Source organism: Triticum urartu, chromosome 3, assembly GCF_003073215.2.
Source record: "Triticum urartu cultivar G1812 chromosome 3, Tu2.1, whole genome shotgun sequence".
NCBI lineage: Eukaryota > Viridiplantae > Streptophyta > Magnoliopsida > Poales > Poaceae > Triticum > Triticum urartu.
Window position 1 is genome coordinate 599130595 of NC_053024.1, and position 72089 is coordinate 599202683.

Genomic DNA, 72089 nt, shown 5'->3' on the forward strand with positions numbered 1-72089 from the left:
AACCACCATATTCTATTCCACCCATAGTGCTATATCCATGGCTCACGCTCATGTATTGTGTGAAAGTTGAAAAAGTTTGAGAAAACCAAAAGTATGAAACAATTTCTTGGCTTGTCATCGGGGTTGTGCATGATGAAATACTTTGTGTGATGAAGATGGAGCATAGCCAGACTATATGATTTTGTAGGGATAACTTTTTTTGGCCATGTTATTTTGAGAAGACATGATTGCTTTACTAGTATGCTCGAAGTATTATTGTTTTATGTCAATATTAAACTTTTGTTTTGAAACCTATGGATCTGAACATTCATGCCACAATAAAGAAGATTACATTGATAAATATGTTAGGTAGCATTCCACATCAAAAATTCTGTTTTTATCATTTACCTTCTCGAGGACGACCAGGAATTAAGCTTGGGGATGCTTGATACGTCTCCAATGTATCTATAATTTTTTATTGTTCCATGCTATTATATTATCTATTTTGGATGTTTTATATGCATTAATATGATTTTTATATTATTTTTGGGACTAACCTATTAACCTAGAGCCCAGTACCACTTTCACTTTTTCTTCGTTTTTGAGGTTTACATAAAAGGGATATCAAACGGAGTCCAAACGGAATAAAACTTGTGTGATGATTTTTCTTGGACCATAAGACACCCAGAGGACTTGGCGACGAGGCTAGAAGGTTCCTGAGGAGGCCACAAGCCTTCCAGGCACGCCCCTGGGGGGGAGGCTCCCTGAGGGCTTGTGGGCCCCTCATAGGTCTTCCAACCCTAATCTTTGCACTATAAATTCCCAAATATTCCCAAACCATCAGAGGCATCCACCAAAATACTTTTCCGCCGCCCCAAGCCTTTGTTCCCGTGAGATCCCATCTTGGGGCCTGCTACCTCTTTTAGCACTGCATTGGTTTTCCCCGAAGAGGAAGGGATGATGCAGCAAAGTAGCGGAAGTATTTCCCTCAATTTTTGAGAACCAAGGTATCAATCCAGTAGGAGGCTACGCGCAAGTCCCTCGTACCTGCACAAAACAAATAAATCCTCACAACCAACGCAAATAGGGGTTGTCAATCCCTATGAGGCCACTTACGAGAGTGAGATCTGATAGGTATGATAAAGATAATATTTTTTGGTATTTTTATGATAAAGATGAAAAGTAAAATAAAGGCGAAGTAAATAACAAAGTAGTAGGAGATTGATATGATAAAGATAGACCCAGGGGCCATAGGTTTCACTAGTGGCTTCTCTCGAGAGCATAAGTATTCTATGATGGGTGAACAAATTACTGTTGAGCAATTGACAGAATTGAGCATAGTTATGAGAATATCTAGGTATGATCATGTATATAGGCATCACGTCCGAGACAAGTAGACCGACACCTGCCTGCATCTACTACTATTACTCCACTCATCGACCGCTATCCAGCATGCATCTAGAGTATTAAGTTAAAAACAGAGTAACGCCTTAAGCGAGATGACATGATGTAGAGGGATAGACTCATGCAATATGAAGAAAACCCCATCTTGTTATCCTCGATGGCAACAATACAATACGTGCCTTGCTGCCTTTACTGTCACCAGGAAAGGACACCGCAAGATTGAACCCAAAGCTAAGCACTTCTCCCATTGCAAGAAAGATCAATCTAGTAGGCCAAACCAAACTGATAATTCGAAGAGACTTGCAAAGATAACCAATCATACATAAAAGAATTCAGAGAAGATTCAAATATTATTCATAAATAGACTTGATCATAAACCCACAATTCATCGCTCTCAACAAACACACCGCAAAAAGAAGATTACATCGAATAGATCTCCACAAGAGAGGGGGAGAACATTGTACTGAGATCCAAAAAGAGAGAAGAAGCCATCTAGCTACTAACTATGGACCCGTAGATCTGAGGTAAACTACTCACACTTCATCGAAGAGGCTATGGTGTTGATGTAGAAGCCCTCCGTGATCGATGCCCCCTCCGGCGGAGCTCCGGAACAGGCCCCAAGATGGGATCTCGTGGATACAGAAAGTTGCAGCGGTGGAATTAGGGTTTTGGCTCCGTATCTGATCGTTTGGGGGTACGTGGGTATATATAGGAGGAAGAAGTACGTCGGTGGAGCAACAGGGGGCCCATGAGGGTGGAGGGCGCGCCTCGGGGGGTAGGCACGCCCCCCTACCTCGTGGCCTCCTGTTACGTGTCTTGACATAGGGTCCAAGTCTCCTGAGTTGTATTTGATGAGAAAATCATGTTCCCGAAGGTTTCATTCTGTTTGGACTCCGTTTGATATTCCTTTTCTTCGAAACCCTAAAACAGGCAAAAAACAACAATTCTGGGCTGGGCCTCCGGTTAATAGGTTAGTCCCAAAAATAAGATAAAAGTGGATAATAAAGCCCAATAATGTCCAAAAGAGTAGATAATATAGCATGGAGCAATAAGAAATTATAGATACGCTGGAGACGTATCAAGCATCCCCAAGCTTAATTCCTGCTCGTCCTCGAGTAGGTAAATGATAAAAACAGAATTTTGATGAGGAGTGCTACTTGGCATAATTTTAATATAATTCTTCTTAATTGTGGTATGAATATTCAGATCCGAAAGATTCAAGACAAAAGTTCATATTGACATAAAAATAATAATACTTCAAGCATACTAACTAAGCAATTATGTCTTCTCAAAATAACATGGCTAAAGAAAGTTATCACTACAAAGTCATATAGTCTGGCTATGCTCCATCTTCACCACACAAAATATTTAAACCATGCACAACCCCGATGACAATCCAATCAATTGTTTCATACTTTTGACATTCTCAAAACTTTTTCATTTTTCACGCAATACATGAGCGTGAGCCATGGATATAGCACTATAGGTGGAATAGAAAGGTGGTTGTGGAGAAGACAAAAAGGGAGAAGATAGTCTCACATCAACTAGGTGTATCAACGGGCTATGAAGATGCCCATCAATAGATATTAGTGTGAGTGGGTAGGGATTGCCATGCAACGGATGCACTAGAGCTATAAGTATATGAAAGCTCAAAAAGAAACTAAGTGGGTGTGCATCCAACTTGCTTGCTCGTGAAGACCTAGGGAATTTTGAGGAAGCCCATCATTGGAATATACAAGCCAAGTTCAATAATGAAAAATTCCCACTAGTATATGAAAGTGATAACATGAGAGACTCTCTACTATGAAGATCAAGGTGCTACTTTGAAGCACAAGTGTGGTAAAAGGATAGTAACATTGTCCCTTCTCTCTTTTTCTCTCTTTTTTTCTTATTTTTTATTTTTTTTATTGGGATAATTAGATTTATGCCCCTAGTTGTGTCCCACTCGTCTGTTTTACCCCTAATTCCCAAAAGTCACCAGTTCTGTCCAAGTCACTTTGATCCTCTTATGCTTTTGCCCTCTGACCGTTTGACTGTCAGTTTGAAAACTTCATAACTGATTCATACAAAATCAAAAAAATGCAAATAAGATACCAAAATGTTCAGAAAAACATCACGTATATGTCAGTGTCATTTGCATTCATGAAAAAAGTGTTGGAAAGTGCACATCCGAGTTTTAGATCTTTTGATACCACCATAAATAGTAAACTCTAAAAAATTCAAAAAAAATCAAAAAATATGGTGGCAAAGAACGACAAGTGTTCTAAGTGCTTGCCAAGTTTCATTAGGGAATGACATTCCTGGAAGTCGTGGCAAAAAATAATCTATTTTGGAGTGCTGATTGTTTTTTTGCCGCGGCACCCACGAATGTTATTCCCTGATGAAACTTGGCAGACACTTAAACCATTTGTCATTCTTTGCCACCAAATTATTTTTGAATTTTTTTGAACTTTTTTAGATTTTACTATTCATGGTGGTAGCAGAAGAGCTAAAACTCGGATGGGCACTTTCCAACACTTTTTTCATGGATGCAAATGACACTGACATATAGGTGATGTTTTTCTGAACATTTTGGTATCTTATTTGCATTTTTCTGATTTAGCATGAATTAGTTATGAAGTTTTCAAACTGACGGTCAAACGGTCAAAGGGCAAAAGCATAAGAGGAGCAAAGTGATTTGGACAGAACCGGTGACTTTTGGGAATTATGGGTAAAACAGACGAGTGGGACACAACTAGGGGCATAAATCTAATTATCCCTTTTTTATTTGGGCCTTTTCTCTCTTTTTTATGGCCTCTTTTCTTTTTTTTTATTTTTCATCCGGAGTCTCATCCCGACTTGTGGGGGAATCATAGTCTCCATCATCCTTTCCTCACTGGGACAATGCTCTAATTATGATGATCATCACACTTTTATTTTTCTTACAACTCAAGAATTACAACTCGATACTTAGAACAAAATATGACTCTATATGAATGCCTCCGGCGGTGTACCAGGATATGCAATGACTCATGAGTGACATGTATGAAAGAATTATGAATGGTGGCTTTGCCACAAATACGATGTCGACTACATGGTCATGCTAAGCAATATGACAATGATGGAGTGTGTCATAATAAACGGAACGGTGGAAAGTTGCATGGCAATATATCTCGGAATGGCAATGGAAATGCCATAATAGGTAGGTATGGTGGCTGTTTTGAGGAAGGTATATGGTGGGTGTATGATACCGGCGAAAGGTGCGTGGTATTAGAGAGGCTAGCAAAGGTGGAAGGGTGAGAGTGCGTATAATCCATGGACTCAGAATTAGTCATAAAGAATTCATATACTTATTGCAAAAATCTACAAGTTATCAAAGCAAAGTATTACGCGCATGCTCCTAGGGGGATAGATTGGTAGGAAAAGACCATCGCTCGTCCCCGACTAAGGATGGTAATTTTATCCATGGACATGGATATCCATGGATATCCGACCCGAATGGATAGGGTTTGGATATGCTTTTGTGTCCATGGGCGGCGCCCAAACCCGACCCGATTGTTCGTGGATAGGGCATGGATATAATCTTGTACCCATGGATATACCCAAACCCGACCCGATAGTATGACTTAATGGGGGGAGATCTGCTATCCTTGCCCAAAGTCATATGTCCCATAACAATTTTACACTTTTTTATCTAAAACATGCATAAGAAATTACACAATCCCCATCGTAAATTTTTTTAGTTGACATTCAGTCCCCTCTGTAACATAATCCAACACCCCTTCCCTTATTTTTACCTCCTCCTTAAATGACTCGTCATTCTCATCTGTTAGAAAAATACTAAATGATCTTAGGTTGTTAGTGGATGTTGATTTACCATAAGTGAAGCCTAGCCTACCACGAGGTGAAGAATTCAAGAGTTTATGTTAATATTGTGTCATGTCTTATTTATATGTCTCGAGAGGACCCAATGGATATCCAATGGGTATGGATATCCATCGGATTTGGACATGGACACAATTTTTCACCCATGGATTTTTTCATGGGCGGGCAAAGACTGTCTTCATGGACATGGATATGGATTTGAGATTGTTCAACCCGACCCAAACCCGACCCATTGCCATCCTTATCCCTGACCGCCACTCATAAGGAAGACAATCAATAAATAAATCATGCTCCGACTTCATCACATAACGGTTCACCATAAGTGCATGCTACGGGAATCACAAACTTCAACACAAGTATTTCTCAAATTCACAACTACTCAACTAGCACAACTTTAATATCACCATCTCCATATCTCAAAACAATTATCAAGTATCAAACTTCTCATAGTATTCAACACACTCATAAGAAAGTTTTATTATTAATCTTGTATACCAAGCATATTAGGATTTTAAGCAAATTACCATGCTATTAAGACTCTCAAAATAATCTAAGTGAAATATGAGAGATCAATAGTTTCTATAAAACAAATCCACCACCGTGCTCTAAAAGATATAAGTGAAGTACTAGAGCAAAATTATATAACTCAAAAGATATAAGCGAAGCACATAGAGTATTCTAACAATTTCCAAATCATGTATGGCTCTATCAAAAGGTGTGTACAGCAAGGATGATTGTGGTAAACTAACAAGCAAAGACTCAAATAATACAAGACTCTCCAAGCAAAACACATATCATGTGGTAAATAAAAATATAGCTCCAAGTAAAGTTACCGATAGAAGTAGACGAAAGAGGGGATGCCTTCCGGGGCATCCCCAAGCTTTGGCTTTTAGGTGTCCTTAGATTATCTTGGGAGTGCCATGGGCATCCCCAATATTAGTCTCTTGCCACTCCTTGTTCCATAATCCATCAAATCTTTACCCAAAACTTGAAAACTTCACAACACAAAACTTAAAGTAGAAAATCTCGTGAGCTCCGTTAGCGAAAGAAAACAAAAGATCACTTCAAGGTACTGTAATGAACTCATTCTTTATATATATTGGTGTTATACCTACTGTATTACAACTTCTCTATGGTTTATAAACTATTTTACTAGCCATAGATTCATCAAAATAAGCAAACAACACACGAAAAACAGAATCTGTCAAAAACAGAACAGTCTGTAGTAATCTGTAGCTAGCGCAAGATCTGGAACCCCAAAAGTTCTAAAATAAATTGATGGACGTGAGTAATTTATCTATTAATCATCTGAAAAAGGAATTAACTAAATATAACTTTCCAAATAAAAATGTCAGCAGTTCTCGTGAGTGCTAAAGTTTCTGTTTTTTACAGCAAGTGTAACAAGACTTTCCCCAAGTCTTCCCAACGGTTCTACTTGGCACAAACACTAATTAAACACAAAAAACACAACCAAAACATAGGCTAGGTAAATTATTTATTGAATAACATCAAGGATAAATATTGGGTTGTCTCCCAACAAGCGCTTTTCTTTAAATCCTTAAAGCTAGGCATTGATAATTTTAATGATGCTCACATGAAAGACAAGAATTGAAGCATAAAGAGAGCATCATAAAACATGTGACAAACACATCTAAGTCTAACATACTTCCTATGCATAGGAATCTTATAGGCAAACAAATTATCAAGGCAAGCAAAAACTAGCATATGCAAGGAAGCGGAAAGAAACAATAGCAATCTCAACATAACGAGAGGTAATTTAGTAACATGAAAATTTCTACCACCCTATTTTCCTCTCTCATAATAATTGCATGTGGGATCATAAGCAAATTCATCAAAATAGCTATCACACAAAATATTTTCAACACAATCCATATGCATGCAAAGTTGACACTCTTCCAAAATAGTGGGATCTAAAGTTGACACTCTTCCAAACCCACTTTCAATAATATTGGAAACACTATTATCAATCTCATATTCATCATGGGGCTTAAATAAATTTTCAAGATCATAAGAAGAATCACCCCAGTCATGATCATTGCAACAAGTAGAGGACATAGAAAAACTAGCATCCCCAAGCTTAGGGTTTTGCATATTATTAGCACAATTGACATCAAGAGAGTTTATAGTAAAATCATTGCAATCATGCTTTTTATTCAAAGATCTATCATGAATCACTCCATAAGGTACTTCATCACAATTTTCAGATTCACAAATTTCAAGCAAAACTTCATAAAGATAATCTAGTGCACAAAACTCAGTAGCAATTGGTTCATCATAATTGGATCTCTTAAAAAGATTAGAAAGTGGATGAGGATCCATAGATCTTAGGTTCTCTGTTTAGTAATAAATAAACAACTATTCCAACCATACGAGCAAACAAGAGACGGGAAAAAAGAGGCAAATAGAGAAAGAGAGGGAGGATAGAGAGGGAGAGGGAGAATAAAACGGCAAGGGTGAAGTGGGGGAGAGGAAAATGAGAGGCAAATGGCAAATAATGTAATGCGGGAGATAGGGATTGTGATGGGTACTTGGTATATTGACTTTTGCGTAGACTCCCCGGCAACGGCGCCAGAAATCCTTCTTTCTACCTCTTTTAGCACTGCGTTGGTTTTCCCTGAAGAAGAAGGGATGATGCAGCAAAGTAGCGTAAGTATTTCCCTCAGTTTTTGAGAACCAAGGTAGCATTCCAGTAGGAGGCTACGCGCGAGTCCCTCGTACCTGCACAAAACAAATAAATCCTCGCAACCAACGCAAATAGGGGTTGTCAATCCCTATGAGGCCACTTACGAGAGTGAGATCTGGTAGATATGATAAAGATAATATTTTTGGTATTTTTATGATAAAGATGCAAAGTAAAATAAAGGCAAAGTAAATAACAAAGTAGTAGGAGATTGATATGATAAAGATAGACCTGGGGGCCATAGGTTTCATTAGTGGCTTCTCTCGAGAGCATAAGTATTCTACGGTGGGTGAACAAATTACTGTTGAGCAATTGACAGAATTGAGCATAGTTATGAGAATATCTAGGTATGATCATGTATATAGGCATCACGTCCGAGACAAGTAGACCGAATCCTGCCTGCATCTACTACTATTACTCCACTCATCGACCGCTATCCAGCATGCATCTAGAGTATTAAGTTAAAAACAGAGTAACGCCTTAAGCAAGATGACATGATGTAGAGGGATAGACTCATGAAATATGAACAAAACCCCATCTTGTTATCCTCGATGGCAACAATACAATACGTGCCTTGATGCCCTTACTGTCACCGGGAAAGGACACCGCAAGATCGAACCCAAAGCTAAGCACTTCTCCCATTGCAAGAAAGATCAATCTAGTAGGCCAAACCAAACTGATAATTCGAAGAGACTTGCAAAGATAACCAATCATACATAAAAGAATTCAGAGAAGATTCAAATATTATTCATAGATACACTTGATCATAAACCCACAATTCATCGATCTCAAAAAACACACCGCAAAAAGAAGATTACATTGAATAGATTTCCACAAGAGAGGGGGAGAACATTGTATTGAGATCCAAAAAGAGAGAAGAAGCCATCTAGCTACTAACTATAGACCCGTAGGTTTGAGGTAAACTACTCACACTTCATCGGAGAGGCTATGGTGTTGATGTAGAAGCCCTCCGTGATCGATGCCACCTCCGGCGGAGCTCCGGAACAGGCCTCAAGATGGGATCTCATGGATACAGAAAGTTGCGGCAGTGGAATTAGGGTTTTGGTTCCGTATCTGATCGTTTGGGGGTACGTGGGTATATATAGGAGGAAGAAGTACGTCGGTGGAGCAACAGGGGGCCCATGAGGGTGGAGGGCGCGCCTGGGGGGGTAGGCACGCCCCCCTACCTCGTGGCCTCCTGTTACGTGTCTTGATGTAGGGTCCAAGTCTCCTGAGTTGTATTTGATGAGAAAATCATGTTCCCGAAGGTTTCATTCTGTTTGGACTCCGTTTGATATTCCTTTTCTTCGAAACCCTAAAACAGGCAAAAAACAGCAATTCTGGGTTGGGCCTCCGGTTAATAGGTTAGTCCCAAAAATGATATAAAAGTGGATAATAAAGCCCAATAATGTCCAAAATAGTAGATAATATAGCATGGAGCAATCAAAAATTATAGATACGTTGGAGACATATCAGGGCCTTTTCCGGCGATCTGCTGGAGGGGGATTCGATCACGGAGGGCCTCTACATCAACCTTGCTGCCCTTCTGATGAAGCGTGAGTGATTTACCACACACCTACGGGTCCATAGCTAGTAGCTAGATGTCTTCTTCTCTCTCTTTGATCTTCAATACAATGTTCTCCTCGATGTTCTTGGAGTTCTATCCGATGTAATATTCTTTTGCGGTGCATTTGTCGAGATCCGATGAATTGTGGATTTATGATCAGATTATCTATGAATATTATTTGAGTCTTCTCTGAACTCTTTATGCATGATTAATATATCTTTGTATTTCTCTTCGAACTATCGGTTTGGTTTGGCCAACTAGATTGGTTTTTCTTGCAATGGGAGAGGTGCTTAGTTTTGGGTTCAATCATGTGGTGTCCTCACCCAGTGACAGAAGAGGTAGGGAGGCACGTATTGTATTGTTTCCATCAAGGATAAAATGATGGTGTTTATATCATATTGATTGAGTTTATCCCTCTACATCATGTCATCTTACTTAAGGCGTTACTCCGTTCTTATGAACTTCATACTCTAGATGCATGCTGGATAGCGGTCGATGTGTGGAGTAATAGTAGTAGATGCAGAATCATTTCGATCTACTTGACATGGATGGGATGCCTATATTCATGATCATTGCCTTAGATATCGTCGTAACTTTGCGCGTTTCTATCAATTGCTCGACAGTAATTTGTTTACCCACCGTATGCTATCTTCAAGAGAGAAGCCTCTAGTGAAACCTACGGCCCCCGGGTCTATTTTCCATCATATATTGATCTATAAACAAAATCCCAAAAATACCATGTTGCAATTTATTTATATTTACTTTAGTTTGCCTTTATATTTATCTTTGATACCTATCTCTATGATGTCTCAAGGAATTTCAGAGTGAGGTTGAGAATCAACGTGACAGAAAAATCAAGTTCTTGCGATCAGATCGTGGGGGAGAATACTTGAGTCACGAATTTGGCACACACTTAAGAAAATGTGGAATAGTTTCACAACTCACGCCGCCTGGAACACCTCAGCGTAATGGTGTGTCCGAACATCGTAATCGCACTCTATTAGATATGGTGCGATCTATGATGTCTCTTACCGATTTACCGCTGTCATTTTGGGGCTATGCTTTAGAGACTGCCGCATTCACTTTAAATAGGGCTCCGTCAAAATCCGTTGAGACGACACCGTATGAATTATGGTTTGGCAAGAAACCTAAGCTGTCATTTCTAAAAGTTTAGGGATGCGATGCTTATGTCAAGAAACTTCAACCTGAAAAGCTCGAACCCAAATTGGAAAAATGCGTCTTCATAGGATACCCTAAAGAAACTGTTGGGTATACCTTCTACCTCAGATCTGAAGGCAAGATCTTTGTTGCCAAGAATGGGTCCTTTCTAGAGAAAGAGTTTCTCTCGAAATAAATAAGTGGGAGGAAGGTAGAACTTGATGAAGTATTACCTCTTGAACCGGTAAGTGGCGCAGCTCAAGAAAATGTTCCTGAGGTGCCTGCACCGACTAGAGAGGAAGTTAATGATGATGATCATGAATCTTCAGATCAAGTTACTACTAAACTTCGTAGGTCCACGAGGACACGTTCCGCACCAGAGTGGTACGGCAACTCTGTCTTGGAAATCATGTTGTTAGACAACGGTGAACCTTCGAACTATGAAGAAGCGATGGCGGGCCCGGATTCCGACAAATAGCTGGAAGCCATGAAATCCGAGATAGGATCCATGTATGAAAATGAAGTATGGACTTTGACTGACTTGCCCGTTGATCGGTGAGCCATAGAAAATAAATGGATCTTTAAGAAGAAGACAGATGCGGATGGTAATGTGACCATCTATAAAGCTCGGCTTGTCGCTAAGGGTTATCGACAAGTTCAAGGGGTTGACTACGATGAGAAATTTCTCACTCGTAGCGAAGCTGAAGTCCGTCCGAATCATGTTAGCAATTGCCGCATTCTATGATTATGAGATATGGCAAATGGACGTCAAAACGACATTCCTTAATGGTTTCCTTAAGGAAGAATTGTATATGATGCAGCCGGAAGGTTTTGTCGATCCTAAGAATGCTGACAAGGTGTGCAAGCTCCAACGCTCGATTTATGGGCTGGTGCAAGCATCTCGGAGTTGGAACATTCGTTTTGATGAGATGATCAAAGCGTTTGGGTTTATGAAGACTTATGGAGAAGCCTGCATTTACAAGAAAGTGAGTGGGCGCTCTGTAGCATTTCTCATATTGTATGTGGATGACATACTGTTGATGGGAAATGATATAGAATTCTTGGAAAGCATAAAGGCCTACTTGAACAAGTGTTTTTCAATGAAGGACCTTGGAGAAGCTGCTTATATATTAGGCATCAAGATCTATAGAGATAGATCGAGACGCCTCATTGGTCTTTCACAGAGTACGTACCTTGACAAGATATTGAAGAAGTTCAAAATGGATCAGTCAAAGAAGGGGTTCTTGCCTGTATTGCAAGGTATGAGATTGAGCACGGCTCGATGCCCGACCACGGCAGAAGATAGAGAAAAGATGAGTGTCGTCCCCTATGCCTCGGCCATAGGGTCTATCATGTATGCTATGTTGTGTACCAGACCTGATGTAAACCTTGCCGTAAGTTTGGTAGGAAGGTACCAAAGTAATCCCAGCATGGAACACTGGACAGCGGTCAAGAATATCCTGAAGTACCTGAAAAGGACTAAGGAAATGTTTCTCGTTTATGGAGGTGACGAAGAGCTCGTCGTAAAGGGTTACGTCGATGCTAGCTTCGACACAGATCTGGATGACTCTAAGTCACAAACCGGATACGTGTATATTTTGAATGGTGGGGCAGTAAGCTGGTGCAGTTGCAAGCAAAGCGTTGTGGCGGGATCTACATGTGAAGCGGAGTACATGGCAGCCTCGGAGGCAGCACAAGACGCAGTCTGGGTGAAGGAGTTCATTACTGACCTAGGAGTCATACCCAATGCGTCGGGCCCGATGACTCTCTTCTGTGACAACACTGGAGCTATTGCCCTTGCCAAGGAGCCCAGGTTTCACAGGAAGACCAGGCATATCAAGCGTCGCTTCAACTCCATTCGTGAAAGTGTTCAAAATGGAGACATAGAGATTTGTAAAGTACATACGGACCTGAATGTAGCAGATCCGTTGACTAAACCTCTCCCTAGAGCAAAACATGATCAACACCAGAACTACATGGGTGTTCGATTCATCACAATGTTACTAGAATATTGACTCTAGTGCCAGTGGGAGACTGTTGGAAATATGCCCTAGAGGCAATAATAAAATGGTTATTATTATATTTCTTTGTTCATGATAATTGTCTATTGTTCATGCTATAATTGTGTTATCCGGAAATCGTAATACATGTGTGAATACATAGACCACAACACGTCCCTAGTGAGCCTCTAGTTGACTAGCTTATTGATCAAAAGATAGTCATGGTTTCCTGACTATGGACATTGGATGTCATTGATAACGGGATCACATCATTAGGAGAATGATGTGATGGACAACACCCAATCCTACGCTTACCTCGAAGATCGTGTAGTTCGTTTTGCTATAGCTTTTCTAAATGTCAAGTATCATTTCCTTAGACCATGAGATTGTGCAACTCCCGGATACCGTAGGAGTGCCTTGGGTGTGCCAAACGTCACAACGTAACTGGGTGACTATAAAGGTACATTACAGGTATCTCCGAAAGTGTCTGTTGGGTTGGCACGAATCGAGACTGGGATTTGTCACTCCGTATGACGGAGAGGTATCTCTAGGCCCACTCGGTAATGCATCATCATAATGAGCTCAATGTGATCGATTGGTTGATCACGGTATCATGCATTACGGTACGAGTAAAGTGACTTGCCGGTAACAAGACTGAACAAGGTATTGGGATACCGATGATTGAGTCTCGGGCAAGTAACGTACCGATTGACAAAGGGAATTGTATACGGATTGATTGAATCCTCGACATCGTGGTTCATCTGATGAGATCATCATGGAGCATGTGGGAGCCAACATGGGTATCCAGATCCCACTGTTGGTTATTGACCGGAGAGTCGTCTCGGTCATGTCAGCATGTCTCCCGAACCCGTAGGGTCTACACACTTAAGGTTCGGTGACGCTAGGGTTGTTAGGAAGACTTGTATGTGATTACCGAATTTTGTTCGGAGTCCTGGATGAGATCCTGGACGTCATGAGGAGTTCCAGAATGGTCCGGAGGTAAAGATTTATATATGGGAAGTTGTCATACGGTCGCCGGAAGGGTTCGGGGGCATATCGGTATTGTACCGGGGCCACCGGAGGGGTTCCGGGGGTCCACCGGGAGGGGCCACCTCTTCCGTAGGGCCTTATGGGCTGTATGGAGAAGGGAACCAGCCCAAGTTGGCTGGGGCGCCACACCCCCCTAGGGCCCATGCGCCTAGGGTTGGGGGGAAACCCTAAAGGGGGAGCCCCCTTGCTTGGGGGGCAAGCCCCCTCCCCTTGGCCGCCGCCCCCCCTCTAGATATCATCTAGAGGGGCCCAGCCCCCTTCCCCCTTCCCCTATAAATAGAGGGGTGAGGGGAGGGCTGCATACAACATCCAAGGCGCAGCCCCTCCCCTCCCCAACCCTTTCCTCCTCCGTAAGAGCTTGGCGAAGCCCTGCCGGAGTACTGCAGCTTCACCACCACCACGCCGTCGTGCTGCTGTTGGAGCCCTCTTCCTCAACCTCTCCCTCCTCCTTGCTGGATCAAGGCGCGGGAGACTTCCTCGCTCCGTACGTGTGTTGAACGCGGAGGTGCCGTCCGTTCGGCACTAGGATCTTCGGTGATTTGGATCACGACGAGTACGACTCCATCAACCCCGTTCTCTTGAACGCTTCCGCTCGTGATCTACAAGGGTATGTAGATGCACTCCTCTTTCCCTCGTTGCTAGATGACTCCATAGATTGATCTTGGTGATGCGTAGAAAATTTTAAAATTCTGCTACGTTCTCCAACAGTGGCATCATGAGCTAGGTCTATGCGTAGTTACTATGCACGAGTAGAACACAAAGCAGTTATGGGCGTAGATATTGTCAATTTGCTTGCCGTTACTAGTCTTATCTTGATTCGGCGGCATCGTGGGATGAAGCGGCCCGGACCAACCTTACACGTACGCTTACGTGAGACCGATTCCACCGACTGACATGCACTAGTTGCATAAGGTGGCTGGCGGGTGTCTGTCTCTCCCACTTTAGTCGGATCGGATTCGATGAACAGGGTCCTTATGAAGGGTAAATAGAAATTGGAAATTCACGTTGTGGTTTTGGCGTAGGTAAGAAACGTTCTTGCTAGAAACCTATAGCAGCCACGTAAAAACTTGCAACAACAATTAGAGGACGTCTAACTTGTTTTTGCAGCAAGTGTTTTGTGATGTGATATGGCCAAAGGATGTGATGAATGATATATGTGATGTATGAGATGATCATGTTCTTGTAATAGGAATCACGACTTGCATGTCAATGAGTATGACAACCGGCAGGAGCCATAGGAAGTTGTCTTTATTTATTTATGACCTGCGTGTCAACATAAACGTCATGTAATTACTTTACTTTATTGCTAAAGCGTTAGCCATAGTAGTAGAAGTAATAGATGACGAGACAACTTCAAGAAGACACGATGATGGAGAACATGATGATGGAAATCATGGTGTCATGCCGGTGACAACGATGATCATGGAGCCCCGAAGATGGAGATCAAAAGGAGCAAATGATATTGGCCATATCATGTCACTATTTGATTGCATGTGATGTTTATCATGTTTTACATCTTATTTGTTTAGAATGACGGTAGCTTAAATAAGATGATCCCTCGAAATAATTTCAAGAAAGTGTTCCCCCTAACTGTGCACCGTTGCGAAGGTTCGTTGTTTCGAAGCACCACGTGATGATCGGGTGTGATAGATTCTAACGTTCGAATACAGCGGGTGTAAGACAGATTTACACACGCAATACACTTAGGTTGACTTGACGAGCCTAGCATGTCCAGACATGGCCTCGGAACACAGAAGACTGAAAGGTCGAGCATGAGTCGTATAGAAGATACGATCAACATGAAGATGTTCACCGATGTTGACTAGTCCGTCTAACGTGATGATCGGACACGGCCTAGTTAACTCAGATCATGTTATACTTAGATGACTGGAGGGATGTCTATCTGAGTGGGAGTTCATTGAATAATTTGATTAGATGAACTTAATTATAATGAACTTAGTCTAAAATCTTTACAATATGTCTTGTAGATCAAATGGCCAACGTTGTCCTCAACTTCAACGCGTTCCTAGAGAAAACTAAGCTGAAAGACGATGGCAGCAACTATACGGACTGGGTCCGGAACCTGAGGATCATCCTCATAGCTGCCAAGAAAGATTATGTCCTAGAAGCACCGCTAGGTGACGCACCCGTCCCACAGCACCAAGACGTTATGAACGCTTGGCAGTCACGTGCTGATGATTACTCCCTCGTTCAGTGCGGCATGCTTTACATCTTAGAACCGGGGCTCCAAAAGCATTTTGAGAGACACGGAGCATATGAGATGTTCGAAGAGCTGAAAATGGTTTTTCAAGCTCATGCCCGGGTCGAGAGATATGAAGTCTCCGACAAGTTCTTCAGCTGTAAGATGGAGGAATATAGTTCTGTCAGTGAGCACATACTCAAAATGTCTGGGTTGCATAACCGCTTGACTCAGCTGGGAGTTAATCTCCCGGATGACGCGGTCATTGACAGAATCCTTCAGTCGCTTCCACCGAGCTACAAGAGCTTTGTGATGAACTTCAATATGCAGGGGATGGAAAAGACCATTCCTGAGGTATATTCAATGCTGAAATCAGCAGAGGTAGAAGTCAAAAAGGAACATCAAGTGTTGATCGTGAATAAAACCACTAAGTTCAAGAAAGGCAAGGGTAAGAAGAACTTCAAGAAGGACGGCAAGGGAGTTGCCGCGCCCGGTAAGCAAGCTGCCGGGAAGAAGCCAAAGAATGAACCCAAGCCCGAGACTGAGTGTTTTTATTGCAAGGGAAGTGGTCACTGGAAGCGGAACTGCCCCAAATACTTAGCGGACAAGAAGGCCGGCAACACGAAAGGTATATGTGATATACATGTAATTGATGTGTACCTTACCAGTACTCGTAGTAGCTCCTGGGTATTTGATACCGGTGCGGTTGCTCACATTTGTAACTCAAAGCAGGAGCTGCGGAATAACTGGAGACTGGCGAAGGACGAGGTGACGATGCGCGTCGGGAATGGTTCCAAGGTCGATGTGATCGCCGTCGGCACGCTACCTCTACATTTACCTACGGGATTAGTTTTAAACCTCAATAATTGTTCTTTAGTGCCAGCTTTGAGCATGAACATTGTATCAGGATCTCGTTTAATTCGAGATGGCTACTCATTTAAATCCGAGAATAATGGTTGTTTTATTTATATGAGAGATATGTTTTATGGTCATGCTCCGATGGTGAATGGTTTATTCTTAATGAATCTTGAGCGTAATGCTACACATATTCATAGTGTGAATACCAAAAGATGTAAGGTTGATAATGATAGTCCCACATACTTGTGGCACTGCCGCCTTGGTCACATAGGTGTCAAACGCATGAAGAAGCTCCATGCAGATGGACTTTTAGAGTCTCTTGATTACGAATCATTTGACACATGCGAACCATGCCTCATGGGTAAAATGACCAAGACTCCGTTCTCAGGAACAATGGAGCGAGCAACCAACTTATTGGAAATCATACATACTGATATGTGCGGTCCAATGAGTGTTGAGGCTCGCGGTGGCTATCGTTATGTTCTCACCCTCACTGATGACTTGAGTAGATATGGGTATGTCTAATTAATGAACCACAAGTCTGAGATCTTTGAAAAGTTCAAGGAATTTCAGAGTGAGGTTGAGAATCAACGTGACAGAAAAATCAAGTTCTTGCGATCAGATCGTGGGGGAGAATACTTGAGTCACGAATTTGGCACACACTTAAGAAAATGTGGAATAGTTTCACAACTCACGCCGCCTGGAACACCTCAGCGTAATGGTGTGTCCGAACGTCGTAATCGCACTCTATTAGATATGGTGCGATCTATGATGTCTCTTACCGATTTACCGCTGTCATTTTGGGGCTATGCTTTAGAGACTGCCGCATTCACTTTAAATAGGGCTCCGTCAAAATCCGTTGAGATCACACCGTATGAATTATGGTTTGGGAAGAAACCTAAGCTGTCGTTTCTAAAAGTTTGGGGATGCGATGCTTATGTCAAGAAACTTCAACCTGAAAAGCTCGAACCCAAATCGAAAAAATGCGTCTTCATAGGATACCCTAAAGAAACTGTTGGGTATACCTTCTACCTCAGATCCGAAGGAAAGATCTTTGTTGCCAAGAATGGGTCCTTTCTAGAGAAAGAGTTTCCCTTGAAAGAAATAAGTGGGAGGAAGGTAGAACTTGATGAAGTATTACCTCTTGAACCGGTAAGTGGCGCAGCTCAAGAAAATGTTCCTGAGGTGCCTGCACCGACTAGAGAGGAAGTTAATGATGATGATCATGAAACTTCAGATCAAGTTACTACTAAACTTCGTAGGTCCATGAGGACACGTTCCGCACCAGAGTGGTACGGCAACTCTGTCTTGGAAATCATGTTGTTAGACAACGGTGAACCTTCGAACTATGAAGAAGCGATGGCGGGCCTGGATTCCGACAAATGGCTGGAATCCATGAAATCCGAGATAGGATCCATGTATGAAAACGAAGTATGGACTTTGACTGACTTGCCCGTTGATCGGTGAGCCATAGAAAATAAATGGATCTTTAAGAAGAAGACAGATGCGGATGGTAATGTGACCATCTATAAAGCTCGGCTTGTCGCTAAGGGTTATCGACAAGTTCAAGGGGTTGACTACGATGAGACTTTCTCACCCGTAGCGAAGCTGAAGTCCGTCCAAATCATGTTAGCAATTGCCGCATTCTATGATTATGAGATATGGCAAATGGACGTCAAAACGGCATTCCTTAATGGTTTCCTTAAGGAAGAATTGTATATGATGCAGCCGTAAGGTTTTGTCGATCCTAAGAATGCTGACAAGGTGTGCAAGCTCCAACGCTCGATATATGGGCTGGTGCAAGCATCTCGGAGTTGGAACATTCGTTTTGATGAGATGATCAAAGCGTTTGGGTTTATGCAGGCTTATGGAGAAGCCTGCATTTACAAGAAAGTGAGTGGGAGCTCTGTAGCATTTCTCATATTGTATGTGGATGACATACTGTTGATGGGAAATGATATAGAATTCTTGGAAAGCATAAAGGCCTACTTGAACAAGTGTTTTTCAATGAAGGACCTTGGAGAAGCTGCTTATATATTAGGCATCAAGATCTATAGAGATAGATCGAGACGCCTCATTGGTCTTTCACAGAGTACGTACCTTGACAAGATATTGAAGGAGTTCAAAATGGATCAGTCAAAGAAGGGGTTCTTGCCTGTATTGCAAGGTACAAGATTGAGCACGGCTCAATGCCCGACCACGGCAGAAGATAGAGAAAAGATGAGTGTCGTCCCCTATGCCTCAGCCATAGGGTCTATCATGTATGCTATGTTGTGTACCAGACCTGATGTAAACCTTGCCATAAGTTTGGTAGGAAGGTACCAAAGTAATCCCGGCATGGAACACTGGACAGCGGTCAAGAATATCCTGAAGTACCTGAAAAGGACTAAGGAAATGTTTCTCGTTTATGGAGGTGACGAAGAGCTCGTCGTAAAGGGTTACGTCGATGCTAGCTTTGACACAGATCTGGATGACTCTAAGTCACAAACCGGATACGTGTATATTTTGAATGGTGGGGCAGTAAGCTGGTGCAGTTGCAAGCAAAGCGTTGTGGCGGGATCTACATGTGAAGCGGAGTACATGGCAGCCTCGGAGGCAGCACAAGAAGCAGTCTGGGTGAAGGAGTTCATTACCGACCTAGGAGTCATACCCAATGCGTCGGGCCCGATGACTCTCTTCTGTGACAACACTGGAGCTATTGCCCTTGCCAAGGAGCCCAGGTTTCACAGGAAGACCAGGCATATCAAGCGTCGCTTCAACTCCATTCGTGAAAGTGTTCAAAATGGAGACATAGAGATTTGTAAAGTACATACGGAACCTGAATGTAGCAGATCCGTTGACTAAACCTCTCCCTAGAGCAAAACATGATCAACACCAGAACTGCATGGGTGTTCGATTCATCACAATGTAACTAGAATATTGACTCTAGTGCAAGTGGGAGACTGTTGGAAATATGCCCTAGAGGCAATAATAAAATGGTTATTATTATATTTCTTTGTTCATGATAATTGTCTATTGTTCATGCTATAATTGTGTTATCCGGAAATCGTAATACATGTGTGAATACATAGACCACAACACGTCCCTAGTGAGCCTCTAGTTGACTAGCTTATTGATCAAAGATAGTCATGGTTTCCTGACTATGGACATTGGATGTCATTGATAACGGGATCACATCATTAGGAGAATGATGTGATGGACAACACCCAATCCTACGCTTACCTCGAAGATCGTGTAGTTCGTTTTGCTATAGCTTTTCTAAATGTCAAGTATCATTTCCTTAGACCATGAGATTGTGCAACTCCCGGATACCGTAGGAGTGCCTTGGGTGTGCCAAACGTCACAACGTAACTGGGTGACTATAAAGGTACATTACAGGTATCTCCGAAAGTGTCTATTGGGTTGGCACAAATCGAGACTGGGATTTGTCACTCCGTATGACGGAGAGGTATCTCTGGGCCCACTCGGTAATGCATCATCATAATGAGCTCAATGTGATCAAGTGTTTGATCACGGGATCATGCATTACGGTACAAGTAAAGTGACTTGCCGGTAACAAGACTGAACAAGGTATTGGGATACCGACGATCGAGTCTCGGGCAAGTAACGTACCGATTAACAAAGGGAATTGTATACGGATTGATTGAATCCTCGACATCGTGGTTCATCCGATGAGATCATCGTGGAGCATGTGGGAGCCAACATGGGTATCCAGATCCCGTTGTTGGTTATTGACCGGAGAGTCATCTCGGTCATGTCTGCATGTCTCCCGAACCCGTAGGGTCTGCACACTTAAGGTTCGGTGACGCTAGGGTTGTTAGGAAGACTTGTATGTGATTACCGAATGTTGTTCGGAGTCCCGGATGAGATCCCGGACGTCATGAGGAGTTCCGGAATGGTCCGGAGGTAAAGATTTATATATGGGAAGTTGTCATACGGTCGCCGGAAAGGTTCGGGGGCATAACGGTATTGTACCGGGGCCACCGGAGGGGTTCCGGGGGTCCACCGGGAGGGGCCACCTCTTCCGGAGGGCCTTATGGGCTGTATGGAGAAGGGAACCAGCCCAAGTGGGCTGGGGTGCCACACCCCCCTAGGGCCCATGCGCCTAGGGTTGGGGGGAAACCCTAAAGGGGGCGCCCCCTTGCTTGGGGGGCAAGCCCCCCTCCCCTTGGCCGCCGCCCCCCCTATAGATATCATCTAGAGGGGCCCGGCCCCCTTCCCCTTCCCCTATAAATAGAGGGGTGAGGGGAGGGCTGCATACAACATCCAAGGCGCAGCCCCTCCCCTCCCCAACCCTTTCCTCCTCCTTAAGAGCTTGGCGAAGCCCTGCCGGAGTACTGCAGCTTCACCACCACCACGCCGTCGTGCTGCTGTTGGAGCCCTCTTCCTCAACCTCTCCCTCCTTCTTGCTGGATCAAGGCGCGGGAGACGTCCTCGCTCCGTACGTGTGTTGAACGCAGAGGTGCCGTCCGTTCGGCGCTAGGATCTTCGGTGATTTGGATCACGACGAGTACGACTCCATCAACCCCGTTCTCTTGAACGCTTCCGCTCGTGATCTACAAGGGTATGTATATGCACTCCTCTCTCCCTCGTTGCTAGATGACTCCATAGATTGATCTTGGTGATGCGTAGAAAATTTTAAAATTCTGCTACGTTCTCCAACAGTTACCTCCTCCGTGAGGGCCTTGAACTCGTAAAATTTGTGTGTCACACTTGCGTCGTAGCTAGGTCCAGCCTTTGTTCATACCCCTACTTCTTATTACCAGAGTAATCCACACGACAGGTAGAACAAGGGCAACAAACGAGAAGTATAACTCGTATAACACACCGCCACCCAGGAAGGATATGAGTATGGTAATGTCTTTACTCTGCAAGAACCCATGACATTACGTCAGACATTGCCTTGAGCCACATAAGATGATTGGAGAGATGCCAAATCCACTTAAGAGAAGCCAAGAGAACCACACCAACAGAAGATAGAGCAGTTGAAGGGCCCGGGGAGATAGAAGGCGTGCAACAGAGGAAATCATGCAAGAGTAGATATAGTGAAATGTATTTCACTTGAGCTGTAAATAGTAGATGAAGCAATTGTAATGTAATGGAAGTACGCTCAGTTATGTACCATCACAATTATCAAGAAAGGGAAGAATTTTGTTGATAATTATGCCATGTTCCTAGAAACCCAAAACTCCATAAGACACCTTGTTTAGCAAAAAAGGATAATGATTACATTTGCCTACTTACACCACAAGATATAATTGACAAATAGCATAAAACTACAAGTTATAGAATGAGATCTTGAATGCAGAAAACAAAATGTACAGTTGGAAGAGAGTAGTAAGTTCACTCGATTAAAACTGAGATATCCCTAAAATTATATTCTTACATATCATTCAGAGTACGCATTTCCAGCACATGAACATAGATAAAAAAGGACAGAGTGCACTACATTCACATGTAACTACTCACATAGATCATGATGTCAAAAGAGCAGGAAAGAGAGTTGAAGAGCAGCCATGCATGCAGAGAGAGAAAGAGCTTATATTCTTAGGACACACATAAAACCTCCTTCGAGTGAGGCAACCTTCGAATGATACCAATTTTATAGGATTTTTCTTGTGGTAGCACAAGACAGGGACGTCTTCATACTCCATAGTGCCCTTAAAGTCCGAGTCTTCAACGGTGAGATGGGCCTGGATTCGGTCCAAATTGAATGGAGCAAGTCGAATCGACTAGATTCTGTTAAAAAATTCTCAAACCAGCAAGAACCCTAACCCTAAAGCTAGCACACGAGACAGAAGAAAGAGGGGCTTACAGTTGAATCGAACTCCTCCATGGAGTGATCATAGGTCTCGCCATCGTTCCAGGATACCATGGCGCGAACGACGATGGCATTGAGCAATAGAGGGTGAGCACGAGGGAGAGCGAGACCCGTCAAGTTAGAATGGTTGTCCTGGTGGATTTACCTGACATGTGGGACAGTGAGACCTGACGAGGCATGGGGCGTGGGTTAATTTCCAGAAAAGTGATGCGCCTTTACGCAAAAAGGAGACTCAATGTGACGGCACGCGACAACAAATTTGAGGATGATTACGGTTTCCTTTCCCCGAGTTACGGTTCCAGAGAGGCGAAAAGGAGGTGACTTAAGTTCCCAGCATTGCCATCGGCCAGGCCGCGGGCTCCCCGCCCCCCCCCCCTCTCCAGCCGCTGCTCCGGCGATGGCTGAGTGGGGAAGACCTGGATCTTTGGCTTTGGCATGTTGAAACTAGGGTAAGTGTTCTTGGCGGCGTTGTTCTGGTGGTAGAGGCGGCGTTGCAGATGAATAATGTTGTTGGAGTTCAATCCCCATCCCGGCAGGCGGTGTGTGCTTTTGAATCCATGGATTCGTTGAGCTTTGGTGCTTTAGGTATGGTTGTTCCTGGTATGGAGGAGCACATGTATATGTGATTTCGGCTTCAGCTTTGGCGATCTTTCCACCAAGGCGATGGTCCAATAGGATCGGTGCTTCGATGACTTCCCGTCCGCGTGAACTACAAGGTTAGCCTGACTCCGGTGTGGGAAGGGCATCGGCGGTGCGCCATCAGCACATCGGGGTGGAAGACGATGGCCAGTTCCCCATGGGTTGCATTGTAATTTCTTCTTTTCTTGAGGGGTGCTCTGCAATGCTTCGTACTGATCAATAGATCTATGGGCTTTTTCGCAAAAAAAAATAATTCGAGGTCGATTCGTGTAATTTTCTCGCAACTTGTGTTTGAGCCCAAGCAGTTGGCTCGAGTGCCTTTGGAAAAGGGCAGAAAACGTAGGCTCCGGCGCTCCGCTGCGGCGCCCGCAGCATCGAGGGATCCCCCTTCTTCTTTCTTCCGCCCCGAGAAGGCGAGCCGCCTGTTTCCTCCGCCGGTTTGCCCTCCTCCGCCCTCTCCATATAAACCGCCCGTCTCAAACCTCAGGCGCATCGCACACACCAAAACAAAAGTGAAAAACCACATCCTCCCTCCCTCCGAGACGCCGCCCGGCCCGACCAATGGCTCCCAGGAAGTTCTTCGTCGGCGGCAACTGGAAATGCGTAAGCTCTCCCGCCCCGCCCGCCCCCCGTTTTCGGGCCCAAGCTTGAAGCTTTTGATCTGTAATAATGGCGTTTGCCGCGGTACGTGCGTGCAGAACGGGACCGGCGACGACGTGAAGAAGATCGTCACCTTCCTCAACGAGGCCGAGGTGCCCTCCGAGGACGCCGTCGGTGAGCGCCGCATGCGGCTTTGTTTCCCTTCGGGATCGACTCGATTTGCTGTGCTGAACTGCTGATGTATTGCGGTGTTTGGTTTTGGATGCAGAGGTGGTGGTGAGCCCGCCGTTCGTGTTCCTGCAGCAGGCAAAGGGGCTGCTGCGGCCCGACTTCGCCGTCGCCGCGCAGAACTGCTGGGTGCGCAAGGGCGGCGCCTTCACCGGCGAGATCAGGTCAAGTGCCACTTTTAACTCTGCCCCCTCGCTTCCCCTCTTGTTCGATTTCGCAATGAGAGCGGATTTGGACGAATCAAAGTGATCAAATTTGTTCGCGAGCACCCAAATTTCCACTTTCAAAGTTGCGGGAGTAGTTTTACTTAGTGGAAATATGATTTCGTACGGCTTTCTAGATATACTCACATGGTATTGGAACTGTGAATAAGACTCTGCTCTGTGCGTGCCAAGTCTCTGACGTATGTCATCTTCTCATTGCAGTGCTGAGATGCTGGTGAACCTGCAGGTGCCTTGGGTCATTTTGGGGCACTCTGAGAGGAGAGCACTGTTGAATGAATCAAATGATGTGAGTGCCTTTTAATTCTAACCTTGTTCGTTCAACTAATACTACTTGGTTGATCAGTTGTCTTTGGTGTCCAGTTTCTTTGGTTACCAAGTAGGTAGGCCGGGAATTTTAGTACTAGTAGTATAGTTAGTAAGGTGTGTAGAAAAGATAGACTGATAGAAACATTGGATGTCAGATCTGCTTGAGTCGCTCAACTCAATGGTTGAAATTAATTTATATGATATTCCGTGTTTTATGTTTGGAGAATTACTTGCCAGGTGCCAATCCCCTTTCTGCCGAGGCAAAACTAGGCCAGGCCAGATGGGTTTTGGTTTTACTTTCACCATTTGCGTCCAGGAAAAATTGTGCCTGACCAACCCATAAAGATTTTAACATGAAGCCAGCAAGTTTGTCAAATATAACCAGTTCCTGAACCTTTTTGCAATTAGTTTCTCAATCAAGATGTCTGAACCACTGTTTTCATTTCTTTTACTTCATCAGAAGTCTTCTAGTATTGTTTCAGTAACAGCTTTATTATTCCACGACAGTTCGTTGCTGATAAAGTGGCTTACGCACTCGCCCAAGGACTCAAGGTAATTGCTTGCATTGGTGAAACTCTTGAACAGAGAGAAGCAGGGACGACAATGGAAGTTGTTTCTGCTCAGACTAAAGCTATTGCAGGTAAATTTTACTCACTGATATTCAAGGTAATTTTGATACATTGATAAATTCTATCCACACTTCATGGAAAATGGATATGATGCTTTGCTTACCATGCATCTGTGTAAGAATTTTTGTTTTGAAAAATGTGTTAGACTTCGGAGTATTGCTCGAGTATATATGTAGGCCCATGTCATATCTAGCCGTATGAGGCCCATATCTGTTGCATATGGTGTTTTCGTCATTTTTTTTTTTGGAAAAGGAGGCAAAACCCCCGGCCTCTGCATCAATCGATGCATGCAGCCATCATTGTACAATTAGATGGTTGATTAATTCCTACCTATTACATATAGGCTTCATTGTGCAAGTCCTCCTTCACTGTTTTATTACCTAAATATGAAAATAGCCAAAATTGTAGTAATATATATCCCTGTGACCTCTTCCCTTGAAGATTAGTACGTCATATTAGGGAACAGATCAACAGAATACCCTGAGAGAAGTCCGAAAACTATTTTCTGTTTATGTATAGTATTCCTAAATGCTAATTCTAGGAGCCTAGGTCATACAAGCAAACAGATAGTAAACTATGTACTTCTGAACTTTGTTACTAGTATACTAAAGGAATAAATACTAATTGAATCCATTTATAGTTTATCTGTACTTTGCATTTTGTGCAATAGATTGAAATGGACGGATTCTTACCTTTCGCCTGTTTCACTTTTGTTTGTGTCTTATTTTTTTTCAGAGAAAATATCAGACTGGACAAACTTTTTGCTGGCATATGAACCAGTGTGGGCCATTGGAACCGGCAAGGTTGCTTCCCCTGCTCAAGCACAGGAGGTATACTGTCTCAATAAGAGCAATAAGCACTTTTCACGGATTGCTGTTTCTATAAGACATTTTTGTTCACACGTTACTGCTTGCCTGCTTCCATAAGACAGTTGAGCCTCTCCCTATATCCGATACCGACGAATCACTCTCACTAGTTGCTTGTTGTTCTAGTTCTGGTATCTTGAAACTCCAATGGTACTAGGTTCATGATGGTCTGAGGAAGTGGCTCCACGCTAATGTTGGTCCTGCAGTTGCTGAATCTACCAGGATTATCTATGGAGGTACTACTGCTTGCAATAGTTACATTCTACTGCGAAACTGACAGTGAATCATGAACTGAATTTCACTGGAATGCTGAATTCTCTGTACAACATTCCATTTTACCCCGTACTGCCGAACTGCTGTAAACTGGACCTCACCCTTTACGTTCTCCTTGAATCTCTTTCCAGGCTCTGTAAATGGGGCAAACTGCAAACAGCTTGCAGCTCAACCTGATCTTGACGGGTTCCTTGTTGGCGGCGCTTCACTCAAGGTCTTAATCCGTGTTCCTAATAAATAATTAACTACACTTGACATGTTATATAAATGAAGTCAATATAATACATAATGTCACGCTCAATTGGCTAAGCTTTATACAATTCTTATGAATCTTGACCTTTACTTTTTTTTGTCTGTGCAGCCCGAGTTTGTGGACATCATCAAGTCTGCCACCGTGAAGTCTTCTTCTGCTTAGTTGTTTTTGAGATGCATGCAGTTGCTTGTAGGAGTGGATTCTGCTGGCCCCGCTTGGAATGTAGTTTTTCTGCCACCCCTGTAATCTTTTACACCTGTATTATACCAGCCTCCAACCAAATACATTCCGAAGGGTGGTATTTTCTATCCGGTTGTAATATGTGCTTGGCTCTCCAGGTTTCAATCCACTTGTAAAATATGCGTGAGTACACGCATATTCAACAGCACAGACTACACAAGCAATTTCCAATACAACTGCACTTCGACACAAATTGGACAAGTATAAAATGAGCTAAAATTTTCATTTATATTACAATAGCACAACATCAGTAAAAAAAAAATCATATTTTTGCAATCTTCCATTTGAAGATAGTTCCGATAACTTGGACCATTGTTCATTTGTTTGTTTATCAGTATTTCTAGGTTTACATCAATCTGAACTTCGACAGCAGCTAACGAACTGAATTCTTGTGAAACTTTGGCAGCAGCTGTTAACTGGCAGGAGGGTTCGGACTAATCATGACCAAGCAGGACGGCCACGTCGTCAAGGAGTACTCCGTCGCCGGTTGAACGGGGAAGGGGCGGGGAGGGATGGCAGAGGAGGAGGAGGAGGGAGGATACCTTGGTGGAGCAGAGGAGGATGAGCGATTCGCCGTCACGGTCAAGTCACGGCTGCCGGCCAACGTCGCCGTCGCGGCCAGGAGCGAGTCGCCGTCACTGTCACGGCCAGGAGCGAGTCGCCGTCGTCGGCGCGCCTAACCCCCGTCGTGGCCACCGTCTTCTGCGCCTCACCACGTCGCCGTCGCGAACGCCGTTGCTTGACCACCTCGTGGACACCAGTGCCGGTGCCTCCCGGCGGCGCAACTCGATCTAGGTCTCGAGCGAGAGGCGAGGTGGGGAAAAACGACGGCCTCTGGTCTGTATCGGATACCGGCCTGATACGGGTGTAAACGAGAAAACCAGTGTAAAACTTACAGCCCAAAAACGACATGCCAAGCACCAACGACAGGCCCATCCGTTTTTATTTTACGGGGGTATATTTTACAGGTGTATTGGGCCCTAAAACGAGGAACCAAGCGGGGCCTTATCTTTATAAGACTGTTTGACCATCTTGTTCTAATTCGAGTGCACTGTTATGTCGCATTGACCATCTTATCTTTAGGGTGATGCATGCTTATGTTTGCTTGTTTTTGTCTGGAACGATAATCGGATTAGTTATATGTACCAACCATGCACAAATTCGACAAAATTCGCAGAGGCCTGCTAACACCATAACAGCTGAAACCAATTTTCTTGTTTCTTGAAGTTCTGAAGTGCCGTATATTTGAATACTCTGTTACCTGTTGCCTTTTTATGAACTTCTTGCTCGAACCAGGTGAAGTAACAGAATTCCTGATGGTACACAGACATCACTACTGTTTGAACAGTATTCCACTTTTGTCATTCATTTGAATACTACTAACAAATCGCTCTCAGCCGTGCCATCAACCTTGCGTAACGGCAGCATTCAGGCCGAGGTCAGAGGCAAGTAGTATAAATCTAGAACCTAAGAAACGTGACCCTGACCCAGATCTGAGAAGCCGGCCGGGTCTGTTGCTCACCTCCCTGTCGTAGTCCACGAACTACGTTTCGTCTCCTTTCCGTCTCATCGCGTCGGAACGGTAGAAGCGATCAAAATTTCCAAAACGCGCGTACAGTTTGGCTACGGCAGGCATCCAGATTCCCAGCAGATACGCGTCGCTGTCGACCATGATTGTGGCACAAGCCGCGGATGGGGATCCAGAGCGAACCATCCAATCAGCACGATTAGCTGCTAGTCCTGAACCGGGACTGGGAGGGATCAAACCATGTTCGTGCTAGCGGTGACTAGTTCTACTACTCAAGCCAGTGGCCAACTAACCAACTGGTATTACAGTAATGATCCCGTTTCCAGGAAGACGTTAAAAGTGTAAGAGCAGATCTACTCTTCTCGCAGAGAAAAGAATGACCAGTTGGTGGGGATGGATGGCTCCACCTTCTTTTCGTGTGGGAAGTGAACGAAGGAGAGAGGAAGCGTGTGAAGAGCCTTGAACCGGTCCGGTCCAAACAGGAGCTTTCTCCACCGGCAGGCACCCCTTTCTCACGCTGGCGACCGCTCCAGAGCTTCGACCTGCCCGCTGGAGCGGCTAGCCAAGGCATACAAATACATAGGCAGGCAGGTAGGAGGCGGCCGTGGTTTGGTATCTTGCTTCCAAACGCGACCTCATCACAGCAAGACCCGGAGGAAACAAGGCGAGGGCAGAGCGGCCTGCCAGAAGGCAAAGGGCAGAGGAGGTGCTTGCTCAGGTCTCCAGCTAGATCCGGCGACGATGGGTAGGGGCGTTCTGGAGGTGCATCTCGTCGACGCCAAGGGCCTCTTCGGCAGCGATTTCCTAGGTGAGTAGAGTACCCGCTCCTCCTTTGTCGAATTGTATAAGAAGGAACTGATGATGTAGTACCTTCTTGGCTTGGCTTCGTTTTGCGCCGTTCTTGCGTTCGATTGTGGGTGGAGTGTGATTGATCTTTGTGCTGGCCATGTACGTGCGTGCAGGGAAGATCGACCCGTATGTGATCGTGCAGTACCGGAGCCAGGAGCGAAAGAGCAGCACCTCCCGAGGTCAGCTCCCTGGTTTTGTTTTCCTCTTCATGATTTTCCTGCTGCAAATGGTGATATTGGAAGAACGGAGCATCCAACGGCCGTTGACTCTGGCGCAATAGATCCAGGAGCCGTCGATACCCTGCGAGGCTGTGGCTAACCGTGCGCTGTAAAATGATGCAGATGAGGGGAGGAACCCGAGCTGGAACGAGGTGTTCCGGTTCCAGATCAACTCCTCGGCCGCCAACGGGCAGCACAAGCTCTTCCTCCGGATCATGGACCACGACAACTTCTCCAGCGACGACTTCCTCGGCCAAGCAACGTGAGTGCTCCTCCTCCTCCTCCTCCTCCTCCTTGTTGTGTAGGATTTTCATAAAAATAATTGGAAGATTAGAACTGTCAATTTCCTATGTGGAATGCGATATTATGCACCCCATCATGAGCTCATACCTATCATATTTTCTGGCAAGAAGTCCAATGCAGTCTCTTTCTACTCTCTTTTCTCATCCTAAGAAAAAACTTAAAAATAATCATGCTTTTCGAGATCCGGCACAAACGTGACGTTTTGTTGTTGTGTTTTGCTTACTCACGTGTTTCCTAGTTCATGCTACCTAAAGAACAGAAAGAAAAGTGCCAAGTCTAAACCTCGAAACCATCATTGATGCAGGATCAACGTGACCGATCTGATCAGCACCGGCATGGAGAGCGGCGCGTCGCAGCTGAACGCGGCGAAGTACAGCGTTGTGTCGGCTGATAACTCATACCACGGCGAGATCAGAGTAGGCCTCACGTTCACCGCCACCAAGGTAAAGACCAAAGACTAAAGAGATGCAAGCATGATTACGTGCAGTGATTGGCCTCCATTGATTTCTCGTGGCTCACCCTCGATGCCCATTTCCAGGTTGAAGAAGACGGGGGGCAGGTCGGAGGCTGGACGCACAGCTCTCGCGAGTAGAGCATGTGTGATGCCAAGTACTTCGCTCGTAGCATTAGTGTTGGATGCTATGCCCGTGACTCAATGATGTGACTCCAAGTGTATGTACGTTGCACCTGTAGTAGCTTTTTAGAAGATGTACATGTAGTTATGTACTAGCATCCAGAAGTCAGAAGTCAGAAGTCAGAACAGGGTAGAGGCGTCAATTCCGTTAATTAATTGTCGATTTGTGGTTCTTCTTATAGGGGAAATTGTGATCCTGAATGCGAACAGCAGAAACTTGTCCGCCGTTGAATGCGTGTTGGTGCCTTTGATGGACAGATAGCTTGTTTTACTCGTTCTGGTTTTGTCTAGTGCATGGCTTTCATCCCTTGGAGGTTCGGAGCAGCCTTCGTCTGCTCGATCGACGGTACTCCTCCACAGAACGGAGGTGATCGGAGAAGGAAAGGTGGCGCTGCTAGTTCCGGCTCCGGGACAGCAAGGTCGCCTGCTCGACCAAACAAAGTGTCAAATACCAGACTGAAACTCGGCGGCCGAACGGGCCGCGGGACGCCATGCCGTTGGGGCCGGGCGAAGCACGAATGACGCATGCGCGGAGCTGCCGCCGATATATCTGGCGAGGTGCTGCGGGCGTGACGCACTGTCACACCTCCAGTGCCAACTGCCAAGCAGTGATGTGCCTGGCGAAACTGATGATGTTGCTGTGATGTGGAAGGGGACGGGGGAAGCGGAAAAAGGAAAGGCGTCAGCGCCGTAGAAGGGTCATAGCATTTACAGCCGGATGCCTCACATCCATCCTAAATGTGAGGCAGATATGCGGAGGCCCAAGCGCATCCGGATCCGTCTGTCACGTCAGTCTAGCACATGCTGTCCTATCCCGACCCCACTTCGTCCACACTAAATTCCCCACCCCGAAGAAAACCCTAACTCACTTCACTCTCGCTCCGTCTATGTCTTTTCTGCTACATATCCCCATTCGATCTCCTCCTCTTCATCTACCATGTCCAGCTCCGACAACAACGAAGGTGGCAGATCCATCGACGATTGGGATGCTTTCCTCCGCAATGCGGATGGCGGCGAGGATGAGCTGGCCCTTCGCACCGTGTTGCAACGCTCACGGGTGGACACAGGCGCCAGCTCCAGCTATGCTTTGTCCCATCTTGCCGGCCGCAACGCCGGTGCCTGAGCGGGCCTGTAACGCACCGCGCACAACTCTATGCGGTGCACCTGCTCTGCGCCGCTCGCCCGCCGCCCTCCTAACCCTCCGGTCGCTGCTCCTCAAGGCCAATGGTGGACGTTAGTGCCTGCTCCGTTGGCTCACGAACGCGCACGCCCAAATCCGAGGGGTGCGCCACCCACCGCGAGAGCCAGCGGACTAGGGAGATGGTGGCGACATCGGAGGCGGTCACGCAGTCCTCCCACCGCCATTGTGGGTTGCTGGCGGTGCCCAATGAGGACGAGAGCTCCTCGTGTGGGTCTACCGCTGCTCACTTACGACAGCAGAGACGGACACCTACCGGCTCTGTCGGAAAAACACAAAGGTGTTCCGGCTAGGTCTGGAGCAGTCGGCGTGCAAGGTGATGGAAAGGGCGGTGGAGGCGACGAGAGCGGCGAAGCTCAAGAGGCAGTAGGACCGGACGGTCCGGGGGATGGTCGGCTTCATCAACTCCTCCTCCTGCTCAGACATCACCGACGATGGCTCCAACGACCAACCTCCTATCACCGACGCCTACCAGGATGCCCACAGTTGCGCCGATGACCAAAACGGCAAAGGGTCGGTGAAGAAGTGGTGAAGAAGCTCGACCCTCTCGCCGTGTTTATTTCTGTTTTGAGTAATCTTAGTTCAGAACTTGTTTGTCGGCTGAACTATGGTGCTCTTTTGGTTGATGATTATGTGTATTATGTGTATTCCTATGTTCGCTTGATATCGATTTCTATGTCCGCTCATTGAATGTCCGTATGTTTCATTGATGATCTACGCAGTTTAGTTTCACGTTGCATGCTTAGTATGGATATAGGGTACCAGATATAAGGTAAATGGTTGTGGTTGTGGCGATTTGAGAGTTGACCGGTCACTGTTTGTGGACATGTCCGTGGACGTATAGGGTACCGGATGTGGTATGCATGGCTGTAAATGCTCTTAGGTCTCCGGTGTCGGTGGTAACTGGGTTGGCAAATACATATTATTTTGGACAAGGGGTTTGGTAGTTTTGTACCTGGTAGTTTTGCAGTGATTTCCCGAATGACCCCCACGTCACCCTTGCCAGCGACACGGGAGCCCCTCCCTCAGCTCACTCCCACGTCGTCGCTGCCGGAGAGGTGGCCGGCAATGTCACGTCACCCCCGCCAGCGACACAGGAGCCCCTCCCTCAGCTCACTCTCACGTCGTCACCGCCGGAGAGGTGGCCGGCAATGTTGTGCCTGGCCCTGGGATGGTGGTAGCGGGGAAATTTTCGCCTCCCTCGCATGTTTCCCCCTCCCATCCCCTCTCCCCCAAGATCCGATCTTGCGTGGTGTGGGTGCCTCGTAGTTGCCGCCCCCACCTTCTAGCCCGGTAGGCGTCGCGTCCTGATTGTGGGCATGGATGCTCTCCTCCGCGACCCTTCCTCTCCCTCCCCATGGATGAAGCCATGCCTCTGCTGGTGTGGACATGCATCCTCCCTCCACCCTCCCTCGATCTACAGTTATGGGTCAATGACGGTGTCCATGGCATTGCTCTGGTGGCAGTTGCCTCTTTGATAGATCGTGGATGTCGCCTAGAGGGGGGGGGGTGAATAGGCGCTTTAAAATAATTACGGTTTGGGCTTGAACAAATGCGGAATAAACCTAGCGGTTAATTTGTCAAGCACAAAACCTACAACAACTAGGCTCAACTATGTGCACCAACAACTCATGCTAAGCAAGATAAACTACTAGGTGATAGCAACATATATGACAAGAAACAATATGGCTATCACAAAGTAAAGTGCATAAGTAAAGAGCTCGGGTAAGAGATAACCGAGGCACGCGGAGACGACGATGTATCCCGAAGTTCACACCCTTGCAGATGCTAATCTCCATTTGGAGTGGTGTGGAGGCACAATGCCCCCCAATAAGCCACTAGGGCCACCGTAATCTCCTCACGCCCTCGCACAATGCAAGATGCCATAATTCCACTAAGGGACCCTTGAGGACGGTCACCGAACCTGTTGGGGATATTACTGCTGGGCGTAAACCGGCCTATATGGGCCGGGTCAACTTCATCAGTAGTTCAAGAGTGCTAAAGCCCAAGAAGACAGACGAGGGCCTAAGCCCGTGGTCGGTTTTAGACTTGTAGCTGTAAACCGGCATTTGTATATAAACTTGTATTGTAAGTTAGGAATAAGGAGAGACCAACCCGGATACGAATATGGACCGGTGTTGGGACTCTGTGAACCGACGGGCGTCACCCGTGTATATAAGGGGACGACCCGGCGGCGGTTCAAGGACGAACAGACAACAACTCGAGACATAGGCGAAGCTTGTTTGCTCCCTAGTCATCGAAACCCCATCAATTCCATCACAACTAGACGTGCTTTTACCTTCATCGAAGGGGCCGAACTAGTATAAACTCTCTTGCGTCCCTGTGTCCGCTTTAACCCCTTCAAGCTAACCCGTCGCGATGGCTCCACGACTAAGTCCTTTCTCTAGGACATCTGCCGTGACAAAACCACGACAGTTGGCGCCCACCGTGGGGCTATCGCACGATGGTTTCAGGTTCTTGGAGGGCCGCTTTGAAGGACTCGAGGGCTACGCTGTAGGCAGATGACTAAGAGTCGTCGCGGCAAGCTCTACATCGACGACACAGGCTGGGGCCCCGAGGCCGGCTCAGTTGAGTACGGGTACCGGGTCCCCTTTGGTGGCATTCACGTTTTCATTGGCAAGATCGGTGAACCGGGCCCTGAGCCGGACATCTGCACCGACCTCGTCGAGACGGCTCAGCGTGCGCGATCCGCCCGGGTTAAACCGGCCATGAAGCGTGCCTTCATGGGAGTCATTCATGGAGGAAGCTATGAGGATGGATCGGAATCTCGCGGCGAGACCGTTGTTTGTTCCGATGACGAGTCATCGACCGGGGAAACCGAATCTCTTTATTAGCTACAGGATGGCCGGATTGGGGGCTGTTTCGATGGCGACAGTATTCCGGACCCCTCTGATCTGCCCAACCGAGTCGGAATATTCATGGCCGGCACACAAGCAGCGCTTCATTCTTCGACCGCTGCGGCAACAACCTCCGGTTCAGCAGCGGCGACGGCTGCCGGGGCAGGAGGTCCTGTGCACCCGCCGGCTCAAGTTCTATCAGAGCTATTTGATGCATTGGCTGTGCTTATGGCGGAAGCTAATCCGGCGGATCGGGGCGTCCACAACGTGGAGATTGCAAAAGTAAAGGAATAGATCACCCAGGCCAAGGCGGATCTGGCAGCTGAGGACACCAGGATGGCCACAGAGCGGGCCGCTCTAGACGCACAAGCCTATAGGCTCATGCTGGACCAGAGCGCGTCGCATGAAGTCAGGAGGAGGAAGTACCGATCCCGTTTGCCTCCGGTTTTCGAGGCCAGAGACCTTTTCAACACCCCAGGAGCAGGAGCCGGTAATCCGGTGGAGGGAAACCGGGCGGAAGATCCTGGGACCGGTGCACCGGTTCAGCCTCGTCGGATGGACCCGCCTCGTCAAAACACCGTTATACCTCAGGCTGTTTAACACCTCCGGGTCACTACTCCAATCCAATGGACAATCTCGCCGCCGCTGCTGCACGGCTGGAGGCCATTCCAATCGAAGGTGACTCGCCGCAGGCAGTAGAGACGCGACGGGTCAAGGAGCTTCTGAGGACAGCTTTGGTCCAACAGGAAGCATACTCGTACAGCCGCGACCGGATCCACTCAACCCCCCGTCCAAGCCGGAGCTATAGCAGACATATGGATGAACCGGCAGTGTCAAGTAATGAACGACGTGGAGCACCCCGTGGCAACAACCCGGCGGGTGGTGCTGATAACGCTCACGAAGTGGTGGACCGGGCCCGAGCACGCAGGGAGGCCGAGTTGGCCACACAGCATCAGGCTCGGCAGCTCACGCCGGTTCGTCCAACTATCTCGATCGAACCTGGTGTTACTTCTAGTTCTTTGGGGGTGCCTTGCCTTGTCCCCGCTTTACGCAATGTGCGCCTGCCCAAGGATTTCAAAGGCCCGCGCAAAGTACCAAATTACACGGCGGATCAACCTCCAGAGACATGGGTGGAGAGCTATGAGATGGCCATGGAGATGCTTGATGTGGATGACGCGGCGTGTGCGAAATACTTCACCATGATGCTTGAAGGAACGGCCTGTACTTGGTTAAAAAGCTTGCCGGCTAATTCTATCAGTTCATGGGCCCAATTACGAGCCCGGTTTATCAGCAATTTCAAGGATACATGTAAACAGCCTATGTCGATAGTGGACTTAGCTGCCTGCGTCCAGGAGGAAGGAGAATCGACAACTCATTGGGTGCGCCGGGTTTCACAAGTGTTGCATTCATCAGACCGCATCAACGCTGACACCACTGTATTAACCCTAGAAGGCAACTGCCGGTTTGGGCCCCTAAAGCTGAAGTTGGGACGGATGAAGCGTCATTGCACTGACATGGGGACCCTCATGGCTACTTTGGTAAAGTATGCTGATTCTGATAGTACCAAGGATCCCGTATCTGATGATGACAAGGCAGGGAAGGGAAAGAGGAACAACAACTCCAAAGGTCAGCAGCATCACTGGGCAGGCAATGGTGGTGGAGGCAAGCGTAAAGCGGATGGTAACATGGACTTTGTGGCTAATACCAACACGCAGGACAATGGCCAGCGACGCAAGGGTAAACCGAAAAATCGCAATGGGGCACCCAACCCTAACCCGGACCACCTAAACTATCTACTGAGCCAGCCCTGTCCAAGACATGGGAAGAAGGAGGCGCCAGCAAACCACTTTTGGAAGGATTACTTCATTATGCAGGAGCTCAAGAATTCTAATGCTTTCCGGTATGATCATGGCTCCGGCGGTGGCTCAGGGTCCGGGCCGGGTTACGGTGGAGGAAATTCCGGTTCAGGATTTAATGGTAATCCGGGCGAACATAGTGATCAAAATAGTCAGAACAACCAGGGTGGTTACAACCAACGGCAGCAACAGTCAGGTTACCAGAGCAACCCAAAGCAGTTGAATAGTGGGCAGTACCATGTTTTCACCACTAGCTTGGACAAGCGAGACCGGAAGGTTCAGAGGCGGGCAGTTAACTCTGTGGAACCGGCCATGCCCCGTTATCTGCGCTGGTCTGAGCAGCCGATCATATGGAGCAGAGAGGATCACCCTCCCCAGGTTGATAATCCGGGTCAGTTGGCTCTGGTGGTGGCACCTCAGGTGGGAGGTTACAAGTTCACCAAAGTACTCATGGATGGAGGGAGCAGCATTAATATTTTATACTATGAGACCTTCCGTCGTATGGGACTAACAGATAAAAATCTCAAACCGTCTAATACGGTGTTCCACGGTGTAGTACCTAGCAAGTCAGCATATCCTGTTGGTAAGATAGCTCTAGAAGTGGCCTTTGGAGATGATCATGATTCCAGGTCGGAGACATTGATGTTTGAAGTGGTGAAAATCTGAAGTCCATATCACGCCCTGTTTGGGCGACCGGCCTACGCCAAGTTTATGGCACGGCCCTGTTATGTGTATTTGCAGCTCAAGATGCCAGGTCACAAGGGGACAATAACGGTTCACGGAAGCCGCAAAATTGCTTTGGAGTGCGAGGAAGGAGATGCGGCCTATGCAGAGTCGGTTTGTGCCACCGAGGAGCTGAAGTATTATAAGGAGAATGTTGATCCGGCGGACATGACTCCATTAAAGAAGCCAACTACGGAGCATGATCTGGCCCTGAAGTTCAAATCGGCAGCAGAAACTAAGCTTGTTGACTTTGTACCTGGTGATTCTTCCAAGCAGTTCAGCATCAGTGCCAACTTGGATCCGAAATAGGAAAGCGCGCTCATCGAGTTCATCCGTGAGAATCGGGACATTTTTGCATGGAAGCCCTCTAACATGCCAGGTGTACCAAGGAAACTCACTGAGCACACCCTTAATGTGGATCCTAAATACAAACCGGTGAAACAGTTCCTCCGCCGGTTTAACAAAGAAAGACGCAAGGCGATTGGAGAAGAGGTAGCCAGGCTCTTAGCAGCTGGCTTTATTGTTGAAGTTTTTCACCCTGAGTGGCTTGCCAATCCGGTACTGGTCCTTAAGAAAAACGGCACCTGGCGCATGTGTGTGGATTACACAGATCTTAATAAGGCTTGCCCGGCAGATCCTTTTGCCCTCCCCCATATTGATCAAATTATTGATGCTACGGCGGGTTGTGAGCGTTTAAGTTTTTTGGATGCATATTCTGGCTATCATCAGATCAAAATGGAAGTTAAGGACTAGGAGAAGACGGCATTCATAACTCCCTTTGGAGCCTTCTGCTATGTGTCTATGCCCTTTGGGCTCAAGAGTGCCCAGGCAACTTATCAACGGTGTGTGCAAAATTGTCTTCACAAGCAGATTGGCCGTAATGTACATGCTTATGTGGATGATATCGTGGTTAAATCCAGGGAGAAGGAGACTCTGATTGATGATTTGAAGGAAACCTTTGATAACCTGAGGACATACAAGATGATGCTTAATCCGGACAAGTGTGTCTTTGGTGTACCGGCGGGCAAGTTATTGGGTTTTTTGGTGTCCAACAGGGGAATTGAGGCTAATCCGGAGAAAATCACAGCCATCACCTCCCTGGCTAAACCGAAATATATCAATGATGTTCAATGCCTGGCAGGCCGGATTGCCGCGTTAAGCCGGTTTATCAGCCGTCTTGGTGAGAAGGCAATCCCTTTGTATCAGATGTTGAAGAAGACGGATCAGTTCGTCTGGAGTTCTGCTGCTGATGAAGCATTTGAGGACTTAAAGCAGCAATTGGCCAATCCGCCTGTGCTCGCCGCTCCCATTGACAAGGAGCCGTTACTGCTATATGTGGCTGCTAATGCTCGTGCGGTCAGCGTGGCTATTGTGGTGGAGCGAAAGGAGGCAGGTAAGGAGCATCCGGTTCAATGTCCGGTCTATTATATCAGCGAGGTACTTATTGAGTCCAAGCAAAGGTATCCGCATTGGCAGAAGCTGGTGTACAGAGTTTTTATCGCAAGCCGGAAGCTTAAGCGATATTTCCAAGGGCACCCAATTACGATGGTCAGTTCTGCTCCTTTGGGGGATATCATCCAGAACCGGGAAGCGACTGGCCGGATTGCCAAGTGGGCTATAGAGCTTGGGCCGCACGGATTGAAGTATGTGCCTCGGACAATGGTGAAGTCTCAAGCACTAGTTGATTTCATCAATGATTGGACGGAAATGCAAGCACCGGAGGAAAAGACGGATCACACATATTGGACCATCCATTTTGACGGATCCAGGCAATTGGAAGGCTCGGGGGCTGGAGTCATATTAACTTCCCCACGAGGTGATAAGTTTTGTTACGTTCTCCGCTTAATGTTTCCTTGTACTAACAATGCAGCTGAGTATGAAGCCTTGCTCCATGGTCTTCGGATGGCTAAGGAGATGAACCTAAGTCGAGTTAAGTGCTTCGATGACTCGGACCTCATGGCTCAACAAGTGTCTGGAACTTGGGACTCCAAGGACCCACTCATGGCAGCGTATCGTCGTGAGGTAGACATTGTTGCAGGTCATTTTAAAGGATATCAGGTGGACCACGTGGACCGACGGAAGAATGAAGCGGTGGACGCTTTAAGCCGGCTGGGCTCTCAGCGCAAACCGGTCCCGCCCAATGTTTTTCTGGATGTGCTGCACAACCCGTTGGTCAAGATCCCTGGTGAAGCGGATTTGGCTATTCCTGATCTGGAGGCTCAATTGGTGGCAGCTCTTCATGTTATTCCGGATTGGACGCTTCCTTACCTGGCGTACAAGAACCGGGGCAAGTTACCAGAGGATGAGACTCTGGCCCGACAGATAATCCGGCGATCCAAGTCCATGACTATTATCAACGGCGAGTTGCATCATTGCAGTGTGTCAGGAGCATTTCAATGCTGTGTGTCTCCTGAAGAAGGCCGTGAAATTTTGCGTGAGATCCACGAAGGAGATTGTGGTCACCACGCCGGTTCAAAATCTCTGGTGGCTAAAGCGTTTCGCCATGGCTTTTATTGGTTAACTGCTCATGCTGATGCGGAGGATCTGGTCAGACGATGTGATGGTTGCCAAAAGTTTTCAAGACATGCTCATGTACCGGCTCAAGAATTGAGAATGATTCCAATTACTTGGCCGTTTGCGACTTGGGGGCTGGATATGGTTGGGCCTTTCAAAAGGTCCAAAGATAAGAAGACCCACCTCCTGGTGGCGGTTGACAAGTTTACAAAGTGGGTGGAGGCAGAACCTGTTAGCAAGTGTGATGCGGCCACGGCGGTTCAGTTCATCAAAAAAGTGATTTTCTGGTTTGGCTTTCCACACAGTTCTGCAAACGGGAGCACATCCGGCTCGATGTCTCATCGGTGGCACATCCACAGTCCAATGGTCAAGCAGAAAGGGCTAATCAAGAGATCTTGAGAGGCATCAAGCCCCGGCTTATGGTTCCTTTGCAGAGAACACCGGGTTGTTGGGTAGAAGAGTTACCATCTGTGTTATGGAGCATCAATACTACACCCAACAGATCAACATGATACACACCGTTCTTCATGGTTTACGGAGCGGAGGCGGTTCTCCCCAGTGATATCCGTCATGATTCACCCCGTGTGGCGGCATATGTTGAAGCGGACAATGAGACAGCACGGCAAGACGCTTTGGACCTGTTGGATGAAGAACGTGACATGGCAACTGCCCGCTCGGCGATTTACCAACATGATCTTCGTCATTATCACAGTCTCCGAGTTAGAACCAGAACCTTTCAGGAAGAAGATTTGGTGCTTCGGCTCATCCAAGATCAGACTGATATGCATAAGTTATCCCCACCTTGGGAGGGGCCTTTCGTGGTCAGCAAGAATCTGCACAACGGGTCATACTATCTGATCGATATTCGAGAGCATAAGGACTCACCTACATCAGAGGAGGAGACCAACAGGCCATGGAACATAGCTCATCTTCGGCCTTACTATACCTGAGCCATTGGCTCTACTTATGTACATATTACGACGATGTATATATTATGATTAAATATAATAAACCGGAACCTCAGCTAAAGCGGGGTATCTGTTCTTTTACATCATGTGTGGTTACACGGAGTTGTTCTAAAGCGGCCTCCGGTTTACCCCTTGAGTTAGCTTTTTAAAAGCATCATGTTATATCACTTGGGGTTTGGTCGTGTCCGAACCAATACAATACCTCTTGATAGGCGAGAGCCACCAGATCACTTGGGGACTTGGTCACGTCTGAACCAGTCATGCCTCTTGATCGGCCTAAGGCCACAGAATCACTTGGGGGCTTTGTCGAACCCGAACCATTGCCATGCCACTTGATCGGCATAAATGCCATGGTTTCATTTGGGGACCTGGCTGACTAGAACCATAGTTACACCTATCGGGAGCTTGGTCGTGTTCGGCCATGGTAACGCCATCTGATCAGCTCAAATAAGCCTTTTTTTGCAAACGGTTTTGTCATTGCCTTTGCTTCACACTTTTCTTTGAAAGATATTTCTTTCTTTTTATTGCGATTTTAAACCGACAAAGTTTTCAACCGGTTCACACTGTCAATTGATCCATTTTTAATCCGGCGACTATTTGCCCGGTTTGATTTTTTTAACATCCTATTATGGAGTAACACGGTGTTTATTATAACCCGGCACAGTTTACATGGTAAACCAGCATCATATATATATATATAGGAGCTGCTATTTCCTCCAACAATGTGGGTTTATAAAACTCCGCTTCAAGATTGGCCAAGCCAACTTCACGCTCAACGATGGCAGGTATTATGTATCTCAAAAATTTGGTCATATACTTAAAAAAATTCAGATGTTTTGATTTCATATATGTAGACATCATATTCCGCCTAACGGTACAACCGCGGTGGCACTTGAAGATTTTTTATTGCAGAAAGTACTTTGGGAAGTTCATCACCCAAAGGAAGAGCAAGTGGAAGCGATTATGCACGAAGGCATATCAACATCAAAAGTATCAGCTAGCCTATTACAAGGCAACATGGTGCCCACAATAAGATCATTGTTTTTCGCAAAGGAGAAGCAGTTTTAAACTGGCTTCTGGTTCAAGCTTGGTCACCAGCCTGGCCTGATGGTTGTGGGTCATCCTGCGCCGCTTCAGCTTCAGTTTCTCTACCCAGCGACTGGAAATCAACAGTTGTCCAGTCGATTCCCATTAATGCTTGAAAAATAGCTTCATCATGGATCAGCAACGACGGGTCAATATCGGGAGCGTAAGTATGCTTACGGATTGGAGGGATAAGATTTTTCACTTCATGAATTGGTGCAGCTATTCGCTTGTTTTGATTGTCATATTGGGCTTGATAATGAGACAAGTCTGCTTCTTCAGCCAATTGACAAGCTAGCGGACGCACCTCCCGGTTTATTGCTCGCAGATCCGCTTCACCAAACTCTGACCCGTCTTCCTTCAAGCTGGGATAGCCCTGAGCCACTTCAATAGGATCAAAATCCGGCACCCAAGCTTTTGCCCGGATTAAGGCATTGATCGCACCGGTTCGAGCAGCAGATTTCTTCAGCTCTTCAACCCAGGCAGGAAGCACCGACAGTTTCATCAGAGTGTCCTGAATCAAGGTGGGCGCCGGCTTGTTGTGGGATGCAGTACAGATGATCCGCTGTGCACCAGTGTACAGTTGTTCGACCAACGTATAGGCGGCTTTCAATTTTTTTCCGCACATCTGACCCCAAGTGACCAATGCGTGTCCCTGAAATATCATAAAGGGTTAACAAACCGGCAGCTCTGTAAGACGGTAGAATCAGTTCAGAAGTCAAACCGGCTTACCAAAGATAGTAGTGGTCATGGCATGCACGTGCCGCTTTATGCTGGTCAGTTCATCCGCCACCGGTTTTAGTGCAGCCTCGGCATCTTCTGCTCGTTTGATTAAAGCGGATTTTCAGTGGCCCACTCCGCCCGCTTCTTCTTGAAGTTCTCCTTAAGCTGTTCCATGGCGCTTAAAGCGCTGGTTAATTCCTCTTTTGCTTTGGAGGTTTCAGCTTGTTGGGATTTCAGATTATCTTGGAGATCGGCGACTTGGCTTTCTTTCGTCTTCAGCTCAGCCTGCATGCAGACAGTTATATGATTCAGCAAAACGGTACAAGGATTGAAGTACCAACCACATAACAAGTTATGCACTTGGCACTTGGGGGCTAATGCATATTTGATCTTCATCTTTCAATTGCTTACAAAGTCCCAAGATCAATACAAGTATTCAACTTGGCACTTGGGGGCTAATGGCTATTTGCTCGTATATATTCTGATGCGGCGATCTCAATTACTTAAAGTCCTGGTTTAACTACGCTAAGTTGAACCGGCCCTTGGGGACTACATCAGCGAATTTCAAAGCATTAAGATTTATATTAGTCAGTCCCAGTTTGAAAGAAGATTACAAACCGGCCCTCGGGGGCTAGGAGCGTCAACAAGAATTTAAATAGACAAGCAAGAAAGAGCATATGGAAGTTACCTCATATTTATCTTTCATCATATTAACCAGACCGGCTTCATAGTCACGACTGGTATATGGCCGGTTCAGGTAGCCGGAATGGATATCTTGGGCGTTCAGAGCAGCGTAAGTCGCCAGATCAGCATTCCACTTGCCTTTGCCAAAGACAGCAAATTCTTCCTTGGCAGAATGTTTGGACAAAGTGACAGGATTGCTTGGCTCTATATGGCCAGTGCCAGTAATGACAACCTCATCATCCTTGGTATCGCCGGTTTGCACTGGGGCTGTTGGCTTGTCAGTAGGCTTTGTTGGACCGGTGGATTTCTCAATCCGGATGGAGCTTGTGGGCTGATTGACAGGATCTGAGGTATCAATAGGTCTCTCTCCAGCAATAAGATTGTCGTCTTGCTGCGGTGGATCATTGGGTATATCCTCAGGAATAGCCGCTTCAAGATTTGGTGTTTTGCCCGGTTCAAGGACGGCATCCTCTTCGGCCGCTTTGTCCAGGCGAGCCTTCTTGCTTGGCCTAGGCTTGGCCCTGAAAGGAATAACAAAATCAAATAAAACATATGTTCCAAGGCGATGTGCTGCAAATATTATGATAAGTATAGCTTACCCAAGCACCATTTTGAGCGGTGGCAGCTGAGTAGCCGATGACTCGCCAGAGGATGAGCGGGAAGTAACCTGGTAATCGGAGTCAGATGGATTAAGAGGTTGACGAAAGCAGCCCGCTTTAGGATAAGCAATGACAAGCAAATTAGAGACCTCTGAACGGCGTTTCCGAACCGGACTGTTCGGTAAACTGGCGAAGGTAACTACCTGGCCGCTGTGCCGGGTTGTGCGACGAGCTTCGTGCTGTTGGGTCTTCATAAGAAATTTGGGATCCAAATAAGCAAGAGGATGAGAAAATTTAACTTTCCGGTTTGCCTGATGGATTTTTAGTGAAGGCAAAGGTTCTGAATCGGAAGAGAGAATAATTACCTCTGCAGCATCAACATGGCTGGCTTCGGCATCGTCCTGACAAATATCATCATCAATAAGACGCATGAAAAATAAGCCAAGTGAGTCAAGCCCTACCTCAAGGTCCGGATTATCCACATCATCATTAGGGGCCGGATTAGAGGATGCAGTGGTTCTTTTTCTGTGGGCAGTCTTCTTCACAGCTTTAGTCTTTTGCCGGGTTGCCCTTTCCGGTTTGTCTGGTTTTTCTGGTTTCTCCTGCGGCAGTTTCTTGCTCCAAAACGGATCATTGCCCTGGTTACACAGACACTGATATTAAACAATGACAAGATATATCAACAGCAGATTCAGCAAAAAGAAAAATCAAACTCTTACAGCTGGCGGTTTGTTGGTGGCACAGAAGGGAAGCAGGCCGGTTTTAGCACAGATGTGTTCCGGTTCATTCAGCATCTTATTCACAACCTCTGTGATTTCTTCATCGGTGAGCTGGATGTTGGAATGTCGCAGTGGATCATCAACACTGCCAGTATACTCGCACATCAAACCGGAAAGTTGACTAAGGGGCAGTATGCTCCATGATATCCAACAGCGGGCGAGATCAACCCCTGTTAAACCGTTGGCCATAAAGGCTCTGAGCTTCGACAGTTGAGGAGCATATTTGCTTCTCTCTTGGGCAGTCAACCTTTGTGGAAAGGGGTGTGTATTGCTGAGCCGCTCCGGACGAAAGCCAGGCAAGGGATTTTCACCAGCAGGGGAGGTGTCTTTGCAATAGAACCATGTTTGATTCCACTCTTTGGGGTGGCTGTGCAGTTTGGCGTGAGGGTATGTGACCTCTTTCCTTTTCTGAATCGCCACGCCACCCAACTCCGTATTGGAGCCGTCAGTAAACTCAGTACGACGGTTCAGATGGAAACAGTCTTTGAACAATTCCACTGTGGGATCCTCTTGAAAGAACGCCTCACAGAGCACTTGGAAGTGACACATGTTTGTAACAGAGTTGGGGCCAGTATCTTGTGGATGGAGTTGAAAATCGGCTAGAATGTCCCGGTAAAATTTAGAACCGGACGGCTTAAAACCCCGGGCTAAGTGATCTACGAAAACGACGACCTCTCCTTCTTGAGGTGTGGGAGGGCATTCTTTGCCAGGAGCCCTCCAATGGATGGTATCTTTGCTGTCTAAGGCGCCGATCAGGACTAAATCGTCCAGTTTAGCCTTTGTGACGCGAGAAGGAACCCAGTTGCACTGATATACTTGCTTGGCCATGATGAAATCTACAAGGTAGATGATCCCGGTTCAAAAATGCATTGATTAAGGTACATTGGTATGTGCAATGTTAAACCGGAGACTAATCTATCTAAACCGGAGTTTTATGAAGCAACAACAACTGGCGGTTCAACAAGGGGACTAATGGTATATACCGGTTTGGCAATTTTTTCTACAAAGTTAAACCGCCTGATCTAAGCATTGAAACAGTTGAGATTGCGGATGGATAAGTATGCAGAAACAGATTTCACAAGATTTCTCTACAGCGTTGGATCTGAAGCAAGTTCAGAAAATAAGAAAAATATTCAAAAGATCAAAGCAGAACAGTATTGAATCAATGGGCAGAAATATATGTGAGACCTATGTTCTTGGGCATGAAACTAAAGGCGGATACTAAAAGCTACCGCTACACAGAGCAGGGGTTCACAGATGCAGCCAGGAGCTAGTATATGAACACGAACAGGTGATGAACACTGCAAGAACACAAAACCCTAGAACAGATCTATGTTGGGAAGAGCAGAAGGCTTACCAGAGTTGGTGCATTCAGGTTGATGCAGCGGCCAAGGTTGGTGCAGAAGTTGACGGCGGCGGTGGAGCTCCGAGGCTGGTGACGCGAGGAAGACGAAGAAGAAAGGCACGAAGGGGAGAAAAGAAATGACCCTTCGGTCCTATTTATAAGGCAAAAGGACATGTGTCAGGCGCGACAATCAAGGGGCCACGAAACGGAGCTGTCGCCTCGATTTCCGTAGATCTATGAAACAAGGAAGCATAATGGATAAGCTTTGTTATGACAGGTGACGTCAATCCGGTTTACAGCAATCAGAGAAGATGACATCATGGCGGTTTACCAATTTATGAGAAGATGTTGAAGATTAAGTTTTTGCTAAAGGATTGACATGAACCCGTTCAAATCAATCTGGGGCCTAATGTTGGGGATATTACTGCTGGGCGTAAACCGGCCTATATGGGCCGGGTCAACTTCATCAGTAGTTCAAGAGTGCTAAAGCCCAAGAAGACAGACGAGGGCCTAAGGCCCGTGGTCTGTTTTAGACTTGTAGCTATAAACCGGCATTTGTATATAAACTTGTATTGTAAGTTAGGAATAAGGGGAGACCAACCCAGATACGAATATGGACCGGTGTTGGGACTCTGTGAACCGACGGGCGTCACCCATGTATATAAGGGGACGACCCGGCGGCGGTTCAAGGACGACAGACAACAACTCGAGACATAGGCGAAGCTTGTTTGCTCCCTAGTCATCGAAACCCCATCAATTCCATCACAACTAGACGTAGGCTTTTACCTTCATCGAAGGCGCCGAACTAGTATAAACTCTCTTGCGTCCCTGTGTCCGCTTTAACCCCTTCAAGCTAACCCGTCGCGATGGCTCCATGACTAAGTCCTTTCTCTAGGACATCTGTCGTGACAAAACCATGACAGAACCCGTACAAATGGCAACTCTTGGGGGCGGTCACCGGTACCCGTCAAATTGCTCGGGGAGATCTCCACAACCTAATTGGAGACCCCGACGCTTGCACGAAGCTTTACACCACAATGATTGAGCTCTGAACACCACCAACCGTCTAGGGCGCCCAAGCACCCAAGAGGAACAAGCTCAAGGGTACCAAGAACCCAAGAGTAATAAGCTTCTCAACTTGTAACTTCCACGTATCACGTGGAGAACTCAAACCGATGCACCAAATGCAATGGCAAGGGCACACGGAGTGCCCAAGTCCTTCTCTCTCAAATCCCACCGAAGCAACTAATGCTAGGGAGGAAAATGAGAGGAAGAGGAAGAAGGAGAACACCAAGAACTCCAAGATCTAGATCCAAGGGGTTCCCCTCACATAGAGGAGAAAGTGATTGGTGGAAATGTGGATCTAGATCTCCTCTCTATTTTCCCTCAAAAACTAGCAAGAATCCATGGAGGGATTGAGAGTTAGGAAGCTCAAAGAAGGTCAACAATGGGGGAAGAACACGAGCTCAAAGGATAAGGTTCATTGCGGAAGGAGACCCCCTTTTATAGGTGGGGAAAAATCCAACCGTTATGTGTTGAGGTCATGCACAAGCGGTACTACCGCTTGGAGGAGCGGTACTACCGCTTAGCACGGTCAAAACAGCCCAATGAGAGAGAAAAACACAAGCTGTAGTTCTGCCATAAAGGTAGTACCGCTTACGACTTATAAGAGGTACTATCGCTCGGTTGAGAGAGGTCCACCATCTCATTAGCGTAATCACGCTCATGACTTCCATTTTATCAATGGTGACCTCATGCTCCTCAAGACGAGATTCCAACTCATCAATATATTTATTTCCCTCAATAGCAATAGACATGATTTCCATGAAGTTGGAACGAGCAATTTTATTCTTAAGAAGAGCTTTAAAAATCATTTCCCCCTTAATTTTTAAGGAGGCAACATCATCATTCTCTTCATCATAATCGACATCATCATCACTCTTGCCATCATCAATATCATCACAAGATATATTGGGATTCATAATGGGAGATACCTTTGAAGCCTTGGCCATAAGGCAAAATGCAATAGATGATGATGCAGGATCCCTTGAAGCACCATTCAAGACCACATCTTGTTCCATGAAGTGTTGGGTTTCCTCTACATTGTTAGTACAACAACTCGAGGAAATACATGCATTTTTATCATGGAAACAAGATATAGCAAGCATATCATCATGAGATTTAGTCAAGTAATTTCTACATGATATGCACGGACTATCAACACAAGCATGAGAAACATGTAAGGTGCATGGAGTGTTAAAGTCCAAAGATGGAGCATTGCAATAATATAGTGATGAAGAGTCATCAATGATAAGCACACTATCATCATTGCAATGACCACCACTACTCACCATATCATTACCTTGTGGCAAACCACATGTGGGTGATGTAGTAGAAGTTGAGAAAGCAACACGGCCGGTGGTGGAGGGAGAACAATCATCCCCACAAATCTTGGACACACCATATTTATCTTGAAGCTTTGTCCACAACTCATGAGCATCCCGGAACGGCATGAGTTGAAATATAAATACATTGCTCATGGCATCGAAAAGCACATTAGAAGCTTGAGCATTGAGATGAGAGTTTTTCTCATCCTCTAAAGATAATTTTTGGGGATCCTTTGGAGGAGAAAAACCCATATCTGCAATTCGCTCTAAATTTGGGTCCATGACCCTAAAGTCCTTTGGAGGAGAAAAACCCATATCTGCAATTCGCTCTAAATTTGGGTCCATGACCCTAAAGAGATTAAGCATGTGAATTACCCAAACATCAAAATTTGTGCCATAAAAACTAAGATGTCAGAGAATCCTAATCCCCTAGTCGACATCCTTTACTCTCTAGGCGGTTAAGCCCTAACACAGAGAGACGAGGCTCTGATACCAATTGAAAGATCATGGATGTCGCCTAGAGGGGGGTGAATATGCGCTTTAAAATAATTACGGTTTAGGATTGAACAAATGCGGAATAAACCTAGCGGTTAATTTGTCAAGCACAAAACCTACAACAACTAGGCTCACCTATGTGCACCAACAACTTATGCTAAGCAAGATAAACAACTAGTGATAGCAAGATATATGACAAGAAACAATATGGCTATCACAAAGTAAAGTGCATAAGTAAAGGGCTCGGGTAAGAGATAACAGAGGCACGCGAAGACGACGATGTATCCCGAAGTTCACACCCTTGCGGATGCTAATCTCCGTTTGGAGCGGTGTGGAGGCACAATGCTCCCCAAGAAGGCACTAGGGCAGGGCGGTCACCGAACCCGTACAAATGGCAACCCTTGGGGGCGGTCGCCGGTACCCGTCAAATTGCTCGGGGCAATCTCCACAACCTAATTGAAGACCCCGATGCTTTCCCGGAGCTTTACACCACAATGATTGAGCTCCGAACACCACCAACCGTCTAGGGACCCCAAGCACCCAAGAGGAACAAGCTCAAGGGTACGAAGCACCCAAGAGTAATAAGCTTTTCTACTTGTAACTTCCACATATCATGTGGATAAGTCAAACCGATGCACCAAATGCAACGGAAAGGGCACACGGAGTGCCCAAGTCCTTCTCTCCAAATCCCACCGAAGCAACTAATGCTAGGGAGGAAAATGAGAGGAAGAACAAGAAGGAGAACACCAAGAACTCCAAGATCTAGATCCAAGGGGTTCCCCTCACATAGAGGATAAAGTGATTGGTGGAAATTTGGATCTAGATCTCCTCTCTATTTTCCCTCAAAAACTAGCGAGAATGCATGGAGGGATTGAGAGTTAGCAAGCTCGAAGAAGGTCAACAATGGGGGAAGAACACGAGCTCAAAGGATAAGGTTCATTGGGGAAGAAGACCCCCTTTTATAGGTGGGGAAAAATCCAACCGTTATGTGCTGAGGTCGTGCACAAGCGGTACTACCGCTTGGAGGAGCGGTACTACCGTTTAACACGGTCAAAATAGCCCAACGAGAGAGAAAAACACGAGTTGTAGTTCTTGCTAGGGAGGTAGTACCGCTTACCACTTATAAGCGGTACTACCGCTCGGGAGGAGAGATAGTACCGCTTACCACTTATAAGAGGTACTACCGCTCGGGTGAAGAGGTAGTACCGCTTACCGCTTATAAGAGGCACTACCGCTCTACTACCACGAAACCCGACACGAAAAGACTCATCCCCAGAAGCCAACATCGAAAACATCATAGAAGATGCATGGGAACTCCGTTTTCGATGAACTCGAGCTTGTCATGAAAATGACCATAAGCTCCAAATCTCACAAGGAGAGGAACCAAACAAGAACCAATAAAGATGATGCAAGGTTGCAATGGTTTGAGCTCTCTACGAACAATACGATCAAACTACTCATCGAGAGTCCCCTTGATAGTACGACAATCGAACCTATAACCCGGTCTCCCAACTACCACCATGAGACCGGTAAAATAGAAAACCTATCAAGGGCAAACCTTTGACTTGCACAAGGTCCACTTGAGCTAGATGATGACGAACTTGACTCCCTCAAGATGGACCACTTTTCTTGATTGCATTGGCTCGATGAAGACTAGTTGATTGCTCCCCCATACTCCACTATGGGTGAGCCACTCTTCCACACATCTTCACAAGCCCATTTTCACCACAATGGACGGCAAGCTTCAAGCATTTGATCTCTTCATGTTGCTCCACTTGAACTTGCACACCGCAACTAACCCCACAAAGAACTCTCATGAATACCATGGGTTAGTGCACAAAGCATAATGGACAATGCTTACCATACCATGGGATCACTTGATCCCTCGGTACATCTTGTATGCTTTGTCTGTTGATCAACTTGATTCACTCTTGACTTAGTCTTGATCAACCTTGATTCTTTCCAATTCTCTTCATTTGGATGATGTCTTGAAGGTAAACATGAATGATCAAACAATCTTATTCTTCAAGACATGCTTGCAATAAGCTCAACTCTCACATGACCAATCTTTGGATAATTCCTTAATAGCACCTTGGTCACCACATAAACTCCTTGAAACCAACACATGGACTTCAAGAAATGCGTATGGACAAATCCTTCAAATATAACTCAAGGCAACCATTAGTCCATAGAGATTGTCATCAATTACCAAAACCACACATGGGGGCACCGCATGTCCTTTCAATCTCCCCCATTTTGGTAATTGATGACAATCACTTTCAAGAGAGTTTATATAAGGAATTATGCATCACTATGCAATGCAACAACCAATGATGCATGAGTATGAGATGCAGATGCTTAGGAACAAAACCAAAGCAATGCAAAACTCTGAAAACTTCTCCACAAAACTCTCTAAAACTTCTCCCCATTTGGCATCGATTGCCAAAATGAGAGAAAAGCTTAGAAGGCCAATAAATTGTGTATTTCTCAGCAAGAGAGTGGAATGCAATACACATATACAATGATAAAAACTTGGAGGAAGACAAACTATATTGAGGCCCAAAGATTCCAAAAGAAAGATATGCCACAAAGACATAACAAAGAGAGAAACAAGCAATCAGGCAATCAAAAGATACCAATTGAAGCAAGCTATCAAAAGATACCAATTGAACCAACTAGACCAAATATCCTATGAGCCACATGAATAAAAGATATTATGATATGAGCAAAGGAGTGTTCTAGAGAAACTAGAGAAGCTCCCCATGATTTGTGTATAATTTAGTTTTGTAATTGGATACAACGATCACAAAATAGGATCGTCACTCCCCCAAGATCAATAGAACTTCACGACAACTGCAAGAGAGCAACGAAGTGTTCTAAAGACACTAGTGAAGCTCCCCATGATTTGTGCACTCCTTACAATATTTGCATTAGGATACCAAGTGCACAAAATAGGATCATCACTCCCCAAAAATCAATAGAAACTCACAACAAGTGCAAGTGAGCATGTAGGACGCCTAGCACTTGCAACAAACAATTGGTTGAGCAACATATAAAAGAGGCAACTTAAGAGTAGGCTCAACCAAAATGATGTGTGTGAGTCAAGGCAATGCACTTGAGAAGACTAATGTACGGATGAGCATTAAGCATCAACAAAGTCTTAAAAGAATGAGGCACATGGTGCAAGGACTATCATTCCCACACACAACTAGCAAATGGGTTCACAAGCTTACTAATAAGCATATAAAGAACCTATGCTTGTGACAACCCGTCGTGAAGATAGACGATGAAAGCCTCATCAAGACGAGGGATACCAATTAAGATGGCAAGCCTCGTAAAGATAAGCATGAGGAAAAAAATCTTCACCACACAAGAGTGCATCAAGATGCCACGAGATAAGACACTCACTCAAGGAAAAAGCTTTCATGGAGCCACCAAAGAAATAACATAAGAAAGAGAAGGTGGACGTAAAATAAAGGATATCATCTAGAGATGTAATTTCTCTCAAGTGTATAAGGTTCTAGGTAGACGAAATCATGATGATATATATCTACAAAGAAGGATGTACACCTGAAATAGTTACAACACGAAGGAACAAGATATCCAAAAGGAAGTCATAGATATACCAATAAGATATTTGCTTGGAAGCATAGCACATGGCTAGATATGGTCTTATTGTATATAAATGAATTCCTAGCACACAACCATCAAAGACATCACAACTAGCAACATGAGATCATCATTGAGATGCTTTGAGAAAGGAAACAAGTATCACAAGATGGAATGAATATCATGCCAAGATGCAACCTACACAAGGTCGAATGCAAGAAAAGAATGCATAAATATATACTTGTTACCAAGATATCATTGAAAGGATGTAGAAGAAACCAATTGATATATAGTAGTTCATTGAGCATCCTAGCTTGACTCCAATAAGCACATGGTGACACCACCTTCCTTGTTAGTGAGCCGAACATCCAATGCATCTTCAATTGTTCCTAGAACAAGAACACAAACAAAATGTTTCCCAAACTCATTGGGACCAAAGAGTTAGAAACACCAACAATACATAGGGCAAACTCCACATAAATATGTGCATATAGATATGGAAATGAAATTCATGCACATCTCATCCAATTTAAGACTTGGTGGAGTTTCCCCTATATATTGGGTCAAAGAAAGAAAGCATGCCAAGGAAACTACATGAAGTTAATATGCATGCTCAAGACTTTCAAGAACCGATACCAATTGACAAAGAAAAACCAAGTGAAGAAAAGATACCAAAAGAATAAATCAACACTTTGAGGAAATCAATTGAAATATACATCAAGGAACGAGATATCCAATGATACACACAAAAGAAAGATGTCAAACTCCCAAAAGAGAGAATGGTTGCAAACAAACCAAGCTCTCTACAAAGTTTCATGATGGCACAAAGTACCAAAAAGAAACGGTCTGCGTTCCACCAACACACACTTGATAAGGACCACAAGATGAGTGTTTATATAAAATAGGATAGCTCCCCGAAGACTAGTGCATTATAGAGAATTTGCATTTGAATACAAAATACACAAGGTGGGATCACCACTTTCACTATATCTAGAAAACACTAGACAAGGTCAAGAAATTAACAAGATCCACAAGTGGTATGGAAGACAAAGGGAGTTGAAACATTCCTTGTCAAGAGAAAAGGAAATAAGAAGCAAAAAACAACGTGGAGATGATTAATAATTTCTACCACACATGAGTGAGTACCAATTGTCAAAAGACAAGAAGTGTTTGGAAATAATTCCTGGTGGTAGATAGCAAGGATATACGACATCATCTTCACACCAAACAAAAAGCAAATTGCAACTTGTAGACCTAACATGCCACCTAGGAACAAGATAATTTGCAATACCAATTCTAGGTGACAATATCTCAAATGTACACATTTTCTAGGCTTGTAATATGAAAATAGCATATTACTCCCCCATAATGTGATACCAATAAAAACTTAACAAGAGGCAATAAGAGGATCCAATAAGAGATAATAATGGACTATCTAGGATTTGAATTTCTCATGAGAAGACATACCACATAGTGACTAGATAATCTTGTAATATCAATACTAGATGGTATTCCTCATATACACACATTTATAGGATTGTGAGGTGCACAAAGCACATCACTTCCCAAAAATGGGATTTTCCATTAATCTGTCACAAGAGCCAACTAAGATAGAAACAAGATGCGCAAAGGCTCAACGCCCAACACACACGTACATGATGTGCAAACCAACACACACATACTTGATTTGGAGACACATCATATACAAACACATGCAAGGAACAAAATGAAAACATGAAAGGGGGCAAGTAACTTTCAATGTAAGCAATTTAAGTACAAGTTACTGCAAGGAGGCACATTGGATATAAGATATAAACTTGATGATTCAATTGACTTGGCTTGAGACAATATGATTGTTGAAGTCCCCTTAATTCTTCATAATGTAGCCAAGTCTCCAATGCCCTCAAACAACACCTATTGATCATGTATGAGCTAGTTGGTCCCCAACCAAGTTGGGTCCTAAGAGGTTAGTCACAATAGGCTTGGCTACCCAAATGGTTCTTTTCTTGACACCACTTTGAGCACCAACAAATTTGGCAAACACATTGCAAACCTTATCCTTTCCAAGAGAATAGATATCATCAATTAGAATAGGGTTGGATAAGGTACCATTTGTGCATGAAGAAGCGACGTGACCTTTTTCACGACATAGGTAGCAACGTCTACTCTTTACTTTTTTCTCACTTGATTTCTCAACTTGAGAAGCATTAGCTTGAGTTTTCTTGGGAAGAGGCCTTTCTTTAACTTGAGGTTGAGAATGAGAGTGAACTTGTGGCCGCTTCCCTTGTTGCTTGTCACTAATGGCCTTCTTCTTCAAAGGGTAAGATCTAACATGATGCCCTTCAATTTTGCACTTGAAGCAAATGATCTTGGCCGAATTCTTGACTTGTTTTTGGCCATTCTTGTTGTTACTCTTGGACTTCTTCTTCTTATTGGAGTTGAATCCAAGTCCACCTTTGTCATTGGGGGATTTTTGTACACTCAAGATATTGTTGAGTGTGGCCTTCCCTTCATGACACTTTTCCAAATCATTCTTTAAAGAAGTGACTTGGGCCTTGAGCTCTTTGATTTCCTCTACATGGTTAGTCTCAACACAAGCACTAGAGGAAGTATAAGCTTCATTTTTAAAGCAACAAGGCAAGGAAAGCAATTCATCACAAGATGTACCAATGTTATGCATGGATGAATTGTGAGGACTAGCACAAGGCAATATAGCATTTTGACTAACAGTAGTGCTAGTATCCACATGAGGCTCACTAGATGTTACGTTAGCAAGCATGGCCTCATGAGCTATCTTTAGCACATTATGGGATACTAGAAGATCATCATGAGAGCTTGTGAGCTTTACATGATTTCTTCCAACATCCCATAATTGCAAGATAGCAACTCAAGTTGAACCCTTAGCTCAACATTCTCCTTCAATATGGATGCTTCACAAGAGATAGAGTTAGTAGCGCAAGCATCATCATTAACAACAAGAGGAGAAGACAACTTGGCAAGCTCTTTTGAATAAGAGGCTTTAAGTTGTGCATGAGACTCGGTGAGTTTGATGAGCTCACCCTTGATGACCCTTGAGCCATTTTCGAGGTGCTCAAAATCCTCAAGGAGTCTAGCATGAGAAACTTCAAGCTTAGCATTTTTAGTTTCAAAAACATTGGCCACCTCAAGAGCTCTATCATGAGATTCCTTCACTCTAGATAATTCTATAGAAAAAGTCTCCTCAAGAGATTCCTTGATGGTTTGTTCAAGTTCAAGAGCTTGAGAGAGGTCCACCATCTCATTAGCGTAATCACGCTCATGACTTCCATTTTATCAATGGTGACCTCATGCTCCTCAAGACGAGATTCCAACTCATCAATATATTTATTTCCCTCAATAGCAATAGACATGATTTCCATGAAGTTGGAACGAGCAATTTTATTCTTAAGAAGAGCTTTAAAAATCATTTCCCCCTTAATTTTTAAGGAGGCAACATCATCATTCTCTTCATCATAATCGACATCATCATCACTCTTGCCATCATCAATATCATCACAAGATATATTGGGATTCAAAGTGGGAGATACCTTTGAAGCCTTGGCCATAAGGCAAAATGCAATAGATGATGATGCAGGATCCCTTGAAGCACCATTCAAGACCACATCTTGTTCCATGAAGTGTTGGGTTTCCTCTACATTGTTAGTACAACAACTCGAGGAAATACATGCATTTTTATCATGGAAACAAGATATAGCAAGCATATCATCATGAGATTTAGTCAAGTAATTTCTACATGATATGCACGGACTATCAACACAAGCATGAGAAAACATGTAAGGTGCACGGAGTGTTAAAGTCCAAAGATGGAGCATTGCAATAATATAGTGATGAAGAGTCATCAATGATAAGCACACTATCATCATTGCAATGACCATCACTACTCACCATATCATTACCTTGTGGCAAACCACATGTGGGTAATGTAGTAGAAGTTGATTAAGCAACACGGCCGGTGGTGGAGGGAGAACAATCATCCCCACAAATCTTGGACACACCATATTTATCTTGAAGCATTGTCCACAACTCATGAGCATCCTAGAACGACATGAATTGAAATATAACTACATTCCTCATGGCATCGAAAAGCACATTAGAAGCTTGAGCATTGAGATAAGAGTTTTTATCATCCTCTAAAGATATTTTTTGGGGATCCTTTGGAGGAGAAAAACCCATATCTGCAATTCGCTCTAAATTTGGGTCCATGACCCTAAAGAGATTAAGCATGTGAATTACCCAAACATCAAAATTTGTGCCATAAAAACTAAGAATGTCAGAGAATCCTAATCCCCTAGTCGACATCTTTACTCTCTAGGCGGTTAAGCCTAACACAGAGAGACGAGGCTCTGATACCAATTGATAGATCGTGGATGTCGCCTAGAGGGGGGTGAATAGGCGCTTTAAAATAATTACGGTTTAGGGTTGAACAAATGCGGAATAAACCTAGCGGTTAATTTGTCAAGCTCAAAACCTACAACAACTAGGCTCAACTATGTGCACCAACAACTCATGCTAAGCAAGATAAACTACTAGGTGATAGCAACATATATGACAAGAAACAATATGGCTATCACAAAGTAAAGTGCATAAGTAAAGTGCTCGGGTAAGAGATAACCGAGGCAAGCGGAGACGATGATGTATCCCGAAGTTCACACCCTTGCGGATGCTAATATCCGTTTGGAGCGGTGTGGAGGCACAATGCTCCCCAAGAAGGCACTAGGGCCACCGTAATCTAGATCCAAATCCCACCGAAGCAACTAATGCTAGGGAGGAAAATGAGAGGAAGAACAAGAAGGAGAACACCAAGAACTCCAAGATCTAGATCCAAGGGGTTCCCCTCACATAGAGGATAAAGTGATTGGTGGAAATTTGGATCTAGATCTCCTCTCTATTTTCCCTCAAAAACTAGCGAGAATGCATGGAGGGATTGAGAGTTAGCAAGCTCGAAGAAGGTCAACAATGGGGGAAGAACACGAGCTCAAAGGATAAGGTTCATTGGGGAAGAAGACCCCCTTTTATAGGTGGGGAAAAATCCAACCGTTATGTGCTGAGGTCGTGCACAAGCAGTACTACCGCTTGGAGGAGCGGTACTACCGTTTAGCACGGTCAAAATAGCCCAACGAGAGAGAAAAACACGAGTTGTAGTTCTTCTAGGGAGGTAGTACCGCTTACCACTTATAAGCGGTACTACCGCTCGGGAGGAGAGATAGTACCGCTTACCACTTATAAGAGGTACTACCGCTCGGGTGAAGAGGTAGTACCGCTTACCGCTTATAAGAGGCACTACCGCTCTACTACCACGAAACCCGACACGAAAAGACTCATCCCCAGAAGCAGCGGTAGTACGCGCGGCACAGGGCCGCGGTACTGCCGCTTAGAAGCGGTACTACCGCTCTCGAGAGCAGTACTACCGCTTGAGGCTTTCCGGAACACAACAGAGAAAATAGAGGATACAATAAAGCCTAAACTGCCACAACTTCTGCAAATGAGCTCCGAATTGAGCAAACTCAAGCTTGTTGGATAGATGATGACGAATAGCATCCAATAATGACCGATTATAGTAAGAAGTGCCAGGGGAGGTATGCCCAAAGAAATATAAGAGTGAAACCTCCAATAGAGAAGAACCGGCATAACCTCCAACATCGAAAACATCATAGAAGATGCATGGGAACTCCGTTTTCGATGAACTCGAGCTTGTCATGAAAATGACCATAAGCTCCAAATCTCACAAGGAGAGGAACCAAACAAGAACCAATAAAGATGATGCAAGGTTGCAATGGTTTGAGCTCTCTACGAACAATACGATCAAACTACTCATCGAGAGTCCCCTTGATAGTACGACAATCGAACCTATAACCCGGTCTCCCAACTACCACCATGAGACCGGTAAAATAGAAAACCTATCAAGGGCAAACCTTTGACTTGCACAAGGTCCACTTGAGCTAGATGATGACGAACTTGACTCCCTCAAGATGGACCACTTTTCTTGATTGCATTGGCTCGATGAAGACTAGTTGATTGCTCCCCCATACTCCACTATGGGTGAGCCACTCTTCCACACATCTTCACAAGCCCATTTTCACCACAATGGACGGCAAGCTTCAAGCATTTGATCTCTTCATGTTGCTCCACTTGAACTTGCACACCGCAACTAACCCCACAAAGAACTCTCATGAATACCATGGGTTAGTGCACAAAGCATAATGGACAATGCTTACCATACCATGGGATCACTTGATCCCTCGGTACATCTTGTATGCTTTGTCTGTTGATCAACTTGATTCACTCTTGACTTAGTCTTGATCAACCTTGATTCTTTCCAATTCTCTTCATTTGGATGATGTCTTGAAGGTAAACATGAATGATCAAACAATCTTATTCTTCAAGACATGCTTGCAATAAGCTCAACTCTCACATGACCAATCTTTGGATAATTCCTTAATAGCACCTTGGTCACCACATAAACTCCTTGAAACCAACACATGGACTTCAAGAAATGCGTATGGACAAATCCTTCAAATATAACTCAAGGCAACCATTAGTCCATAGAGATTGTCATCAATTACCAAAACCACACATGGGGGCACCGCATGTCCTTTCAATCTCCCCCATTTTGGTAATTGATGACAATCACTTTCAAGAGAGTTTATATAAGGAATTATGCATCACTATGCAATGCAACAACCAATGATGCATGAGTATGAGATGCAGATGCTTAGGAACAAAACCAAAGCAATGCAAAACTCTGAAAACTTCTCCACAAAACTCTCTAAAACTTCTCCCCATTTGGCATCGATTGCCAAAATGAGAGAAAAGCTTAGAAGGCCAATAAATTGTGTATTTCTCAGCAAGAGAGTGGAATGCAATACGCATATACAATGATAAATACTTGGAGGAAGACAAACTATATTGAGGCCCAAAGATTCTAAAAGAAAGATATGCCACAAAGACATAACAAAGAGAGAAACAAGCAATCAGGCAATCAAAAGATACCAATTGAAGCAAGCTATCAAAAGATACCAATTGAACCAACTAGACCAAATATCCTATGAGCCACATGAATAAAAGATAATATGATATGAGCAAAGGAGTGTTCTAGAGAAACTAGATAAGCTCCCCATGATTTGTGTATAATTTAGTTTTGTAATTGGATACAACGAGCACAAAATAGGATCGTCACTCCCCCAAGACCAATGGAACTTCACGACAACTGCAAGAGAGCAACGAAGTGTTCTAAAGACACTAGTGAAGCTCCCCACGATTTGTACACTCCTTACAATATTTGCATTAGGATACCAAGTACAAAAAATAGGATCATCACTCCCCGAAAATCAATAGAAACTCACAACAAGTGCAAGTGAGCATGTAGGACGCCTAGCACTTGCAACAAACAATTGGTTGAGTGTAGCGACCAGACCTCAAACGGTCTGATCTCTGTGCTCAGGTGTCATCCCTGGATCAGTAATGCTGACACCACACAGTACTTGAAGGATTTATAACAGAGTAGCAATCACACACTTATTACATCGAGTGTCTCAATAGAGAACTTATTACAATAAATATGTCTTAAGGCCATCTAATAACGATAACAGCGGAATGCTTGGAAGATAAGTGAGTCCATCAAATCCAACGGCATCACTGAGTATAGAACCATGACCTAAAAACTCCTTAATCATCATCTGAAAAGTCTACAACATTAACATTGCAGCCCGAAACGGGTCAGCACATGGAATATGCTGGCAAAGTAACACATAGAGAGTAATGGAATGAAACAGCTATACTATATGCATATTTGGCTGGTGGAAAGCTCTATGGTTACAGTTTTGCATAAAGCCAATTTTCCCTACTGCAAAGGAATAAATGGTATTTAACTATCATGGTAGTTGTTAAACATTGAGAATGGTTGACAGCATTCTCAATCCCAATTAAGCATCATCATTAACAAAACCCAACAAAATTAATTTAGAGTAACATGTTGAGATTCACATGATAATCCAAGTACTAGATACTCAAGATGTCCATAACCGGGGACACGGCTAACCATGATTAGTTTATACACTCTGCAGAGGTTTGCGCACTTTTCCCCACAAGACTCGATCACCTCCGTTTGGTTTCTCGCACTACATGGTGTTTGAGAAGACGGATGACCAAGGCACAGTCTTTCAGAAGTGCTAGCACCTTACGATGGATAGACCATTACACCTACTTTCCCCTACATCTCCTAGTCTACCATGTAAGAGTTCACACGACTTAATCAACTATGCTAGAGCCCATAATAGCTTGTGGCTGCACACGGAAGTTTCTAGTATGAAAAATATCATGATCCCTTTGGGCCTGGGTGGAAGTCCATAAAGAAAAACAGGCAATCCTGGAATACCCAGGTACCTCAATCCACCCAGATGTGTGTTTAAGTTGCCACCTTAGATAAACCATTGAATTAACAAACTCACATCTGTCATGGATATCACTCACCCAATCCACATCAACTAGCATAGCATGGCATAATGGCAAACGTAGAAGTAACTCCCAAAGGTTTGAAAGTAAACAGGTAATAGGTACTACCTCAACTACTTCCCATCCCACAATTTAATTAGATACTAATCATGCAATGTTTGAGGATTGATCAAATGCAATAAAACTGGGTAGTAGGAGGTATGATCAAAGTGTTACTTTCCTGGCCGATGATCCGCGAAACCTAGAGATTCGAACTAACAGGCGGCGCACTCCGGGTATTCTATCGCAGACAAACAAACAAGCATACAATAAGTATTCATCAAATGCACGGGTACAACTCAAATAAGAGATCTAACCAGAAGGTTCAACTTAAGAACTCCGGTTTGCAAAAAGAATCAAATCAAACGAAGCAATGAAAGTCAAACGGCAAAAGAAACAGGCTTCGTTTACTATTCTGGATCTAGGGCAATTTTTACAGTGGCAAAAACTTGTTTAAGTTGGTTAAACGGATAGAGGGTTTCGAGACGAAACTCCAGGCGCTTGAATCGCCTGATTCCGATAAACGAGCGAAAAGTTATACTAAAATGAAATCGGATCAGGAATCGCGATCAGAAAAATCGCGGATTTAATCCGAGAAAAAGAAAAATGATGAACGTTCGCTAGAACGAATGAACGGACGAACGCTCGCTAATTAAATAAATCGGAAAAACCGATCTATTTTTTTTAAAACTGAAACTAAAAAAACGACAAAACCGTCGGAAAAACCGAACGGTTTTTTGGAAAAAAACCGGCATCTAAAAAAATCTACTGGCAACTCCGGCGAGAACTCCGGCGGCGGCGGCGCTCGGCGGGGCGGGGCGGGGCGGAGACGGCGGGGCGGCGCGGCGGCGGCGGTCGGCGGCGCGGGCGGCGACGGTTGGCGGCGCGGGCGGCGGGGCGACGACACAGCGGCGGCGGCGGTGTCGGCTAGGGCAGGGCTAGGGCTAGGGTTTTGGTGGGGAGGCTCCTGGGCTGGGCTCCCGGCTTATAAAGCCCAATCGGGCCTAGTGTCCAGGTCGGACATGGCCCGTAGGTCGGTTGCGATTTTTTTAAAATTATTCCGCAGAAAAACAAATAAAAGAAATACTAAACGGACTCCAAAAATCCTGAAATAAATTTTCCCAGGCTTCTAAAATCAAGCCGCACAAGGTGAACATTTATTTGGGGCCTAAATGCAATTTTGAAAAATGCACATTTTTCCTAAATTCAAATAAAATAACGAAAAACTCCGAAATAAAACCTGATTTGATTTTATTATTAAATCCTCAATATTTATTTATTTTGGGAAAGTCATTTTATTCCCTCTCTCATATTTTTGTAATAGAAATAATTGATGATAAAATAATTAAAATCAAATGATCCTATTCTCAAAATTTAAGAAAACTCAGATATGAAAATAACGGAATCCCCAACTCGGCGTAGAATTTCTAGGATCAAAACCAAAAGCAAATAAAATATGATATGCAATGATGGTCTAGTGTATAACATTCCAAATTGAAAATTTGGGATGTTACAAACCTACCCCCCTTAAGATGAATCTCGCCCTCGAGATTCGGGTTGGCTAGAAAATAGGTGAGGGTGGTCCTTGAGCAAATCTTCCTCTCGCTCCCAGGTGGCTTCATCCTCCGTGTGGTGGCTCCACTGAACCTTGCAAAACTTGATAACCTTGTTGCGGGTGACTCAACTGGCTTACTCTAGAATCTTAACTGGTTTCTCCTCATAGGTCAAATCGTTATCCAACTGAATTGCTTCCAATGGCACGGTGTCTCTCAAGGGTATGTCAGCCATCTCCGCGTGGCACTTCTTCAACTGAGAAACGTGGAACACATCATGAACTCCTGACAATCCTTCAGGCAATTCCAACTTGTAGGCCACTTCTCCCATACGTTCCAATACTCGGTATGGTCCTACAAATCGTGGCGCTAACTTTCTCTTAACACCAAAACACTTTGTTCTCCGAAGTGGGGATACTCGAAGATAAACTCTGTCTCCGACTTCGTCAACTGTCTCCTTGCGTTTAAAATCTGCATAACTCTTCTGTCTGGACTGGGCTACCTTAAGCCTATCGCGAATCAATTTCACCTTCTGTTCAAACTCCTTAATCAAATCAGGTCCAAACAACTGGCGGTCTCCAACTTCATCCCATGACAACGGTGTCCTGGAGCTCCTTCCGTACAAGGCTTCGAAAGGGGCCATCTTTAAACTGGATTGATAGCTGTTGTTGTAAGAGAACTCTGCATATGGTAAATTCTCGTCCCAACTAGATCCATAATCTAGCGCACAAGCTCTCAGCATGTCCTCCAAAATCTGATTGACTCTCTCGGTCTGTCCATCTGTCTGTGGATGAAAAGTTGTGCTGAACTCTAGCCTGGTACCCAAAGTTTCGTGCAACTGCTTCCAGAACTTTGAGGTAAACTGGGTTCCTCTATCTGACACTATACTCCTCAGAACTCCATGTAAGCATACAATCCTGGTCATGTATATCTTTGCCAACTTAGCACTGTTGTAAGTGGTCTTTACCAGGATGAAATGAGCTACTTTCGTCAACCGATCAAATACAACCCAAATCGAGTCATAGCCTGAACGAGTCCTGGGTAATCCCATGATAAAATCCATGCCTAACTTATCCCACTTCCATTCGGGTATCGGCAATGGTTGTAGCAATCCTGCTGGCTTCTGATGCTCTGCCTTTACTCTCTGGCATACATCACATACTGCTACGTACTTCGCAATATCCTTCTTCATTCCGGTCCACCAGAAAATATCCTTCAAATCCAAATACATCTTGGTATTTCCTGGGTGAATCGAATATGGTGAATCGTGTGCCTCTTGCAGAATCAACCTCCTGATCTCTGAGTCATTGGGCATATAAACACGGTCTTCAAACCATAGGGTGTCGTGCTCATCCTCACGAAATCCTTTAGCCTTCCCTTCGCTCATTTTCTCCTTTATAGAGGCAATCTCCTTGTCAGTCTTCTGAGCTTCTCTGATTCTATCCATCAAAGTTGTCTTAATCTCCAATGCTGCTACATTTCCTCTCGGAACTATTTCCAAACATAGTTCACGAAGATCCTCGGCTAACTCCTTTGGTATTTCTCCCGTCATTAGTGTATTGACACGGCTTTTACGGCTTAATGCGTCAGCTACTACATTAGCCTTTCCGGGATGGTAATGCAATCTCATATCATAATCCTTGATGAGCTCCAACCATCTCCTTTTCCTGAGGTTTAACTCCTTGTGCGTGAAAATGTATTTCAAACTCTTGTGGTCCGTATACACCTCACAATGATTTCCAATGAGGAAATGTCTCCATGTTTTCAATGCATGCACTACGGCTGCTAACTCCAAATCATGCGTAGCATAATTCAACTCATGAGGCTTAAGCTGTCTTGAGGCATATGAAACAACTCTCCCTTCCTGCATAAGCACTGCTCCAAGTCCTCGACGTGAAGCGTCGCAGTACACCTCATAATCCTTGGTCTGGTCTGGCAAAATCAACACTGGTGAAGTAACCAAGCGTTTCTTCAACTCCTGGAAACTAGTCTCACACTCCTCGGTCCATATGAACTTGGTATCCTTCTTCAACAACTTAGACATAGGCTTCGCAATCTTTGAGAAATTCTCAATAAATCTCCAGTAGTATCCTGCGAGTCCAAGGAAACTCCGGATCTCGCCAACTGTGGTTGGTGCTTCCCACTTGGTCACGGTATCAACTTTAGTGGGATCTACTGATATACCTTCTCCGGATATAACGTGTCCGAGGAATCCTACTTCCTTCAACCAAAACTCACATTTGCTGAACTTGGCATACAACTGATGTTCTCTGAGCTTCTCAAGTACCAATCGCAAATGTTCCTTATGCTCCTCTTCATTCTTCGAGTAAACCAGGATATCATCAATGAACACCACGACGAACTTATCCAAGAACTCCATAAACACTTTGTTCATCATGTTCATAAAATAGGCAGGTGCGTTAGTCAGACCAAATGACATAACGGTATACTCGTACAGCCCATACCTGGTGGTAAAAGCTGTCTTAGGTATATCCTGTTCTCGAATCTTCAACTGGTGGTATCCTGATCGCAGATCGATCTTGGAAAATACCTTAGCTCCTTGCAATCGATCAAACAGATCATTAATCATTGGTAGTGGGTACTTGTTGTTGATCGTTACTTCATTCAACCCACGATAGTCAACAACCATCCTTAACGGTCCATCCTTTTTCTCCACTAGAAGTACTGGTGATCCCCAAGGCGATGAACTTGGGCGAATGTAACCTTTATCCAGTAACTCCTTAATCTGCTTCTTAATCTCCACCAAATCCTTTGCAGGCATCCTGTATGGTCTCTTCGATATTGGCCCTGTGCCTGGCAATAGCTCAATCAAAAACTCAATATCTCTATCGGTGGCATGCCTGGCAACTCTTCTGGAAATACTTCAGGGAAATCCCTTACCACTGGTACTTCCTCCTGCACAACTCATGTTAAACAATTTACTTGAGTCCCTTTCGGCACATGTCGGGATACATACTTGATCCTTCTCCCTTCTGGGGTGGTAAGCAAAATTGTCCTACTGGCGCAATCGATGTTTCCTCCATACATCGACAACCAATCCATACCCAGAATTACATCCAATCCTTGTGATTCCAAAATGATTAAATCTGAGGGAAACACATGCCTACCTATACTCAATGGCACTTGAAAACATCCTTGACTGGCCATATACTCTGCTCCTGGTGAGCTTACTAGCATAGGTGTTCTAAGAACCTTAGTGGGCAAGTTATACTTATCCACAAATCCCCTTGATATGTATGAATGCGATGCACCAGTATCAAAAAGAACGAGTGCAGTAAATGACTTAACCAAAAACTTACCGATTACGGCATCCGACTGCTCCTCAACCTCCTCCACGTTAACGTGGTTCACCTATCCCCTGTTGAAAGGGTTCGGCTTCTTCCCAAAGCTTCCATTGCCATTCTGGCCTTCAGGACATTCATTGGCATAATGTCCGGTCTTCTGGCACTTAAAACAAGTGACTTGGCTCAGGTCTTTCTTGGCTGGGTGCCGGGGTACTGATCCACGAGCACCTATGGGACCGGCGGGCCGAGTCCCTTTCGGTTCGGCGGGGGCGGAGGTCGCACGAAGAGCAGATCGAGGCGAAGCACACGAGCAGTTTACCCAGGTTCGGGTCGCACGGATGCGTAAAACCCTACTCTTGCTTTGTGGTTTGCATTGAGTTCTTGCTTGGGAGCGCGGAGTGCTACAGTACACACCAGCAGCTAACGAGACCGAGCGCGAGTGTTCTCCGAACTCGCTCCCCCCCTCTACGTTGCATATGGGCCTCCTTTTATATGCTCAAGGGGTCACCGACAGGTGGCAACGTAGACAAGGGTAAAAATGGAAAGGTGCTGCGGTAGGTACAGCTACCTGCTACAGTGTATCATACCTAACCCTGATGGCAGGGGACAAGGGCATTAAATGCCCGTCTGTGTCGCCTAAATAGTGCAAAAGGGACCGTCAGGGGCGCCACCGCTCGCCACGATGGCAATCTTGTCAGCGCCGCTTGCCACCGCGCGTCGCTGGCTGCACAGCCTCCCGCCATGTACGCCTAGAAGGGTCCCAGAGCGACACGTTGGTGGATGTGCTAGAGCGCGGGCACAGAATGGTGGCTTGCCGCGGCAAGTGCCTTGCCGCGGTCGTTTTTCTTGTCGCGTCCGGGAGCTTGTCGCTCACCGGGCCTTGCTGAGACGCGTGGCGCGTCACGGCAAGTTCCTTGAGGTGCCTTGGTTGGCCTTCCCGGCAAGCTCCTCTTGCCGGGGTCTTGAGATGCCTGGGTTGGCCTTCCCGGCAAGCTCCTCTTGCCGGGGTCTTGTCTTCTTTGACTTAGATACTTTGTTCTTTGAATGGCTCCAAAGGATCCACGGAGGACCTTGGCGGTCACCCGGCAAGCCTTGCCGCGGGATGCTGCGACTGCCCATGCACAAGTTTCGGGATACTAGGGTACCCCTACTCTAGTACACCTACAGGAGCCCCCGGGCCTGGGCCATACACGGTGCCGAGCGCTGTTGGGCCAGGCCCAAAACAGGGCACGGGCACGCGCGGCCTAGGTTACGCCGTATCTCTCTCCGTATCCACCGCGCCCTCCCCGAACGACACGCGTTGAATGCGGCGTCGTGGGAGAGATCGTGGGTGGTTTCTTTATTCGGAAATGCGGAATGTCCGCCCCCTCGCCCTTTATAAGCAGGGGAAACAAGAGAAGTTCGCCCATTCGCCCGTTACTGCTTCAATCTCGGAAATCACCGCCGCTCCCTCATCTGCCCAAAGCCGAAAGAGAGTAGCGCTCCGCCCCCCATCGCCACCAGCACCACCAACGCCGTCGACCTCCTCCACCACTTCCGCCATGGCTCCAAAAGCCGACAAGGGGAAGGTTGTGAAGTCGACCGAGGCATAGCGGCTTGCGGCGCTGTGAATGGAGCGGGCAGTCTTCCCCCCCAAGCTCGCCGCGAGGGAGCTGAGGGAGAACTACTACCTCTTCTGGTCTACGGAGACACAAGCGCATCCGCGCACGAAGGTACTTCCCGCTGCCGCTTGGAAGAAGGCCCCAAATGGATACCCTTTCTTCGCCTTGTTCTTCTACTGCGGGCTCTGCCCGCCTTTCTCTGAATTCTTCTGCGATATCATGAACACCTACGGGTTCCACCTCCTTGACTTCACCCCCAATGCCGTCCTGACCATGGCAGTTTTCGCACATCTCTGCGAAAACTTTGTCGGAGTCCATCCCAATGTAGCCCTCTTTCGCCACTTCTTCATACCCCGAGTAGAGAGAGGAGAGCCTTTATCCGGCGGAATCGCTTGGATCTCAAGGGCCGGCAAGAAGGAAACTTTATCTGGAGGGAGAATTCCGCGGCAAGTGGGAGGAGTGGAGAGCAGACTGGTGCTGGATTGACGAGGAGAACCCGCAGCCATTCACCACCCGGCGCCAAACCCCAGTAGCACGCGACAGCGATTGGAGTGACGTGGCCCCGGAAGACGACAGGCTGAAGATTGCTGTCACCCGGATCCTACGCCTCAGGCTTGCCGGGTTCACTGTAGGCGCTGTTGGCGCAGATTTTCTTCGCCGCCGCATCGCCCCCTGCAGGAACGGGGGAGACCCGCCTGGGAGTTCAAGAATGCGGCAGACATCATGAGGCTGCGGCCGGGCCTCAACTTCAACTTCACAGTTTTGGAGCTCAACACGATGCTCCAGGAGCTTTTCAAGTATGACCCACAACATCCCGAGGTGTTCAGGTTGCCGGGGGGTGTCGTTCCGTTGTGCAACAATTCCGCACTCGACCGCATCCGTGCAATGATGCCGCTGTGCGATTCGCATGGAATTGTGCCAACTTGGCAAGAGCCTGCAGACGACGTCGTGCAGCAATTCTTCGATGGCTTGGTAGAAGTGCCGATCCGTCCTGACGAGAAGGACAGCCTCACCCGCGACACCACCGATGCGGAGATGGCGCTCATCGCCACTAGACTGGAAGAGGCGGCGGCAGCCGCAGCCGCGGGCGAATTTGGATTCACCGTGGAGGAGGCAGATGCAGCAGAGGCGGCAAGCCGTTCCGAGCGAGGGGAGTCCGCCGACGAGAAAAGGCTTGCCGGGCATGACGTCGAGTAGAGCGAGCCCGCCAAGGATACGAGCGGCTCGCTGGACACAACTCCTCTTCCTCCTCATCTTCAGGCAGCTCGCCGCAAGCGGAGCCTCCATCCCCACCAAGAAGGCGTCTCCGCAAGGCCGGTGATGTAGTTGAGCGGCAGGCGAGGCAACAGTCACCGCGCCGCGTGACACGCTCCACCGCGGCAAGCACCGTTGCCGCGGGAGCACCCCATGCTAAGACGGCAACCGGAGCGGGGCCCGGCCGGACCACTGCTTCTGCTCCTGCCGCTTCTCACGCCATGACGGCAACCGGAGCGGGGTCGTCTCAGACCACCGCCACTGTTCCCGCCAAGCGGCCAAGTGAAACTTCTCCTCCGCCTCATCGCGCCGGGCGTGAGCCGGATTTCGACTTCTCCGCGTTCAGCTCCGACGAGGAAGAAGAAGAGTAAGATTCTCTTGTTGTACTTGTAGTTCTTCAATCCTTGTTGTTTGTCTTGTATCTCATTTGCTTTGCTCTGAACTTGTTCCTTTTTAGGACTCTGGCCCAGAGAGCAGCAAAGAGAGCCAAGGTCCCGGTGATCGTCATCGAGGACGAACCCACTGCGACAGCAGGGGGTGCGCCCGAGACAACCTTGCCGGACCCGGCAACTTTTCTCCAGAGCCGCCCCCAGCGTAAGTATATGGTTTGCTTTCCGCTGTGAGGTGCGCATGGATACTCTGTCTTTGCTGATATCTGACTATTGGTTTGTGTAGGAGCAGAGCAGCCCCACCAGGAGCCAAGGGAGAGTCCTCCGGCAAGGGAGATCTTTCCGGTAAGGGAGAAATCTCCGGCAAGGGAGGGTTCTCCGGCACGGGACAGCACCAGCGGCCCCCCGACGGCGGAGACCACGACTTCAGAACCCGGTACAGGTAATCCTTTCGCTGCAAGACTTCCCTTGGGCTCTTCTTCTCTTGATCTTCTTGGGTATTTGCTGGACTTTGCTTGACTCTTCTCCCCTTTCCGGCTGTCAGACCCATCTGCTACGGAGCCGATGGAGACCGAGGTTGCCGCCGAAGAAGCAGCCGGTGCTGGCGATCCCGCCGGCGCAGAGGCCGCCAAGGCTGCCGCCGCAGCAACTGGCGAGGGATCTGGCGATCGCACTGATGGCCCTGAGGCCGCAGGAGCGCCAGGCGCTACGTCGACCGCTGACCCGTCCGTCGCTGCCGCAGCGCCAGGCTCCAAAGAGCCCCAGCCAGGCATCTACTTGAAGGCCGGCGATGGCGTCTTCATCAACCTCCCCTGGGCGTCAAGCTCCAGGGCGCCGGTCGAGGGAGAGATCTTCGACGGGGAGGTGGCCGCCGCCGCTGGGCTGACGTTGGTTGACGCGCCGAGTAGCAGCAGCAATGAGCCTGAGGAGGAGCGGCTGCTGCAGAAGTTGTTGTCGCTCTACCGTGCGCGGCAAGCCAAGCTGGAATCCCGCGAGGCGCTTGTCGCGAAGGCGGGAGCAGACATCGAGAAGCGCGCGGAGGAGCTCCGGGGCCTCCACCATGAAGCTCTCCGGTCCTTGGCGGAGGAGCGGGAGCAGCTCGCCGAACCGCAGAAGGCCTTCCTCCTCGAGAAGGCTGAAGTCAGAGAGCAACAGCGGCTTGCCGCTGAGAAGCTGTCCGCGCAGGAGGGCGAGCTGGCGCAGCGGAAGGTCAATCTTGACGCCCACGAGGAGGAGCTTGCCGCGCGCGAAGAAAAATTTGGCGGAGCCCTCAAGCAAGCGGAGGATGCTGCCGCAGCCGCCGAGGCCGCCAAGAAGGAGCTGGAGACGAAGGTGGCGCAGCTGGAGGCCGATCTCGCCGAGAAGGGCAAAGAGCTCAGCGCTGCCAAGGTCTCCAACGTGGATCTTGAGTTGAAGCTGACCACTTTGACGAAGACGCTGGACGGCGCCAAGGAGCAGGAAGTGGCCTTGAAGGAGGAGATCAAGGCCGACAAGGCGCTGCTGGAGAGTGCTGCCGCCACCTAGAATGCTTTCAGGGAGACTGTGGAGCACTGGATGGAGAGTCTCGTGAGTGCTGCCGCAGATATTGACAGGGAGCTGGCGCAGCTGGGGATGGGGGATCTCGGGTATCCCTCCGACGAGAACCTCCAACCCAGCGCCAAGCTCACTTTGTTCTTCAAGGGCGTGGCGACGGCCCTCCAGCGACTCCGGGAGAAGATCCCAAAGCAGCTGGCCGACGAATCGCGCAAGATCTGCGCGGGAGCTCTTCAGAAAGTGTTGGTGAAGGTGGCCTTCCGCAATCCTGGCCTCAACCTCACCAACGTCCTCAAGACCCTGCCGCCGGATGCTGATCTGGAGGTTCTCAAGACCCTTGTCGCACCCATTGTGGACAAGGTGAGCGGGATCAAGAGGATCGAGGGCGATCGCGTAGACTAGGCCGCCCGTTTCTTCTTTTCTTGTCGCTGTTTGTCATGTTATGAAAACAATCTGTTAGAGCCGCGACAAGCTATCTTTGTAATATAAGTCTATTCTGGGTAATGATTGCAATGTTATTCCCTTTACTTGATTCCTTCCTTTGTATGTTTTTGCCCTACGCTTTTAGGGAACTTGCCGGTGCAGGCACCTGAGCCGCGAGCGCTGAGTGCGGGACGTCAGCAGCCTGCTGGCGGTGCCGCTACCGACAAGAAACCTTGTCGCAACTAGTTGCAGCTCACTTAAGTTGTTGAGCGGACTCGAAACAAAGTAAGGGCGCAACTAGCTACGAGTTGGTTCCTCCGCGCACAGGTTTTACATACAAAGTGCGGTCGTTCAAGAGAGATAACTTAAAAATTTTAAAAAATCTGATTGCTCAAACTTTGGCAACTTAGCTTTTCTGTTGTTTGCTTCCCGGCAAGGCGAAACTTTCTTGAACGACACCTGGTCCATACCATTATCTTCTCCTTTCCCCCCGGCAAACTTGTGGGCGAAGGAACCTTCCTTTCCTTGAGAAAAAAGAAAGAAGAGAAAATAAAGATATGGAGCCTTACGGCTCATTATTGCTTACCGGGGAGTAGGTGCTGCACAAAGTGTCAGATCACATATGCAAAAAATAGAATGCATGAAATTGACAAAATGTGCGGAGCACATGAGCTTTACTTATGCACGGGGTCTGCGCCCGGCTTTGTACAAAGGATTACATGCAACAGCGGCAAGACTTGTACAAAAGGTGGTTGCCGGAACAGGTTCCGGCAACCGCGCCTTACGGGTAAAACTTACGAAGATGCTCAATGTTCCAGGAGTTGCTCACCGGAATGGCATCTTCGGTCTCAAGGCGGACAGCGCCAGGCCTAGTGACTCGTTTCACCCGGTAAGGGCCTTCCCACTTCGGCGTCAACTTGTTGGAATTCTTGGCGGACTGAACACGTTGAAGAACAAGGTCGCCTTCCTCGAGACTTCTGGCATTAACTTTGCGGCTATGGTAGCGGCGCAAAGCTTGCTGGTAGCGAGCAGCTCGCACAGCAGCCTGAAGACGGTCTTCCTCAAGGAGCAGCGCGTCATCTTGTCGCAGCTGCTCTTGCTCAAGCTCATCATAAGCGAGCACTCGAGGTGACCCGTATACGAGTTCCGTGGGGAGAACTGCCTCTGCTCCATAGACTAGAGCGAAAGGTGTCTGGCCAGTGGCTCGATTTGGTGTCGTCCTGATCGACCAAAGAACCACCGGCAGCTCCTCGATCCAGTTTCTTCCGCACTTGTGCAGCCTGTCGAAA

General features: G+C 46.1%; 2 protein-coding genes across 4 annotated transcripts; both read left to right on the top strand.

The window, feature by feature from the left end:
- The first annotated feature begins 23569 nt into the window (after positions 1-23569).
- Positions 23570-28009, top strand: LOC125548812 (triosephosphate isomerase, cytosolic-like). Of its 3 annotated transcripts, none has more exons than XR_007301172.1 (10): positions 23570-23844; positions 23940-24015; positions 24110-24233; positions 24495-24579; positions 25107-25239; positions 25964-26058; positions 26252-26330; positions 26499-26581; positions 26729-26842; positions 27267-28009. XR_007301172.1 is itself a non-coding variant. In XM_048712350.1 (9 exons), exons 1-9 carry the CDS (start codon positions 23803-23805, stop codon positions 26780-26782), a joined length of 771 nt encoding a protein of 256 aa, XP_048568307.1. In that variant the 5' UTR covers positions 23570-23802; the 3' UTR covers positions 26783-27089. The 3 variants fall into 3 exon arrangements, 1 of the variants encoding a protein (XP_048568307.1); XR_007301173.1 differs by having other exon boundaries at positions 27270-28009; XM_048712350.1 differs by lacking the exon at positions 27267-28009 and having other exon boundaries at positions 26729-27089.
- Positions 28010-28813: 804 nt separating this feature from the next.
- On the top strand, positions 28814-30649 carry LOC125545252 (elicitor-responsive protein 1-like). The gene is made up of 5 exons (XM_048709145.1): positions 28814-29196; positions 29351-29416; positions 29579-29717; positions 30063-30201; positions 30297-30649. The coding sequence occupies exons 1-5, from the start codon at positions 29130-29132 to the stop codon at positions 30348-30350; spliced, it is 465 nt and encodes a 154-aa protein (XP_048565102.1). The 5' UTR covers positions 28814-29129; the 3' UTR covers positions 30351-30649.
- Positions 30650-72089: the final 41440 nt, after the last annotated feature.

Bases quoted from the DNA above. Each gene is read 5' to 3' on its own strand.
- LOC125548812 (XM_048712350.1), top strand. From the start codon at position 23,803: ATGGCTCCCAGGAAGTTCTTCGTCGGCGGCAACTGGAAATGC. The intron at 23,845-23,939 runs GTAAGCTCTCCC...ACGTGCGTGCAG, and splicing joins TCGGCGGCAACTGGAAATGC to AACGGGACCGGCGACGACGT. The intron at 24,016-24,109 runs GTGAGCGCCGCA...TTTTGGATGCAG, and splicing joins GCCCTCCGAGGACGCCGTCG to AGGTGGTGGTGAGCCCGCCG.
- LOC125545252 (XM_048709145.1), top strand. From the start codon at position 29,130: ATGGGTAGGGGCGTTCTGGAGGTGCATCTCGTCGACGCCAAGGGCCTC. The intron at 29,417-29,578 runs GTCAGCTCCCTG...AAAATGATGCAG, and splicing joins AAAGAGCAGCACCTCCCGAG to ATGAGGGGAGGAACCCGAGC. The intron at 30,202-30,296 runs GTAAAGACCAAA...GCCCATTTCCAG, and splicing joins TCACGTTCACCGCCACCAAG to GTTGAAGAAGACGGGGGGCA.